The sequence below is a fragment of the Natrix helvetica genome (genome assembly GCF_964273705.1).
Source record: "Natrix helvetica genome assembly, chromosome: 4".
NCBI classification, from domain to species: domain Eukaryota; kingdom Metazoa; phylum Chordata; class Lepidosauria; order Squamata; family Natricidae; genus Natrix; species Natrix helvetica.
In genome coordinates, this window is record NC_138550.1 from 102,198,713 (window position 1) to 102,268,392 (window position 69,680).

At 39.4% G+C, this 69,680-nt stretch overlaps 1 protein-coding gene across 1 annotated transcript; it reads right to left on the minus strand.

Moving 5' to 3' along the window:
* Positions 1 to 44,390: 44,390 nt before the first annotated feature.
* Positions 44,391 to 60,327, minus strand: CD83 (CD83 molecule). The gene is made up of 5 exons (XM_081952661.1): positions 60,216 to 60,327; positions 59,919 to 60,049; positions 54,019 to 54,232; positions 53,815 to 53,921; positions 44,391 to 48,460 (listed from the first exon to the last, which is right to left on the minus strand). The coding sequence occupies exons 1-5, from the start codon at positions 60,256 to 60,258 to the stop codon at positions 48,395 to 48,397; spliced, it is 561 nt and encodes a 186-aa protein (XP_081808787.1). The 5' UTR covers positions 60,259 to 60,327; the 3' UTR covers positions 44,391 to 48,394.
* Between the last annotated feature and the right edge of the window lie 9,353 nt (positions 60,328 to 69,680).

The window sequence follows — 69,680 nt, forward strand, 5'->3', positions numbered from 1 at the left end:
TCCTACTCCTTTCTATTCCCCCCTCCCAACTACTATACCAATGAAACAGCATAAGAATATTTATATATATATATATATATATATATATATATATATATATATATATATATATATATATATATATATATATATATATATATATATATATATATATATTTATATGTGCCAGGCCAAAGATCCTAAAAGGAACAGAATTACAGGCCTGACAGGCGGCCTCTCCTCAAGAGAAAAACGTTTCCTGAAAAGAGAATAACATAAAAGTTAACCTATTAAAATTTAACCACCTCTTCCTCCCCCAGGGGGACCCTTTGGCTTATCAGGGAACTTCTCATGGAATTGTTTCACTAATTTATCGGCTTTCAGATCCCAACTTTTCACCCACGTAGCTTCTGACAAAGGGTATCCCTTCCAATGCACTAAATATTGTAAGCGACCCCTATACAGCCTGGAATCTAATATTTTTTTCACCTCATAATGTGTTTCCCCTTCTACCACTACGGGAGGATGTGGAGTTTGGGTGGATGGCCTCGTGCTAGACCCTCTTACCTCCAGTCGTCTGTCGGAGTTCCCTTGGGGGGGGCCCTCTCCTTCTAGCAGGCATTCCTGAGAAGCAATAAATTCCTTGAGTGAAGGGTTTCTGCCAGCCGCCCTGAAAGAGGCAGTGGTGAGGCCCCTCCTCAAGAAGCCTTCCCTGGACCCAGCTCTGTTAGCCAACTACCATCCCGTCTCCAACCTTTGCTTTCTGGCAAAGGTTGTAGAGAGTGTGGTGGCACAACAGTTTCCGCGCCACTTGGAGGAAAATGATTATCTGGACCCGCGCCACTCTGGTTTCCGGCCCGGCCACAGCACGGAGACGGCATTGGTCGCGTTGGTGGATGATCTCTGGAGGGCCAGAGATGGGGGTTGCTCCTCCATCCTGGTCCTATTAGACCTCTCGGCGGCTTTCAATACCATCAACCATGGTATCCTATTGCATCGATTGGAGGGGTTGGGGGTGAGGGGCACCGTTTTGCGGTGGTTCTCCTCCTACCTCTCTGGCCGAGTGCAATTTGTATTGGCAGGGGGGCAGAGGTCGACCTCGAGGCCGCTCTCTTGTGGGGTGCCACAAGGGTCGGTCCTCTCACCTCTCCTGTTCAAGACATATATGAAGCCACTGGCCAAGATCATTCGTGGGTTTGGGGTAGATTGCCATCTGTACGTGGATGATACCCAGCTGTACATCTCTACCCCAAACCACCCCAACGATGCTATCGAAGTGATGTCCCGGTGTGTCTGGAAGCCCTACGGATCTGGATGGGAAGTAACAGACTCAAGCTCAACCCGTCCAAGACTGAGTGGCTATGGCTACCGGCGCCCCGGTTCAACCAGTTTACTCCATCACTGGCCATTGGGGGCTAACGTTTGGCCCCCGTGGATCGGGTGCGCAATTTGGGCGTCCTTCTGGATACCCGGCTGTCCATGGATGACCATGTGACAGCCATGGCCAGGGGGGGCGTTCCACCAGGTTCGCCTGGTGCGCCAATTGCGTCCCCTATTGGACCGGAGCGCCCTCCGCACAGTCACTCATGTGCTTGTGACGTCCCGGCTAGACTACTGTAACGCTCTCTACATGGGGCTCCCCTTGAGATGCACCCGAAGGCTGCAGCTGGTTCAGAATGCGGCCGCGCGGGCAGTCTCAGGAGTCTTTAGCTACTCCCACGTAACACCTCTCCTGCGCGGGCTACACTGGCTGCCTGTGGCTTTTTGGGTGCGTTTCAAGGTGTTGACCATCATCTTTAAGGCGCTCCAAGGCACAGGACCTAGTTATTTGTGGGATCGTATCCTGCCCCATACATCCCTTTGACCGATTCGCTCACACAGAGAGGGACTCCTCCGGGTGCCGTCCACTAGGCTGTGCCAGCGGGCGACGCCTAGGGGAAGGGCCTTCTCTGTGATGGGCCCGACCCTCTGGAATGACCTTCCCCCCGACATTAGAATGACTACGGATCTCTGCTCCTTCCGTCAGAAACTTAAAACCCACCTATTCCAGCTAGCCGGCTTAGCCTAATTCCACCTTTCCCACCTCAGTTTTATCTCTAAATTTTTAGGATTGGTTTTAGGGTCTGTTTTTAATTTTTATAATTCGTACAGGGGTTGTTTAATTTGATTTTTAGCTATGTATATGATTGTTTGTATGTTTTTAAATTTATTCCTGTACACCGCCCTGAGTCCCTCCGGGGAGAGGGGGCGGTCTAGAAATCTAATAAATTATTATTATTATTAAAATGGTTAATATTTAATCAATAAGTTTTATGTGTTGGTAAGAAAGAAGGTCTAGAATGGGCTCTAGAAGACAAGTTAAATTGCCAAAATATTAAAAATCAAAAAGTTCAACCAATTTTGTGCTATAATTTAAGCATGAAGAGGGAGATTAATAAATAATATTTGCAATATGTGAACATAATTCAAATGAGATAGAAATGTATGGTCACTAACTATACAAACAGAAACAGAGAACTTCCATACATTCTGTACAAAGAACCAATATTTCTCCCTTTGCTACCATGAAGTATCTCTCCCTAACACTACCAGATAGCTTATCAATTGAATTTTGTGTGACTCACTACACTGCCTCATAATAATTTATACTGCTTATGACAGTCACTTCTGCATTGCTGAAATAGAGGAAATACATTATTGAGAAAAAATATATACAAGAGGCCACCAATTTTCTTATAAATGTACATATTTAATTTACAGAGTCAGAGAAGGGAGGAAGGGAAGGGGAGGGAAGGGGAGGAAGGAAAAAGAAGGAAGGAAGGCGGGAAGGAAGGAAAGAAGGAGGAAAGGAAGGATGCTCATTCTATTATCCAGATTGCCAATGGACCAATATCTTGCTGCTCTCCCCTCTTATTACATGATATATTTACATTACATATAAACTATATACATAAGGTCTTTAACCTTTTTTAATTAAAAAAAAGCCCTTTAGTATAGCATGACAATTTTTGACTCAGATCAGTGCCACTATGTATAGTTTGGTGGGGATTAAAACTCTTCTCCCCAACCTACTTCATTTTTTAATCTCCCATCTGCCTTCCTTGGGTATGCACAAATGAAAAGTAAAAAGATAGCTTGTTTTTCCTTTTTTAAAAACTGTGTTGGAAGACTTTGAAACATATGATTGCAAAAGGAGGAAGATTAAGTCTTTCCAAACTACATATGATACTCCCAGTCTGAAATGGTAGTCCATATCCTTACCACATATTATTTAACACTTATATTTAGCCCATCTTTAATACAGATGTACAGTAGATAAGACTTCAATATAGATAGGACTTCAAACTGGGATGCCTTTGGTAAATTAGGGCAAATGGACTGCCTGCTATAATACATAAAAGTAACACAAGAAGAACAAGAGGGTTTTTGTTTTACCCATAAATGCAGACAATACAGAGGTGGGGAGTATGTTACCTACAAAAGATTATGGAAGCCGAATTTCATTTTATTAGTTGTGACTCCAGGTAGTCTTAAACTACAATTGGATGTTACAATCTTGGTATTTCTCTAATTAATAAGCCATAGTCCGCCACATTTTCTTTGGGAAACTAATTTAGATATGTCAAGTCTGCAATTATTTTAAGAATGATGTGCATTAATACTTGTTCACCCTTTCTCTTCCTTGCTGAGAAAATAATATTGTCCACTTTAAACACTGTTTGAAGTCTGTGTACATTTCATTTGAAAAGTTGAAATGAAGTAGCTAAAAGCTACCTCTCTTTCTTGGATTATCAATTTAATGAATATTGAGCATTTGGCTAACTTTCATGCATACCCACCATTGACTATTACAAAATGCTGCCTGTTTAGGAATTCTAAAAAATAATATATGGGTAAGCTTTATTCAATGTGAGATTCCAGTTCAGATACCGTATTTTCTGGCGTATAAGGCGACTAGGTGTATAAGAAGACCCCCTACTTTTCCTGTTAAAATACAGGGTTTGGGCTATACTCGCCGTATAAGGCTACCCCTCTTCCGAGGCACACCAAATAAAAATTAAAAAACATCAGATTTGATTTCAATATGATAATTTTAATTCAAGTGGTTATGACATATATGGTAGGTATTTAGCAGGAAAACTGTCACTTATAAACATAAGGCTGTTTGTCATCAAACATGTAATATAAAACATTGCAAGTGGATTAAAGTTTTCCTAATTCACTCTAAAGCTGAAAGGAAGGATAAGATGATAAACCCAGGGGGGTGCCATGCTGTTTGTTTTCTAATCTGTCAACCAAACTGGAACTGATGATGATAGGGGAAGATGAGAAACAATAGAAGAGGGAGAGCAACTCCCTGGCAAGTCCGCGACGCCCGTCATAATTGCAATCTACCATAATCAATGGAACAACTTGCCTCCAGAAGTTGTGAACGCTCCAACACTGGAAGTTTTTAAAGAAGAGATTAGATAACCATTTGTCTGAAGTGGTGTAGGGTTTCCTGCCGAGGCAGGGGGTTGGACAAGTAGACCTTCAAGGTCCCTTCCATCTCTGTTATTCTACTCTATTCTATTTGAATATAAAAATGCTTTATTTGATCAAGGTTAAATTAGTATGTTATCTCTGGTTGCCCTTAATGGACTTTTACTAACTGGGATCAAATGGCCACCTTTACACTTGCTTACAAATAAGACATGAGATATGGGAAGAAGGTATTATTATTGTGTTTTAAGAGAAAGTGATATATTACTAAAAATGCGTATACTTGTTATGAACTGATAAGTCATTTCTTTATATATTTTTGTTTTATCTTCTTTCTTTTCTATTTTTCTTTCCATTCTTTTTACTTCTTTTTCGTTAGCATTCATTCATAAATTTTAACACAAGTGTTTAATAAAATTATCTTATTTTTTTAAAGAACTCCTTCCCACCATCCCCCGATACCCATAGAAATCCTTCAGACAGGGTGTTACAGTCCAGCTGAATCTGAAGGCATCAGACAGGGAGCATATAACTTGTGCGGTCACAAGTTTCCTAAATCATTAAGTTACTGACTCACGATAACCTTGGTTACTTTGGCCACACACTACCTGAAGGTTTACACTAGTGTTTTTCAAACTGGGGTGCGTTAAGATGTGTGGACTTCAACTCCCAAAATTCCCCAGCCAGCATAGGGAATGGTTTCTGGCTGGCTGGCTGGCTGGCTGGCTGGGGAATTCTGGGAGTTGAAGTCCACATATCTTAACGCAGCCCAGCATTTTCAAACCCAGTTTGAAAAACACTACTGTTGCAAACGCGAAAGAGTTAAAAAAAATACATGCTGCAGCCAGGCTCCTAGAGTGGCTCGGCGAGCGCCATCCAAAGGAAGGCGATGCAAGATGCGACCACGCTTTCCTGTTCCATCCAAAGATGGAAAGAAACGAAACATGCCTTCGATTTGATCCCCTTTATTATTAGCCTCGAGGGGAGCCACAACAGCGGTGAGTCCCAGGCAGGGAGAAAAAAAAGGAGACGGAAGCCAGCGGCGAGAATCCTGGGTTGGAGAAACTAGGGAAACAACGCCTCACTTTGCCTCCACCAACCACATGGTTCCTGAACTCGAGGGGCTTTTTTGGATTGCGGAGGGTCACCCTTTTGAGTGGGGCGTGAAGTTGGTTTGGGACTTTCCCTGGTCAATGCACGTGTGTCTTTCCACCCCTAGGTTGATTCACGCTAGTTTTAGGTGGAGTGGGGTGGTGGAAGGGGAGGGAGAACAGCGCTATATGGTGCAAGCATGCAGGTGGAGGATCAGTTTCAGCTTGTATACCCGGCATATAAGACGACCCCCGATTTTTGAAATAATTGTTTGGGGTTAAAAAGTCATCTTATACGCCGGAAAATACGGTAAATTCTACAAGAGAATTTAGATTTCTAGAGCCATAATCCTCCTCAAACTGTTCATTCTCCAATGTATCCTTGAGGAAATCAAGTTAAGGAAATCTAAAATTTTCACCTAACATTGTTAGGTTCATGACAGTGTAGAAAGTTAGCACACACCCTTCCTAGAAGAATGAAATGTTTTAGGAAATATTAAAAAGGCAAGATAAAATATTTTCCCTAAAAGAGAAATAAAAATCTTGAAGGAAACAAAAACCCAGCTTCCTGCCCCCAGCAGGTATTTTGGTGCCCATTGAGAAAGACTGGACCAGCCTATCTACAAGTCAAAAGAGCTCCAGCTCCAGGGTGATGGGATTAAGATATGACCCCTCAGGACATGATAGGATTGGCTCTCTACTCATCTAGCATCAGGGCTCACTGCATTTTAAAATTTCCCAAGGATATTGCATCACCCCGCAAGGTTCAACCAAACTTATCTCAGCTAAGACCCCTGCATAGCCCCATGGGAGTCTGACCGCAGCCAATAGAATACATTTCTTACCAAGGAACAGGAGGCTCAAGGGCAAGGCCCAAGAGAGTGTATAAATAATCCTCACTCTCTGTTCCATGTGGTCAGCTGCCCAGGACCTCAGACCCATGTGGTCCTGTCCATCAATAAACCATCTTTCCAATCAGCCTCCATGTTTCCAGGGTCTTTCTTTCCACTTGGAACTGAACCAGATGGATATTTCTTCCAGCAACAGATTATACTTGGAACAAGCATGTTTCAGGCACAAGATACTATACCCTTCATCAAATAGATTGACATCAAAATTTCAGAACCAGGTTTTAAGTCCTTTGGAAGGACTCTCATAATTTTGAAGGGTTGCTAAATGACCAGTTGCAACTCAAGGCCATGTATATTATATTAATGTAATACTATATTTTAATATTCTATAAGAACCAATTAATTGTAATATTTAAGATGCCAGGCTAGAAACCTGGAGACTAGGAGTCCTAGCCTTGCCTTAGACACAAAACCAGCCGAGTGATTTTGGATTCATCATACATTTTCAGCCTTAAGAAGAAGACAGTGACAAGATACTTCTAAACAATGCTGCCAAGAAAACTGCACAAGTTAGTACAGGCAGTTGCAGGAATGAACGATGACCTGAAGGCACATTTTTTAAATAAAATTACATAATACAGTATTAATATTGTATAATGTAATATATAAATAGAGTGAAGTGCCATGAAATTTTTGATAGCTGCAATTATCAAATTATAAAATACATGATATAAGACTTGAATTAGGATAATTGTTAATTTTATGTTAGCCGGTAATTCCTTGGAATTTGAAACATTATGATAATCTTCATATTGTTTCATCTGAGTGTTTTTATGAATTGTCCAAATTCTTTTGAGGGCAAGTGGAATAAAAATTAATGATACAAGTAAATAATAAATTATCTTTTAGCCATTGCTAGCCTTTCAGCAAGAACTAGGCATTAATTGGATTATTTTAGCTATCAAATGAAAGCATTTTGTTTATTAAAATATTTTAACTTATCCTGTCTCAGTAGAACTCCCTATTATCAATAGAAGTTATGGAGGGCTACAAGCAATTAAAAACTTAAAACTGTCAAGGATTGAACATAAACTGTCAAGGACACAAGGACACAATGGTGGTCAACAAGACACACAAATTGTGACAAATAACTAGCCTTAACCTCCAAAGAAAGTGGTGTGTGTGTGTGTGTGTGTGTGTGTGTGTGTGTGTGTGTAATGTCCATATAATTTACATATACCATAGATCCAGACTACCCCATCACTTCAATGTTCTTTGTTTTGCTTTTGTTTTATAAACTTGTGAATCAAACAATGGAAAACAAGTGGGAAGCCAAATTTTTAGTCAGTCCCATTCATCAGGAATACTCTGTATTTTTAAGCCAATTTCTTCCCAATCTAAATTGAATCTAATCCAGCTACTGCAGTTTATTACTGCAGGTTGTGAGTCAAGTTTTTAAATTAATAACCAACCCCCCCCCCCATTTTAGGACATGGGTTCAATGTTGCAAAGGGACTTGATGTGTGCCAGTTTTTGCAACCATTTACAATGATCTGCTATGAATTTCTGTTTACATTATTTGAGGTCTGTATTAGGTACAGATACAACCATTCTCCTGAATCCTTCATCTCCAGCTCAGATTTCCTTTTTTGGATATAATAATAATAATAATAACAATACAGCTGAGGAAAAATAATGGATACACCCTAAATGAATAAATGGTCTATAATTCAATTTATGTTCCCATAATAGCCCATCGGCTGATTTTCTACACACAGACACACACACACAGTGAGAAACAGAGTTTGTTGTCCTGACAGTGCTTGACACTGTGGATTCATTTCTATATTCCATTGGGAACTAACCATTGTTTTTATTATGTTGTCAAGCTATTTTCCCCTCTCTTTTTCTTTAATCTGACTTTACAGGGCAAGCAGGGTCTTCCAGCAGCTTCATCATATTTTACTTGTTCTTACAATTCCACAATCCAATTAACAGCCCCATGCTAATTTGAAGATGCATAAGCTGAGGGTGATTGGATGAGGCATAAATTACATCCATCAGCAGAAATCCTCTTTTGTTAAGTGCCATAGGGAACTGATGATGGAGGGATCTGTTAGGAGAGCTGCCCTGCTGGCCACATTGTTCTGCCAGAAGAGCCAAAAACAGGGATGGAGAAAGGGTGGGACAGTAGGAGCAGGTCAAATCATGTTGGCATAGAAAACAGGCTCTTGTTCATCCACCAGGAACAACCAACAGTTATACTATCTTAAAATCACAGGCACCGTGTCTCTCATAGCTATCAAGTACAGGTAGCCCTCAACTTACAACCACAATCGAGCCCAAAATTTCTGTGGCTAAGCAAGACAGTTGCGAAGTGAGTTTTGCCCCATTTTACAACCTTACATGCCACAGTTGTTATGCGGTGATTCACTGCACTGTTAAAGTAAGTAACACAGTTGTAAGTGAATCTCGGCTTCCCCATTGCCTATGCTTGTCAGAAGGTCGCAAAAGCTGATCACGTGGCCTCAGGACACTGCAATCATTATAAACTTTTCCCAAAAGCACCAAAAACTGGTTCAATGACTGTGGGATTACTGTGCTTGATTGGCCTCTCTATTCTTCCTCCATACTCTGGGTCCTTGGTTTCCAAATGAGATGCAAAAGTTGCTCTCATCAGAAAAGAGGACTTTGGGCCACTGAGCAACAGGACTTTGGACCACTGTGCTTCATTAAGAACAGGGTCAACGCAGCCGTCTACCAGTAGATTTTGGAGCACTTCATGCTTCCTTCTACAGACAAGATTTATGGGGATGCTGACTTCATTTTCCAGCTGCCCACTGCCAAAAGCACCAAAGCTTGGTTCAATGACTGTGGGATTATTGTGCTTGATTGGCCAGCAAACTCGCCTGACCTGAACCCCATAGAGAGTCTATGGGACATTGCCAAGAGAAAGATGAGAGACATGAGACCGAACAATGCAGAAGAGCTGAAGGCCGCTATTGAAGCATCCTGGTCTTCCATAACACCTCAGCAGTGCCACAGGCTGATAGCTTCCATGCCACGCCGCATTGAGGCAGGAATTGCTGCAAAAGGGGCCCAAACCAAGTACTGAGTACATATGCATGCTTATACTTTTCAGAGGTCCTATATTGTTCTATGTACAATCCTTGTTTTATTGATTGCATGTAATATTCTAATTTTCTGAGATGGTGGTTTTGGAGTTTTAATGAGCTGTAAGCCATAATCATCACAATTATGACACATCATAGCTTGAACTATCTTGCTTTGCATGTAATGAGTCTTATCTCATATATTAGTTTCACCTTTTAAGTTGCATTACTGAAATAAATGAACTTTTGCACGATATTCTAATTTTTCGAGTTTCACCTGTATATATATTTCCTTCATCTAGAACAGCGATGGCGAACCTTTTTTGGCTCGCGTGCCATAAGTGGGGGGAGCGCAGGGGGGTCATGTGCGGGCATGCCGCACCCATAATGCAATGCACGAAACACACACACCCCAGTGCGCATGGGCACACTTCAGGCTCTCCCCCCCCCATTTTTATATGCTTTTTTCGCCCTCCCCAGGCTCCAGAGGCTTTATAGGAGCCTGGGGAGGGCGAAAACAGCTTCCCTGCCCCCCAAAAAACACCCTCTGGAGGCTTCAGGGACCTACAGGAGGCTTCCCTGAAGCCTTCAGAGCAGTCAAAACGACCCTCCGAGCAAACCGGAAGTCACTTCCTGTTTGCTTGGAGGGTCGTTTTGAGCGCTCCGAAGGCTTCAAGGACCGTCCGGAGGCCTCCCAGATGCCTTCAGAGCGCTCAAAACGACCCTCTGAGCAAACCGGAAGTCACTTCCAGTTTGCTCGGAGGTTCGTTTTAAGCATTAAAGGTCCCTGAAGCTTTCGGAGCGCTCAACACGACCCTCCGAGCAAACAGGAAGTCCATTCCTGAACTTCCGGTTTGCCCGTAGGGCCGTTTTTTTACGCTCCGGAGGCTTCATAGAAGCTCATGAAGCCTCCGGAGGACCTCCGGGGGCGCGGGGGAGGCTCTTTTCGCCCTCCCCAAGCCTCTGGAGCCTGGGGAGGGTGAAAAATGGCTTTAAAAAAGGGTGAACTCAGCGCTGGCCAGCTGACAGGGTAGAGCCTCACGTGCCCTGACAAATGGCTCCGCGTGCTACAGGTTCGCCATCACTGATCTAGAAGTACACTCCCTTAATCATTTCACAGGAACACACTCTCTCCAAGCATTCTCATTCTCCCAATACAGACAAAGCCTTCTTATTCACATGTCTCCCAAAGTTAAGAGTTAAATTTATGAAATTAGGAGACATCTTTGAAAGATTTAAATCATTGGTTTCACAAGCACTAAATGACTGTAACAGGAAGAAGCATCCCTAAACAGAGTAATCTCTACATTGAATGAGGTGATCTTTCCATGCACAGACTACTCCAAATAAGAGGAACAGAAATGACTTGTCAGTGTGACATCTCTGGTCACTACCCTTGTACCCTTCACAAATTTTAATAAGACAAGAGAAAACACTTTTAATAATGGATGAAATCACTAGACAAGTCTTGTCTACACTGGCTAGAAATAGCTCTCTGATTCTTCAAAATGGAGCTTTCTTGGCCCCAGCTGAAACAAGCAGCAATAGATGGAAAACTTCTGTGCAGGGCAGGTATCCATCACTGAATTACACTCCTTCCCTTTGTACAGTGACAGCTTTACAAATATGCAGTCATTTCCCAACTATATCCTCCCATCTTTATTTAACAACTTCTCCCTCCTCTTCTAGCAGGAAGAGGATGTACACGCTGCTAGTTCACATTAAGGTTTTATTATTTTGCAGTGTCGTAAAGAGCTAAAAGCTAATTCTAGGTTCTGTATCATTTTGAAAGTTTTTCAATCAATGGGACCTGTAATGTTGTGGTATAAAGAAAGGCGAAAGGTACAAATAAAAAAAATGGCAAGGGCAGGGTATCACTAATGGACTATCAACTGATTGTTCCTGTTTTAAATGATTGCATTAATCTGCCACCTCACCGTCTCTATGGCATTAAACAACATCAGAGGTCAACATGTAATGTCTTATTCTGCTGAGTGCAAGTCTACTACTTTACAACATTTATCAATAGTACATTATTAAGTATTTTAAAGGGCTAGAGCCTTGGACATAAGGAATAAAAAAGTAATATCTCAAAGGGAGCAATGTAATCTTATCAAACTAAAAAAGTAATTTTCCCAACCTGATGTCCTTGGTCATGCTAGCTAGAGTTATGAATGCTAATATCTGGACAACTCCAGGGCAAGACTTTAGAAAGTGCTAGTCTTGTGGTGGTACACAGGTCAACTGAAGCAGGGAGAGAGAAACAGAGACAAGCAGCTTCTGCCTATTCTGCATTGTTGGCTCCATCTCCATTGGTTACATTACCAGTTTCCCACAGGTTCTGCCCATAAAGGTTTTCACATGGCTATACTTTCAATGCTTTTATTACTAGAAATCTGGAACCTTTTGCCTATTTCTTCCCAGCTTTGGCATCTTCCTGTACTATGCGATGAATGTCAGGCCAATCACAACTGCATGTTTTTCATAGCAAATTCAGATCGTACTGGTCATGAAGACGAAACCAGGCTAATTTGCTGCTACTACTTGTAGTACCAATCAAGGATACAGCTCACTCATTATGGATCACCCCCTCTTTCTTCACCCTGCTCTCTCTGTCAAAGCTGCTACCTAGGCTACTTCTGGAAACATTTTTAGATAAATTCAGAAATAGCCCAAATGGACTGATCACAGGGATGGAACACCCCCCATACCAGCAATCAGGCAACCTGGTGAGCATCTAAACCAAAGGTGGTATTCAACCAGTTCTGACAGTTTCTGGAGAACTGGTAGTCAAAATTTTGAGTAGTTCGGAGAACCAGCAAATAGGCTGGCCCCACCCCCACCCCTGCTGCCTCCCAGCTTATCTTCTTTTGTTGCCCTGAACAGGAGAACAGAGCTGGAAAGCAGGTTAGTGGGGAGGGGGGGAATGGAGATTTTGCAGTAACCACAAACAAAGCCACATCCACAAAGCCATGCCATGCCACGCCCACAAAGCCATGCCCACAGAACTGGTAGTAAAAAGAAATTAATCCCACCATGATCTAAACCTGCCATTCCCACTTTCACTTGTCCAATCTCATTTTACTTCACATTAGAGACAATTATTGGTAGTTGTTTTTCTGCAGATAAACAATACTTAGTGGCAGTGACGTGCGGTGAGGTTTATCGCTGGTGAGGCTGGTGACGGGGAATTCTTAGCAAGGCGCCGGCCATGACTCGGTTTCTAGGGTCCTTTCGCGAGCGAGCTGGCAGGGAAACGGTAGCCGACGGTCCGAAAAGTCCGTCCTTTCGCAAGCAACTTCCCGTAAACCTGCCGTTGCTCAGTGCGAGGAAGGGAGCCGCTCGTGCATGCGCATTCGCCCTGGAACCATGAGCTCTGGCGTCAGGACCCAACAGAAGGCGGGGAATGGGACCACGTGTGCAGGAGGAAGGCTGAGGGTAGAGGAGCCTCCTGCACCTCCCTCTGTCCTGCACACATGGTCCCATTCCCCGCCTTTCTGAGTCAACATGGACCGCGGCTCACGCAGTCACATTCCCCGAGGCTCTCAGTGCCTTTTCCCCTTCCCCTTTTTTTTCATGATGAGAGCGGTGAGGCTCTGCCTCCCCTGCCTCCCCTGACCGCACGTCCCTGCTTAGTGGGTATGGAAATGAAGCCAGTGGTATCCATCCATCAGTTACCTTATCTTGTTTTGCATTAAATTATTAAGAGTATCATTCGATGCCAGTCTCTCTCTTGTGGCAGGATAGGATTTGGCAATGAGAATAGCACAATTTACACCAGCTCAGGGATTGCAGCCTTCTCATTTTGCTATTTTTTGACACACTTTCTTCGTGTTGGTGCCATTTTGTTCTCAAAATATAAAACTAGAAAGCAGGCAGTAGCCAGAGAGAAGTGTCACAGGCCCAATTGTGAGTGACACAAAGATAGGCCCTCATGAACTTGTGATGAGTTTTGCACCATCAATAATTTGCACAGCAGGCCAAGCACTAATAAGTCACAATTTGAACTAAGAACTGCAGGATTCATTTAAAGGAGGGGGGGCACCACAATATTCAAAATATACCAGAAGTGTGGATAATTTGAATGTTCTTTGTCTCAGCCAGCCACCTTCACCATCAAACATGCTTTTAATGTGTTCAATCTGTAGTGTACTTGATTCCCCCACCCCCTCATGTGGGCATTGAGGCTCTGCCCCAACATATCTAGTCATTTTATCTACAATATTGATGTAACTACTCACATTTCATCAGGGTAACACGGGTGAAAAAGATGTTCCCTGGAATAAGGTTGCTTTCAAATGTTCAAGTCAGAATAAACGGCACTCGAGGCATTTGCGTATGATTAACGACCAGCTGAGAGGAGCCGATACACTGAGGTAACCCCCATGAAGTCATTAATTCTCTTGCGGGTCCCCAAGGAGCAGCCTGGTCCTGTCATTTTCATCTAACTGATTGTCTGGTGAAGAAAAAAATCCTGAAAGTGATTTTTCTCACTCTTTGTTTTCTGTTCCATGTGCATTACTTACCATGATTTAGTGTGTCATGTTAAGAGAAGTTAATCCAGAGTCTTTTGACTAGAGGAGTCAGTTGGCTACGTAAAACTATGCCCTCCAGATACATTGGGTGATACACTCCCTTGTCCCTTTGTCAGCCTAATTCCAGATGTAGTCATGCTGGCTGAGGATGGCAGGAGCTATAGTTAAAGGCACTTGGAGGACATCTTAGGGAAGGTGGATATAAACCCCATTTAACCTGGGTTTTTACTATGGGTTGCGAGTAGTTTTCTGAATTCAAGTGAAAGTGCTGGTTTTGATCTATGAAGTTCTATATGGCTTGGTTTCATGGCAGTTTAGGGACCATCACTTCCAAGTGGAAACTATACTTTATATGGGCATCCATAGAGGAGATGCTTAGGTCTCATCCAGAAGAGATGTTAGAGCATGGTTCCAAAACCTATTCTTTGTAGTGGCCCCTTTTCCTACAGACACCTTACTTTAGAGGTTTCTCAGCAGGGGTGGGTTCCTGCCAGTTCTAACCTCTTCTATAGAAGAGGTTCCACAAATTTACAGTGCTGTTTAGAACCGGTTCCAGCTCCCTCTCCCCGCCCGTCTGCACATCATCAAGATGAAGAGCAAGAGGAGGAATTCTGGGAGTTGAAGTCCACAAGTCTTAAAGCTGTCAGGTTTGAACACCCCTGGGGTTTTTTTTCTAAAGGGTTAGGAGTGCAAGGGTCTTTTAACTTGACAGCTTTAAGACTTGCGTACTTCAAATGCCAGTTTCTGAGCCAACATTTTGGTTGCTAAGCAAGAGCGTTAAGTTAATTTCACCACATTTTACAAGTTGGCCATGCCCACCCAGTCACATGGCTGGCAAGCCACTCCCACCCGGTCACATGGCTGGCAAGCCACTCCCACCCGGTCACATGGCTGGCAAGCCACTCCCACAAAGCAGGCCACACCTACAGAAGAGGTTCTAAAAAAATTTGAAACCCACCACTGTTTCCCAGGCACCCTCCTTTCTGCAGAACTGTGACAATAATTTATTTCAGTGGATGCTTGGGTAGGTCTGGTGATGATTACATGATTTTTGGATTGCTATATGATTTGTAGAGGTATTTTTAAAAATATACTATGCAGAGCATATAACTTTTATGTAGGTACAGTAACCAAATGGATAAATAAATAAAATAATCTTTGATACAGCAAAAGCCTAAAAATAAAATATGGTTTGAAGCTTTATCTTCATCAGAAAGCTACAGCTTCCTTATCCTCTTCTTCAGAGGGTTTGGGTGCAATGACCTGGGAGTCCAAGTCCTTTAAGTTAGAAAGAAATCATTATGACAGTTTTACAGATAGAAGAACTGATCCATACTGATTTCCTTGGAGGAATTTCCTCAGTAATTCAGACCTATGGTTAATACTTTGCCCACAGGATATTACTGTACCTTATACATGAAGTAAGAACTGCGAGGTCCTAAAAGAATGTTTCTCCGGGACAACCTCCTGCTTAAAGAACAGTTTATTTCAAGCACAAATCCTGATATCGTTTTCTAGAATTATGAAGTTTTCAGCAGAGCTTTCAAAAGTTAGCGTTGCTTGATTTTTGGCTCCGAACTGGTGGCTTTTTGCCATCTCTTTATTGTTGATTTATTCTAATCATTTCGTTGTTATGTTGTCATATGAACAGAATCTTCTGTTTGAAAAAAATATATGTAAAGGCAGACAAGGCAGGCAGGGGAATTCAGATCAAGGCTGCAGCCCTATAATGCTCCCTTTTTTAATGAAAATAATTCTCATTAAGTGGCTTTTCCTTGCAGGAAAAATATACATCAGGGAGGGATGATTTTCAAAGGAATGGGATTTTCAAAAACCTTATGCCACAGTTCCCAAGCAATAGACACATGAATGCATATACTTCTGCCTTTGGGGACAGCTGGCATTTACTTTTTGCGATCCTGTCACAGATCTCTTGGGTTACATCTATTTGCATACTAGTATTTACTAATTTCTGCTTATTACAAAATAATATACCTATAATACACGTTTTTTCTGTAAAAAGTAATGATAGCATTAAAATGAGTTGCCTTAAAAAGTAAAAAATTAATTTAAAGTTAGTTTTACTGATTTTAGCAGTTTTAGTAGTTTTACTTGGCTGAATTATAATAGCAATACCAACACCGCACATAATCGGTGCTATAATCCTAAAATATTGCACGGGTTTCAGCCAGACTTCATTGTGCTAATCCCTGACAGAACAGCTTCAGAATAGCACTGAAAAACTAATTGGGGCTTCCATTCCCAAGCAAAACAGAATTATTTTAATCTTATTGGCTCAGATATCAGGAGTTGCAAATGCACAATGGCAGTTTGTGTGATAACACCAATATGCATGTACGGTATCATTTTGGTATCATTACTTTGTTGCTGTTAGCTAGGCATGTCCGTGGGAATTACTAAAATCCTTAAACCTTTGAGTTGGAAGTTTTAATCAATGTTATTTCCCATACATGTTGGTTGGAATTTTGGAGCACAAGGTTTAAGGAGACTACTGTAATCCAGCACAATGTAACCAAAAAAAATCCCATTAACTTGTGTTTCCCAGAACATGAAACCTTTCATATTTGTGCCAAAGTTACAAAAAAAATTAAAAACACAATCAAAATAATAGTATAATCTTTTTCAAAATACAATCAATACTTTATAACAAGAGATTCATAAGATCCAACAATATATTTAGCAGCCACTAAAGAGCAATTCATAGGGCAAGAATTTCCTGAAATGAAAACGTATTTGGATGTCAGTGAAAAAATATGTTGTACCAGACTGTTATTTTATTTTATAAATGTTATTATTAAATTTGTATGCTGCCAGGCTCCCGAAGATCCTTAATACTACAGTATTATTATTAATGCTTATCTCTGATTTAAGTGACAGTCTTGCTTGACATCCCTTTAATTGGATCAATTATCTGGAATTCTATTACTAAATATGGCACAAAAGAAGATAAAACTTCTGGAATGTAAATTATAAAAGATATTATATGAACTGCCTTTTTGAGGGCCTGTTTAACCTGAAATGCTACATAGCTGTTTTTTCAAAATCTGGATATAAAGTGGCTTTTTAAAAAATAAAAGTGTTTTCATTTTCTTGTTAATGGAAACAAGGTTTCAAAAAGGGTCAATGAATTGATTTAAACCAAGGTTAGGCAACCTGCTGCCTAATGTTTTGGACCACCATTCTCATCAACTCTTCACAGCCTAGCCAAACCTTAGATTAGACTTGTAATGGCATGGACAGGGTGCTATATGGGGGCTGTACGGGATTGTAATATAGGGAGAGCAGGGAGATCACACATCAGAAGATGCCTCTTCATTCATGTGATTTTCTGGATCCTTCTCAATCACACTGTGTCTATACAGGACAATACATTAACTCTAAAAAATGGATTTGCAGAAAAATAAGGGGGAAGCTTTCACAAGCAATTGTCTATCTTTCCTTCTGATGATATATAATCCATTATTCTTTGAACCACCTCACATGGTTGTTCTTGTGGGGAGGAAGATATTATTAGGAATGTTTTCTGCCTTGAGTTATTCATAAAAATGGAACATAAATAAACAAACAGTGGTCCCCAAAGCCTCCACTTCAAAATTTTGCATTGTGATTGGATTATCTTTGAATAATTCCAGGTTTGTTGAGAATGGTTTATCTAAAAATTGACACATATCCTGACCATGTACTCCAGGGGTGTCAAACTGGTGGCCTGTGGGTCAGAGGCATCACCCGCAAGCCACACCCACCCCAGCTCTGCAGAGAAAATGTCACGATGTCACATGACGTGACATCGCACGTTTGACACCCGTGATATACTCCAATGGTATAGAAATCTTATCCACCAACACCACCTCCAGATGCTGCTGAATTCCATCTTCCATCAATTCTATTTAGCATGGCCAATGGAAAGGGATTATGGTACTACGGTAGGTATCCTTCAGAATATCCAAAGGACACCAGATTGCCTGCTTCTGGTATACATCAAAGGAATTTGAATTGAATTTGAATTTATTAGCGCTTATAGACCGCCCCCTCTCCCGAAAGGGACTCGGGGCAGTGTACAGTCCATGTCAAAGAACAACATTAAAACAATTAAAATTACTAAATGGACAATATATATATACAGATATAGAATAGATGGATAAGAGGAGGATAAAAGATGTGCAGGACTGTATTGCTAATAAGTAATTAAAATATACAAACATTAAAATCCCAATACCCTATAAAATTAAGTCTACAGAATAATCCCCTTAAAAAACCAGTAAAAATATAAATGTCAGGAGATAGGCGTTGAAATTATGCCAGGCCAGCCAGTCGGAACAGGTGAGTCGGAACATAACACGGAAGATAACCGTGGTCCACCAGATGCTGGATTTAGACTCTTATCAAGTCTGGTCCTCATGGGCGCTGATCAGAGAGATTAGGAGAGTTTATTCCAGCACCTTCCTTAGCCTTCTTCTTTTCTAAAAACCTATTTTAATAGGGAAGTAAATTTTCATTTAGTCAAAGCTCATTAACTCAATATGAAAACAGTGCAGTTGCAGTCAGAAAATTATTTCCAAACATTTTTTTTATACATTCTGTGGCTTTTTTTTTTAACGGCCATTGTTAAAATGTGTCTATTTTCCATTTGACTTTGCACTGAACATTGTGAAGAGCATATGTATCACTCCACCTATCTATCCTCAAGAAGCTACAATAATACAAGGTGAGAAAATGCATGTTATTACAGATGCAGCAATTTCAAACTTGGAATTACCCTAATTATCTCCATCTTGTAGCTCAAAGCTTTATATTCAAGATGTCAAAAATAAATATTAAAAAATTTGAGGGAAGAATCTTGGAGTTTGCTGATAGAAGCTTAGTAACTAAGACATGCTGAATCTGATTGCAAGGGTATTAAGCAGAATTGCACTTCACTGACATTTCACAGTTATGAAAAGCAATGAGAATTATGAAAGAGAAGTTGCAATATTATTACATTATTATTCCAGAATAATTCATCACAGATATTTCCACCACCACCCATCTCCCTATCTCTCTCTGGTATGTCATAATTAAAGGATGAGAGCCATGTTGAATCTAGGGTGAGAAGAAGTCTGGTTGGACGTAAGCTGTTCCAATTAAAGCTACCTTTTGCAGTTGATGGATGATGATTTTGTCAATGCTGAAGTGGTGTGCCAGATTCTTGGGGTTTGCATCCAAGGTGTCTTTTACTCTTGGTGCTATCCTTAGTTTATTTCACCTTAGTCTTTCTACTTCTATTTGTAGGTCTTTGTGTTATTATGTGCACAAACATGTGAAATCACAGCCGCCAGTTCTTCAGTTGATGTTGACTTTCATACATATCAAGGTCTTCCCAAGAATCTAGGATCTTGTAATGTATCAGTGCAATATGCTCCCTCTGCTATTCCCTTCCATGTGCCACACAAGCCCACTAATGACTATAGAGAACCATCTCCCCTTACCACTGTCTTTGAACAAGTCTCAATTATCAAAACAATCAATTTCTGTGGTGGGAAGGCCAACTTAAAGGATTTTACATGAAAGGATATTCTTTCAAGTATGTTTGCAGCTAATCAAAGGAGATACAGTGTATCTTTCAACTGGGAACAGGGAAAAGGAGGTAATAATTTTTGTAGGTCTAAAACCGTTATACAGTATTTAGTCCACAGAGAGGGCAGCTATCATGCTGAGATACACAACGCTTTAATCTCAAACAAAGGCAGACTCTGCCTGCTAGATTCTCCATGCATGAGCACCACTTATAAAGTTCAGGCACTTTCGTCAGCAGTTTCTTTGGCATGTTATGTTACTGCAAACTCCAAAAAGAATGGCAAGGAAGAACCAGAACCATTTTTCTTTTTCTTCTATAATTTGTTCCTCTTTTGAGTTCCCCATTTACCCAAGATAATAAATCAGCCATGGAGGGAGCTATATATACTTCATTGGCCGCAGCTACTCGTTGGAGAGATCTATGGACACAATCATGCTTGTTTATGCGTGACTTAGCGTGGGTATTGTATGCAAATACATGACTGACTTGCTGAAGATCAACTGATAATCTTTATGGCTTAGTGAATGTTAATCTTTCCTCTCCAAATCCAATGCATGAAGGAGCAATGACACTCATGTGCTGCTGTACTCTTGGAATGCAGACAATAGATCAATAGTGCTCAGAATGCAATATGTCACTATGGTAATGAATTCCCAGCTATTACAAATAACCGAAGCTTGTTAAGTCTATATTCTTCATTTATTACAATACTATTTCACATAAAATTATTACTGAACAACCCATATGTAATTCCTATGATTCTCCAAGTTGATTCTTTCCCCAAAGATTAATGGTTCAAATAACATGCCAATATCCCTTTTTAATCTGCTTTGCTTTCATGCAAAGTCAAATCCTGAACTTTTAAAGTCTTTGAAATTGCTACTCGGCCCACAAAATACATACTCTTCTCTGCTAAATAATTCTAAATCTTTCTATTTTTATTTATTTGCATCCCGCTTTTATTATTTTTGCAAATAAGCCAAGAAAGCAAACAACCCTGAGAGGCAGGTTTGGCTGAGGGAAAGTAACAGGCCCAAGGTCTCCCAACTGGCTTAAATGGCTAAGGTGAGGCTTGAACTTACAGTCTCCCACTTTCATGCCTGGTACCCTAACCACTAGACCAAACTCCTCCCCCCCTCTCTCTCTCACACACACACACACACATTTTCTCTGTCTTTGTCTTATGATCCCAAACTAATCAAGAGATTCAACAATACAATCCCCCAAAATACATGGTTATCGCTGTTTCTATAATAACAATTTTTCCATTCAAAATTATATAATACTTAAATTCTAAAGTAAAACATAGATTTTTAAAATAAACACTTTTATGATTTTTAAAATTATAGTTATGATTATTTTAATCCTTGTTTTTCATTTGTTCTCCTAAATCTTTCTGTGACTTTGGGTTCCTAAATACGGTTTCAATGAAGAAAAATGATATATTTTCCCCATTTAAGTTATTTTTATTAATCTCAGCAAGACATTCTCAAAGCTCTTTGGTTAAAAAGAAGAAAGGAAATTCTAACCTGTTGAAAGCAGCTAAAGAAACAAGAAACATATGGATATATTATCAGGCAGACTGAGAAGCCAAACAACAGAAGTATGGAGTGGCATAAAAGATTACATAGACATACATCAAGCTTCAGAAATTCAGTATAGTACATATGTACATCCTAATAATCAACTATGTACTGAACTATTCAGATCAGGATGCTAATAAATTCCTGAATTAAATGGAATCTGGCAAATTTCCATATAACATTAAATACAAACATGATTTGTTTTGTTTGAGTTCAACATATGCAATAGATATTCTGGTTTGTAAACCAGACTGTATGATTTAGTGTATTGTATGCACAGATTTTTAATGTTTTCTTTAATAAAAGGTGGTCAGCCAAACCATAGTTTAGAGCACTCTGGGAATTCGCCCTTTTTATCTTTTTTTCTTTAGCCAGTTTGTGTCTCGAAAAACAACTTTTTTTAAAGGGACAGGAGAACCAAATGATACAACCCTGGGATTATCTAAATTGAATGAGGAAAATGCATAGGATGGAAAAAAATGATGGGGTTAAGATCAAAATTTGATAGTGTATTTGGTGAAGAGTAGGATTTGATACTTAGTTCTAAATATTATTATCTTTATTTCCAGTTTACAGGTCAATTAAGGATATGAAAGAATTCTTATCAGACTTATAGGTCTTATCAGATAAGTCACATTTTAAACTAATAACTAATTATTTAAGAATAATTGTTATTTTTGTTTATTCCCTCTCCCCCCTTTTTTTTCCTGCTGCCATCTACTATAAGCACATGTTAACGTAAAATGATGCATATCTTGGTGCAACTTGCCCTCAGGGGCAGATCATTAACATGCTGCAGAGGAAGTAAAATACACTATTTCTGTTAATTAAAGCACTGAATGATTTGCAACACCTAATTTATGCAGTGAGTTAACTTTTAGCACACTGTCTACATTATGAATGTATGGGATGTATTTATTTGTTGATAACCTTTCTCTGGTCAAGGAATGCTTATTAATATGAATACAAAAGCATTGGGAAAGCAGACCTGTTCTTTTATATTAGATTGACTACAAAATACTTTTCTTTCCAAAATAAACAAACAATAGTGCAGTATTACAAAAGGAAAAAATTTAGTGCCTCTAAATATTTTGGACTTAAATTCCAAATGTTAAGCACATTAGCATAGCCAGTGGCAAGGTATTAAGGACGATATATTCCAAAACGTTTAGAGAATAGCACGTTCCTTACTCCTGCTACACTCAACTCAGAAATACAATTTTCCTAAAAACCTATTCCTGGACATGTGGAAATAAGATTAATGATTGAATTAGTCTGTATAACCCCTCACCCAATTTGTGTAGAGTGTGGGGAGGAAAGCTCTGCCAGTATTGGCTATGCAAACATTATTTTGATAGGGTGGAGAAGAGGTCTAAGCAGCTGTGAGGACCCCAAGGGTGAGAAGAGGAGCATGGGCTATTTCAGGGGATGGTGGAGGCCTTGGGAGACCTGAAGTAGATGGGCTTCTACTTCTACTAAGCCCTCCCCCACCCCAGAAGCATCCCATGTTCCACTTAACATCCCACATGTTTAAGGAATGCATTGGGGAAAACAAGGATGGGGGTCATGAAATAAGGTGGGCTTAACAGCCCTCCCAACTTCTGACTGTATTGGGCAGGCTCTTTAACTTGAGGAATACTTTTGTTACAAGACCTATTTAGATACCTTATTTCACAGTTAGGCAAACTGCATGCTGCAGGAGTTGTAACCTCTAAACTAGCTTCAAGAGCTGCTTCAAATAGTGTGTTGTAGTAATCCAATCAAAAGGTCGTTTGAATGTATAAAACTGAGCCTAATCTATCTTGATCCAGATAAAGCCATAGCTGGCACATCATCCAACACTGGGCAAAGGCCCTCTTTGTCACTCCATGCTCTTATTGACAGACAAGTTATATGCCTGTTTCTTTGAAGGCAACATTATCACCTTCAGTCTTTTTTTGTCTACTGCTCAGTAGAGTCACACAGCAAGTATATCCTTTAATAAACTTAAGTTTTTATCTATACTATATTATTAGTTGAAGTGAGACAGCCTAGGCTGCTGAATAGAGAACAGTCTTGAAAACTGGATCATTTGCTTTGAAATCATAGCCTTGACCACACCAATATCTATGGCACTGTCCCTCTGCTACCTGATTAACACTAGACAGCCCATAACATGTTGGTCATCGTTTTAAGAGATATTTTCTGTCCTAAACAGAAGAAAAGAAAGATCATATGCAGGCAAAAAAGGAGCGGGAACAACTGCTGACTTCCTGCCAGCCTCCCTATTGATTTCTTCATAGGCAGCTGGCAGACAGGATTGAAAATGATGATCATGTGACCAAGTCTGAGCATAAGTTTTAATAGTATAATACAGGAAATTGGTTTACTACATGGGTAGACGCTGAATGCCTCTACCAAGACCTTTCTTAACAAAAACACCTCTGGCCTACACACACACACGTCCTTTGGTATTTTCAGAAAATAAAAATTGTGACTAGCTGCGCCCTAGTACTTTGCAGGAAAGTTTGCCTTCCTACCTCAACCTCAGAAAGACAAAAGTATTCTAAATAATAATAATAATATAATAATATAATTTATTATATGTCTTTACCACTTTGCAGTAGAATTACAAAACAAAAATATTACTTCGCAATTGAACAAAAACCAGTAAACGCTATTTAAAAAACCAAAGACAACAAACATATACTGTATATTTAAAACAACAGACCATACAATCAATTCACCAGGCATCCATAATTAGCACAAAACAGCTACTGATCTAAGAACTGCAGGGTTTAATGAGAAGGGTGGGATAAGCAGGGCTTACACTAACTCACTAGTCAAATAAAAAGGCCTATAAACCCCTTTTAAAGACTACTGAACTTTCACAGAAACCAGTGGAAAAATGCTGCAGGAGAAAAAGGGAATTGGAGTGAAATCTGACCTTGTCTTTAGTATCTACAAATTGTGATAGTTTTATAAAGGTTTGCTAACCTCTTCCCCTTTCATTTTGGAATACAAATCTGAATGTTAGTAACATATACCATAAACATGGGTGGAATGGGGAGGGGGGTGTTTCTAAAACAGATTCAGAGGGCTGGGTTTAAAAAATCTAGCACCAGATTAGATAAGACGTCCACAGCTCAGCTGGTAGCTGTACAGGTAATCCTCCAGTTACAACCACAACTGAGCCCAAAATTTATGCTGCCGGGTAAAACATTTAAGTGAGTTTGCTCCATTTTATGACTTTCTTGGCACAGTTAGGCGAACCATTGCATTTATTAAATTAGTAACATGGTTGTAAAGTGAATCTGGATTTTCCATAGACTTTGCTTGCAAGAAAGTCACCTGACTCTGGGACCCTGCAACCATCATAAATATGAACCACTCACCAAGCATCTGAATTTTGATCGTGTGACACGATTTCCTGAGAATTGCAATGGTTGTGAAAAACGGTGGTAACTCATTTTTTTTCAGTGCCATTGGAACTTTGAACGGTCACTCAGTGAACTGTTGTAAGTTGAGGACCGCTTTGTATTTATTCACACTGCAAAACCCAGGGGCTGCAAAGGGAGCTCTCTTAAAATTTTAATAAAGTAAGAAATGTTTTAGCTCTGAAAACACCCGCAACTCCCCTGACTGAGATTGGGTTCCAGCCCAGGTTAATGGAAGAGGCACCTTATTTAGATGCTCATTTCGGTTCTAGTTTTTTTAAAACCCTTTGCAAGCTAGCCTTCAATGATGGATTGCGCTGTGCAGCTGGTTCGCGTCCATCTTACACGTTTAGAAACGAGCCCACCAATTTTAGCGTAATAAAGAAAAGCAGCTCTGAACCATGGCGCCGGCAAAGTAGGGGGAGAGGCGGCAGCGGAGAAAAATGGGTCGGTAGAAGCCAGAAGGATCTCCAGCGCCACCTTCTGACCATCTGGAGCACAGCAGATTCCCCGTGGCGCGCTTCGAAAAGCCTCGGCTGAATGCAAAGCCCGACGGCGGGGAGCCTCCCATTGCCGTTAACTTTCTTGAGTTCAGGTTGGCCAGAGGAGGTTAAAGAAGGCGGCGGGAAATCCCCCAGCGAGCGCTTGTAGTCTCTCCCCCCCACTCCTCTTCCCCATTTCAGCCGTTCGCAACAGCCCGCCCGGCCGTCACGTGGGTTAGCAACAGGCAGCAGCCAGTGAGAAAAGAGGCCGTCAGGTGGTTCTCTCCGTCAAGGGCTCCCGCCGAGCATGATTGCCAGAGTTTCCTCGCGGGCGGAGGGTTCGCATGCGCCGCTTCAGAATCGGGGGGGGGGAGAGGGGGGGTGATGAAGCGACGCCGCCTCAGCGCGTGCAGTTCTCTGCCAGGCGGGCGTCCTGGAGGCGAATGGCGGGAGGCGCACGTGCGGCTTCGGTTGCCAACCCGTTCGGCGCGATGCGGCTTGTTGTGGCGATTTCACGGAGAAAGGCAGCTTGACGCGAGAGTTTTTTTTAAAAAATGGCGAGAGGCATCGAGAGAGAGGAGGGGGGGGAGGAATGACTTGAGATTAAAAAAGCAAAAACAAAATGGAGGAATAGTTTTTTAAAAAATGAAGAGGACCGGGCTCTTAGCGTCCCTCTCGGTCAGGACTGTCCAACTTTTTTAAGACTTGTGGGAAGTGAGATCAGTAAGTCTTAAAGTTGTCTCGGAGACCCTTATGTTTGGTGGGCAACCTTCTATTGAAATGGTCTTTTTTTTTTCAAGGTCTGGTCTGCCTCGGTTTTTTTCTTCACAGCTTTGATGAACAAGAAGCAAGGGCACAGAATGAAACTGGTTAAATTCAAAAGAGCCTGAGGGATCCTTTTTTCCCCCCCAAGATCAGTTCAGTTTGGAGCCACCAAACTGCAATTTTTCACCCTTGGTTAATGCCTATGGATGGAAAGCGTGGGTGTTTGTGTGTACTCAAGAAGAGGGAATGTGGCAATTCCCCATAAGCTACCAAAGTGCAGACACATGTACAAACATATGAGCCTTGTTTATAGTTTGGCAGAACAAAACTAGATGGGAAGGAAGTGGATGAGTGTCTTTAATCCTGTATCTGCAGTAATAACATAGGGAGGGAGAGACAGATTTAATTTAAGGAACAAATGAAGGTCTCTGTTCAACAACTGTTTCCTCAGGGTGAGGGCAATTTCACGCTGCAGGCTTAAGCTGTTTTTACCCATGCTGCTCCCAGCTGTTTCTTAAAACAAGCTAAGAAATTGCAGCCTGGGTCACAATGGATAGCAATGGGACTAGGCTGGTGCTCAGTCCAAATTAGGGGTACCACACATTAGGATTGTGTGTTGCCTGTTGCTTGCCCCTTCCCACCCTTACTGGTTGGCCTCTGCATCCTTTTCCTTTTTAAAAATTGTCCAGTCCTTATTAGTCCCCGTGCCTTTCCTTAGCTTTTCCAGATCTTGGCATACAAGGGTACTTTCATTCCTAGGGTTATAGGTAGTCCTCCTTTAACAACAGCAATTGGGGTCAGAATTTTGATCGATAAGTGACACAATAATAAAGTGCAATGTCATTTGACCACGCTGCTTACCACCAACAGTTCCAGCATTTCTGGTTGACATTGTTAAGCAAATCAGGTCATTAAGCAAGAACATTCTGTGGCCTCCCATGTTCAATCTCCTGCTCGCCTTCCACTTGCCTTGCTTGAAAAAAACCCTGAAAGGTTGCAAATGGTGACCACATGACTGCAGGATATTGCAACATCATAATTGTGAGGATTAGTTGTAGCTACCATTGGTTCAACATTGTTGTAAGTTCCAAACGGTCATTGAACAAGTTGTTAAATCAGGACGCTCTCCCTACTAGGTTTCTCTCAAGGATCAATGTTGATGCAAAACTTTGTATAGAGTTCTAATAATTTATTATTCCTATGTCAGCTTCCTTTACAGCTGTACGTGTCTCTGTTAACACACAAGTAGTCCACATGGAGAGAAAATCTGTCCTGCAAATATTTATTTTCAAAACAAAATTATTTTAATTACTATGTGATTTTTCTCAACAAAGTTACAATAATTTTACTTATAAACAATGCTTTTGCGTTGTAAGGATCAGAAGAAAAAAATCCCAATCCGCACATCTTATAATAACTATCCTACCCCAATACCTGGGAACACAACCAGGCTTTCAAGATCTGGTGGAATATCATTAGTCAGAGCTTTCTGTAGACTTCTGGAAGATACTGTCAGAGAGGGCAGGTACTACAACAGAAACATACTTCCTAGAGTTTCATAGATGAGACTGTTTAACTGAAGGGGCCTGTAGTTTACCATCTCTGATGAGCTTACTCAGGGGTGGTTCTGCTACGGGTTCGCCCAGGTTCAGGAGAACCCGCAGCTAATGTTATGGCTGGTTTGGAGAACCTCCAAATCCCACCACTGGCTGGCCCCGCCTGCCCCACCACTCCCAGGAGTCTCCACGTGGCCCGTTTTGAATGCAAGTTAAGTGCAGGGCCCACGCTGAGGCTTGGGGAGGGGGAAAAGCGGGCCTTCCGTAGCCCAGGGGAGGCAGTTTTCACCCTCTCAGAAGCTTGAGGAAAGCCTCTGGAGCCTGGGGAAGGAGAAAATGGGCCCACCGCTAAGGTGCAGGAGGCCAACTAGGCCATGGCCACGCCCACCCAGCAACCAGGCAGAGAACCTGTTGCTGAAATTTTTGAAGCTCACCCCTGATCTTACTGTTTGGGCAGAAACAGAGATAAACGGTCCTTCAGTAACTAGACCTTGTCCCCTGAATTCGTGAAACAATTATTCAAACATGATGTGTCTTGTACATGTATAATTAAAAGTACGTAGGTCAGGTGTCAAACTCACATCGTCATGTGACCTATCGCAACTTTTTCCCCTTCACTAAAACGGGGGTGGCCATGGCCTGTGTGTTATACATCCGGCCTGCAGGCTGCGAGTTTTGACACCCCTGACATAAGTGAATGTGATGCCAATTCTGAACTGAACTGAAATCAAGAATCAGATTTACTTTTTTTAAAAAAATTCCTGAATGTTTTATTTACTGCAAATTTCTCCTTTTCTCCAGTAAGAAAAGTTGGGTTGGTAGGAAATCTTTCTCAAAGTTGAGATTGGATAGCAGAATTGCAATGCTCTCTTTCAAGATAAGGTGACTATAGCATTACAATGAAGATGTGAGGTGCTTTCTACAGTAATCTTACCATTTATTGTGATTTATATTCTACTCCTTTATCTTTCCGGTATCTGACTTGTCTTATACAAGAGTCATGCATTGCCTTAATGACTGCAAGGTTTTTACTAAAATAACTCCTGGAGCAAATTTCTTTCCTGCTCTACTTGCTATGAATTACTGTTCCATTTAAAATGTGTTCCTTCCCTTGGTACATTGCATTTAGATTTATTATCTAACATTTGTAATATATTTTGTTCTTATCAGGCCAAGTTCTTGTTAAGACTGACATCATTTTGAAACCACTCAGATTGTTTCTCATTTTCTTGAATTCTAGTACCTCTAGCTACTTTGATAGCCTGTATCTGACTTTCTCTTGTTAACTATTCATATATCAAGTTCATTTATAGGGCAGGAATGCACTTAAACGAAAACTTTACAAAACAAAGCAAACAACAAACCTGGCTATAAACATCCATGCTGATTTAATTACATAATGGCATTAATTTCAAATTAATGAATTGCCTAGAAATAATTATATAGTCCAGTGCTGTACCTGTTTATATAAATAATTACTATACTATGGTGCCACTGAGTTTACTCTTAAATAACATGTATAGAATTTCAACTGTAATGCCTTAAAATTATTTTAAGCCCCTTTTTCCAATTCCAAAAGATTGTGAGCTGAATTCAAATGTATCCTTCACTTGACAGAATACCCTAATATTCATTGAAGGACTATATTTATTTTAGGTAAAAGGCAAGATATTTCATTTAACTTGTATAACAGATGGCATAAGAGGACCATAGATCGTATTTATCAACAATCAGCTCAACTTCTCCAATAATTCTTGTGCAAACATTAAAGGAGACTAGTAAGTATTTATATTCCACTCATAGTCCTTTTTGATATTTAGCAGATTTGTGAGCCTTTCTAATAATAACCTCTTATTCAGGGAAATACCCTTTATATATAGATACCTGCCTTTTCAAAGTACTTTTCATTCTATTAAGTCTGATTTATTTATTCCCTTACTAACAGGATTAATGTCCCCTTTTCGACAAGAGTCCTCAAGGTGGTTTCTGAAATAGATCTATATAAAAGCATAATAAATAAACATTCCAATATAAACTATAAAAAATTAAATAGCAGCTGAGCACCTCTATAAAAAGAAATAGAAAAATCAATACAAATAGCTTCTCAAAGTCAATGAGAATAGAATTGATTTTGCTTGCATGTGAGGCAACAATAAAGTGCCAGATAACCTGATAAACATGGATAACGTGAATGCCACCACAGAAAAGGCCTTCTCTTTAGTAGGCATCCCCTATAGTCTACTCTAGAATGTTGCAGTATATAGAAAACGGACAAGGAAAAACCACATAGGGTGAAAACAGTCTTTGGGCCTAGCCTTTATGGTCAACAGCAGTGTACCGTATTTTTCGGTGTATAAGAAACACTTTCCCCCCCCCAAAAAAAGTGGGTGGAAATAGTATGTTGATAACGGCCAGTAATACTTGCTTGCCATCCTCTCCATCAATACCCTTTAAACCATTAAATGAGACATGAATGTCGCCTAAATTCAAAAATAACTGAAATAAAACAGAGCAAAGTGAAATTCAATCCAGAAAATTCAGAAATACTATTGGGTCAATAGGAAATTCAGGGTTTGAGTTCATGCAATTTGAAAGAGCAGGCTCATCGTCACATATTGTTCCTTGAGTATCACTGGCAACCCAGGTGATATGTGCAGTAAGGAGTTCATTTATATTATTGAGCATCAGCTGCAACAATTCCTGAGTTAATCAGATCTGTCAAGTTATCCACATTTTCATTACATGCTGTCTTAACAAGGTGTTTTATATGGAAACTCTGGTTGTGCGGGCACTAGGCTGCTAGCTGATGCAAGGACCATGTGATAACCTATAGTGAAAGATCTGTTCCAATTGCACTTGCTTTATCGGCCTCAATTTAAGATGTTGGTGTTAACCTGGGTACCCCTGGGATTCCCAAACTCTTCAGCTGATTGGTGTCTTCATTAAGTTTCAGATTGTTCATCAACTTAAGCATTTATTACAGGAAAATAATTTAACTAATTCTATTTTATTAGTACTAGGAATAACAATAATAGTAACAGCAACAGCTATCAACCTTTTGGACAGTCCCATTTGACCCTTGGGAATCAGTATAGATCACTTTGGAGAACCATGACTTAGGCCTAGATAAGGGACTGGTTCTAATTAGACTGGCCATTTATCTGCATGAGGGGCTCTCGTGGAGGTGTCCCTCCTCTCAGAAGTTCAGTTATATTCCTAGGTAATTTATTTCTTCAGAATTGCATTACCCTCTGGCTGTGGAAGACCAGCTAAGATATTTTGCTAGGCTTTTAAGTGTTTGTTTTATTTATTATTTACATTTCAATTTGTATGTTGTATTTTCCATTTTTGATGGCAATATTGTCTATATTAACATCTATTAACAGCAAATAAAAAAATAAAAAATGATTAATTAAACAAACGTTGATTAACAGCAGAACCATCAACAAAATATTGCAGCTGTGCCCTCTTTCAGGACAGTCTTTGTTCTACTTTACTCCATCCCATCTTTTTACACCCAGACATCCCCAACCAGGCTTTGTTCCATGAACAGCTGAGAATGATAGCGATATGTAATTTCTTTTTGGAATTTTGTTCCTCATGGCTTTAAAATCACATTCTTTCCATTTTGGCTCTTTCTTCAATTGAGTCTATCTGAATATCATCACTAGGCAATAAAGAGGAGGCAGTGTTTTCCATTAAGTTTAGGATGTTTGGGATACACTTTGTTTCTAGGAAACCATATTAATTTACGTAAACTATGTTCTTGATGTTGCACTCCTTTTTAATAACACCCATATTAAATATTTTAATAGACTTTTGAGTCTCCCTTAGCTTCTATAACTAGTTAACTCTGAACAGATTTACAATAATAAATAATAAAACTCAGGGATGAGAAGACATCCTGAAATAAAACTGATCTGTAAAATCTTTTATTGAGAGGTAGCAACAGGAGAAAATTCTAGTTCTATAACAAGTGTTTGCCTTGTACATTTATCCTTTTAGTGCAAGTACATGAAATAAGGCAGTACTGTCTGGATTCAGAAGATTTGTGAACTGATCCCATCAGATACTTCCTAAACTTGTTATAGCTAGTATAGTGTATATCATGTGTTCATATAGTGTCTGCTGTAATGTGTCCTGTGCATAGCAAGACATGCAACATCTCATGTATTCAACAGCAAACTATTTCTCCAAATATTTTGGACTTAAGTCTTACGTTTCAGCTAGCATGGCCAATAGCACAGAAACGTAATATTGACATTCAAATCATTTAGAAGGCAATAGTTTGCTTGTCAATGTTGTAATTATAATAGAATCAAATAATAGAAAGAAAATAAAAGTGAGTCATCTTTTTATGACACGTTCCTGCTTTTTCTGAATTCCTTTGAGTGTATATCACTGGATCAGTTTATTTATCATACTGGCCGTAACGTTTAGTTTTGTCTATTCAACAACCATAGATAAGCAAACTGTGATTTACTTTGATAACTAAATGAACCAGATTGCTATTTTTATCAATGATCAGTTATGTATTATAACAAGAAACAAGATTGCTGCTTTTTAAGGCATTGTACATTTGCCTAATTGAGTGCGGAGTTATTTAAATATTTGTTAATATGAGTACTACTAACATAATACTAGACATGATTCTATTCCCTCCTGTTTTAGGGAATCATACATGTTTTGTGTGGTAGCAGTCAAGGTTACCACTAATACTCTTAATCATATTTCCTAATCTATTTGCATGTGTAGCAGTCTGTATATAGGTATATAATGTAAGGAAGGAGGCAGCGCTTACTGTATTAGTTTAGCTTGGAAGGAAAAGATAGTTCAAGAGAAGAAGGAATTGGGAAGAGAAATTGAAGCTGACAAGTTCAGAGAATGAACCTTAACCTTCATTCTACATGGCTGCTAAAGAGAAGTCAGAGGTAGATTCTGTTTCCATTAAGATAGTGTAAAGGCTGACCTTATCTTCAAGTAAATGGTGGCTGTCCCAAGCAGATTTTGACAGAGCAGCAAAGTAAGATGTTGGAAGGCACAGCTACTGCATAGCTCCTATATAGTCTGTTGTGACTATCGACAGACATTGTAATGGTACATGGCAGGGGTCCTCAAACTATGGGCCGCGGGCCACATACGGCCCGCTGAAGCCATTAATCTAGCCCGTGCAGGACCACCAAGCTGCCCCTCCCACATCACCCTGCCTACCCACCGGCCCCACCTTTGTTAAAGTGCGGGACTTACCTTGGCGTGTCCCGTGGGCTGGAACTGGAAGGTAAGGCCAACATTTTTGACCTGCAGAGTGCTACTAGAGGTGGGGGGAGGCCAAAAATAAAGCACACAAATGCCGTAGGAAGCCAAAAATGGCCTGGCTATGGTTGACACCGCTGCTCTCGCTGCCTCCATGGCCTGCTCTTGCAGAGCCTTGTGCAGCACACTTAAGTTTAGCGCACTTCACAATGAGGGAGACGGCATTCCCTCCTCCTCCTGGAGCCCATTACGACGCGGAGCATCAGCCAGCCCGAGCCAGCGTCTCAGGGCAGAGAGCCAGTTGCATGTCTCCCTGAGTGACTGAGATGCAGGCAGCGCCAATAAGAACAGAATTCAAAAACAAATGAAAGGGAGAGAAAGAAATGAGAGAAAAGGGAGAAAAATAAAAATATGGAAGGAGAATGAGATAAAAAAGAGAGTAACAAATGAGAGAATGGGGAGAGGGACATACAGTACTGTACAAAAGTTTTAGGCAGGTGTGAAAAAAATGCTGTAAACAATGCTTTCAGACATAAAAATAATGATTGTTTATTTTTGACAATTTTCAAAATGCAAAGTGAACGAACAAAAGAAAAATCTAAAGTCAATATTTGGTGTGGCTACCCTTTGCCTTCAAAACAGCAGCAATTCTCATAGGTACACTTGCACAAAGTCAGGGATTTTGCAGGATTATAGTCAGGTGTATGATTAACTAATTATACCAAACAGGTGCCAATGATCATCAGTGTCACACTAGGTTGAAACCCAGTCATGAACTGAAACAGAAACAGCTGTGTAGGAGGCTTAAAACTGGGTGAGGGACAGCCAAACTCTGCTACCAAGGTGAGATTGTGAAAGACAGTTTCATGTCATGGCAAGATTGAGCACAGCAACAAGACACAAGGTAGTTTATACTGCATCAACAAGATGTCTCCCAGACAAAGATTTCAAAGCAAACTGGGGTTTCAAGATGTGCTGTTCAAGCTCTTTTGAAGAAGCACAAAGAAACGGGCAACGTTGAGGATCGTAGACGCATTGGTCGGCCAAGAAAACTTAGTGCAGCAGATGAAAGACACATCAAGCTTATTACCCTTCAAAATCAGAAGATGTCTAGCAGTGCCATCAGCTCAGAACTGACAGAAACCAGTGGGACCCAGGTACACACATCTACTGTCTGGAAAAGTCTGGCCAGAAGTGGTCTTCATGGAAGAGTTGCAGCCAAAAAGCCATACCTCCGACGTGGGAACAAGGCAAAGCGATTAAAGTATGCACGAAAGCATAGGAACTGGGGTGCAGACAAATGGCAGCAGGTGCTCTGGACTAACGAGTCAAAATTTGAAATATTTGGCTGTAGCAGAAGGCAGTTTGTTCGTCGAAGGGCTGAAGAGCAGTACAACAATGAGTGTCTGCTGGCAACAGTGAAGCATGGTGGAGGTTCCTTAAACGTTTGGGGTTGCATTTCTGCAAATGGAGTTGGAGATTTGGTCAGGATTAATGGTGTTCTCAATGCTGAGAAATACAGGCAGATACTTATCCATCATGCAATACCATCAGGGAGGCGTATGATTTGCCCTAAATTTATACTGCAGCAGGACAACGACCCCAAGCATACAGCCAAAGTCATTAAGAACTATCTTCAGCGTAAAGAAGAACAAAAAGTACTGCAAGTGATGGCATAGCCCCCACAGAGCCCTAATCTCAACATCATCGAGTGTGTCTGGGATTACATGAAGAGACAGAAGGATGTGAGAAAGCCTACATCAGGGGTGGGGAACTGTGGCTCTTTTGCGACTTGTGGACTTCAACTCCCAGAATTCCTGAGGCAGCTATGTTGGTTCTGGAATTCTGGGAGTTGAAGTCCACAAGTCGCAAAAGAGCCACAGTTCCCCACCCCTGGCCTACATCCACAGAAGATCTGTGGTTAGTTCTCCAAGATGTTTGGAACAACCTACCAGCCGAGTTCCTTCAAAAACTGTGTACAAGTGTACCTAGAAGAATTGCTGCTGTTTTGAAGGCAAAGGGTGGTCACACCAAATATTGATTAGATTTAGATCTTTCTTTTGTTCGCTTACTTTGTATTTTGAAAATTGACAAAAATGAACAATCATTTATATTTCTGAAAGCATTCTTTGTTTACAGCATGTTTTTACACCTGCCTACAATTTTTGCACAGTACTGTAGAAATGGGAGAGCTGAGGGGAGAGAATGAGAGAAAAAAAAGAGAGAAACAAATGAGAGAAGGGGAGAGAAAGAAAAACAGAAGAGAGGGAGGGAGATGGAGAGGAAAAAGAGAAAAGGGAGGGAGAGAAAAACCCATTTCCTACAGAAAACACCAGGAGCCACAAAGCCCAGGTACACATGGCTGGGGGGAGGGGGGTCATGTGACTGGCTGACTGAGTGACGTTGAGTTGGCCATGCCCACCCAGGTTTTGAGGCTCCCGTGTTTTCTGTGGGAAACAGGTCCAAATGGCTCTTTGAGTGTGTAAGGTTGCAGACCCCTGGGATAACCGTTTGTCTGAAGTGGTGAAGGGTTTCCTGCCTAAGCAAGGGATTGGACTAGAAGACCTCCAAAGTCCCTTCTGACTCTGTTATTCTGTATTCACCATTGTGAAAATAATTGATTTCTCTGTAGAAAGAGGAAAGATGCATTCCAACTCACCATGCAGGCAAGAAAATGCCTTGGGTTGGCTTTGCTGAATTTGATATGATACATGATATGATATGTTACATATCATACCACAGGTTGATACCACATGATTCATCATACAGTGGCTGAAGAAGTTATCTCATGAATCATGATCCTTGTCCACACGTAATATGAAAGTAAATGCTGTATACACTCCATTAAAAACTGTGTATTATAACCAATGTAATGAATTTCCAAAGAATAAAATGTTTCTGTCCATCATGTAAGACCGGAAAGAGTTTGCCATGCCCCATCAAAGCAATGTCATCTTATGAGACTCAGAAAAATGTACTTTGTGCTTGACCTTAGAATAGCATCTTTCTCCTTCCCCCCACACCGCAGGTCATTATAGCCTTACCCCTTTTGACTTTTTAGGAAGGCATTGAAGCTCTGGCTCTTCTCACGGGCTTTGAATTAGGGATGACATGTAATCTGCCACATCAGATGTGATGCAGTGCAAGCTGTTTTACCTCCCTGGTGTAATTGCTTTGTCTTTTTTTTCCTCACTTGCACTGATCTGTTTTTAATCCTCTATAAGCCACTTCTAGCCCTTGGTGTCCTCAGCAATTGATTAAATAAGTCCATTGCCACAAAAATCTATTTAATATTTAATTTAGAACTGCAATCATTCACAAAACTTGGCATATTGGTGGTGGAAATTGTCATATCTATGAACGGATCCTGAAGAATTTACTCATGCCAAATCTCCAGGGTCAAATTTCTGACAATTCAACTCGTCTACCTAAGGGGATATTGTGTGTGCAAATCTATAATTTCCAAAGGCACATCAGCGTACATTCTGTTATAATTTTCTTAACTCCATTTCCTTCATTAAGGAGCTAATTTTACTCCCAAGTGGATCATTAGCTTTTTACCATTTTTGATTAATTTAATTTGTACAATGAAGAGCTACCTATGTAATGAATAGGAACTTTAGCTATTCTTAGGAAATAGTGTCAAATCTAATTGCATTTGAAAGAATTAAAATTCATTCTCAGAGAAGTATTTCAACACCTATAAGAAGGTAGGAATAGGGGATGAAGATAGAGGTGGTAATAGCAATAAGACTTACGTACAGCCGCATAATGCTTTACATCATTCTCTGGGTGTTTTACAGTGTCAGCATTATTTGCATATTTTCCCCCAAAATCTGGGTCCTTGTTTTATGTATAAACTGCAGTTGTCATTCATGAAATCTAGCAGAAGATATCTCTCAAATATTTATTTGAAAAGGTTATAAATTTCTGATATTAAGGGATGCTAAACCTAATCAACATCCAGATGGGGAGAAAAAAAGCTCTAAAGTTCTTTTGCTGTAACCGCCTTTTGTAGCAAAATCTTCACCTGATATTGTGGAATTTATGATGTATTTATTGTCAAATAATATAACAACTGTGCTCCAAGCACTTGATTCTACTAAGATGGGACTAATGGGGGGGAAAAACCAGGAAACAGCTGCACGGTTCTGTATCTGAATGTGTTTCTTATTTGGCATATTGTTCACTAAATGAGTCTCTATGTTTTAGGGAACAAAGGAACTTTCCCCACACCCTGCTCCCCAAGATGTAGTTTAGGAAGAAGTGAGAATTTTTATCTTCATGAATTGTTTAATCTATATTCTGATAAGTATTAATAATATAAATATTTTTGGGCAAAAAATCCCCTGTAACCAAGAAAACTATACCATTTTCCTTTTTCAAAACGGGATGCTCAACTATTGAATGACTCCGTATTCTTTCAGCGCAATGCTTAATGTTCTGCTGAAGGGGTCCTGCAGAATTCAAATCTATAACAATTTCTCCATGAGCAACAAGAAGGATGATGGCATACACGATGTATGGTATAATTTTGGGATGGTCTTTCCTTCTCTTAATGAAGAGGCTGGTGAGACTGGCAACTAGGTGTGATGCAGGCTGTCAATCCACACTCAATCTCAGACAGATTATGGAAGAGAAAGCAAAGGAGGGATGGGTGGAATTATAACAGGGAGCTAGCAATCGCAGGGTGAGGGGGTGGGGTATGGATCAAAACAGGACACAAAGAAATTGAGCCACTTCGGAAGATTCATGCAGACACTCAACAGAGGAGAGAAAAGCAAGGTAGCTGGGGAAGAAAAGTACTTTCTTTGACAAAGAAGCCTATAACAGTTCTCTTCCCCCCAAGGATAATTGATTAAATCTTTATAAGGAATAATTTTTGGTAAACTCTCATTTGAGCCAGCTCAACTTGAAAACTTCACTAATAGCAAAGTTTACAGGTTACCGACAATTTGCAAATAATAGCCTTAGTTAGAGACTGTTCTCTGGCATTTCTGAATAAATGTAACTTGCAGAGATGATAATGTGCTGTAACAATTATAGCTGCTGCTTATGTCCAGCATTGATTTAATGCAAGAAACATACAGTAAAGATGAGAGGCTGTTCTCTGTGCTAAAGTGAGCAGGGTTACAGGATTTATTTTAGGTTCCTTTAGCCATGGAGGAATGCCATTCAGCATATGAACCATCAGACAAATATTTGTGAATGCTTTCAAAGCAGCACAACAGAAATTAAGAATTGGAGAATGTAGTGATACTTGCCTCTCCGATTGGTCAGACCTCTACATCAGCTCTGATTTCTCTTCAGGCCATGTAAATCTTTTGTCTTATACATCGATTATTTCTAATCTGTGGACCAAAAAGTCTTGATTGAATATTTATAATTCAGAGTTGAAATGTGGGTTCCTTGGGGCTCTCTGAGTTTGGTGGTTTTCTTGCAGACGTTTCATTACCAAACTAATTAGAGGCTCGGGGGGGGGGGGGAATAAGTTCAGGCTAAACCTTAAGTAGACTGAGAGGTGTTGGAGCCCTCAGACAGAACGGATGCCCAATTTGCAGATCCTTGCCTAATGGCTCCTGCTTAAAAATCTATCTTGTGCACCAATTGGGACTCACTCATGCCTTGGTTTGGACTTCCACTTTGGATTACTGCAGTAGATTCTAGATAAGGTTGCATTGAAAATCACTCCAAAGCTACAGCTGATCATACAGCCATGTAAGTAGTTATGGGCCTGTCTTGATACATCTGTGTAACACCGTGGCTTCACAAACTGCACTGTCTCCAGTGTGTTTCCTAGTGCAATTAAAAATGCTAATAAAAGCCTAGAAAGCCCTTCATGACATACAGTTGTTTACCTTCTCCAATTACTTCTGCCCATCCCACAAGGTCTGATAGTCTAAGGCCCTTCATTGAAACTGATGGAACCTAGGTGGTGTGCCTTCTCTGTCTCTATGTCTGCCCTTTGAAGTAGCATATTTCCTCAGATTTGGATGGCTCTGATGCTAATCACCTTTCATAAAACATTAAAAACTTAGCTTTTCCTCAGGCACTGTGCCAGGAAACTTAAGTGAATCACTGTTTAGGAAGTTATTGATGTGGTGGTGTGTGCCACCAAAACTGATAAGTTTCAGCGTTGTTTATTTGTTTATTTTAATTTGTTCACTGCCTAGAATTGTATTGTATTATTTGATCATACAAATCAAATAAGTGTCATATCATACTATAATCATACTATTATTATACTATAAGTTTCTAGAATGCGTTTCTTACTATTTGTACACCTCTTTTATAAAGAGCAATTATTAATGTACTCTCATTTTCCAAACGCATTCCAAATACTGCCATTTTGAAAAGTTCAATATTAGTACAAAAATTATGGTGGAAGAAGAATAAAATGGTGTAGAAAGTTTTTATTTTCTATTATTTTGAGAAAATTTTTATATCTTTTCACAGCCTTTCATGGCCTCCTTATCTTCTTTTTAAATTGTAAAAATATTTACTTCAAAGTATCCTTCGTTGTCTGATCCCAAATAGCTAGGGTTCCTGTAGATGGGACAGCATCTGAATTCAGATCCTTCACATTCTGGTCTAATTTGTCATGTGCATATGCGATGAGATTAAGCCATTAAATTGTTTTATTTGCTTTGAAAAGAAGATGTGAAAATTACTCATAGAAGGAATATATTTTAGGAATATATGCCAGAAGTTCCTAAAACATTTCAGCTCAGCATGAATTCTGATTCTGCCAATATACCCAAAATGGAAACAAAAAGAAATGATGTATCTTGATACTGTCTCAGTATAAGTAGCAATAGCCAGTAATCAATATAGGTACTACAACACACTAATCATCTCAATCTGCCATCGTTTTTTTCATGCTAACTTGGAAGGAATAATGGATTGTAGCTCAATAAACCTGGAAGGAATTATGTTGGAAAAATTAATCTAGATTGTGATGTTTTGGTGCAGATGGTTCATTCCCTGCAACCAAAACAACAATAATAATCTGAAAAAAACTGTAATGACTAAAAATAAAATCATACAGTATATATTATATAGAGCTATTAAATCATACAGTGGCAAGACTTTGATCTTTGAAAAATATATTGTTCCTTCCAGTTCCAATATCTAGTCTGGGAGAAATTGACTGATTTTCTAGAAGAGATCCCTGGGCAACAATACATTTATGATTCCCTATACTATTATAATTCCCATGTCCTATGTATTGATTTAAACACACCAATTAAGTAACCGTTTATGTAGTCTAATTGATCATAATGTCCCCTGTTTTTTCCTAAGCCAATCTGATATTAAATTGGGCAACTTGCCTAGTCTCTTTATCCTGGACATCTCTCTCTATATGGATCTATAAAGATATTTATCTAGCAGCCTTAAACATTTTCTTTTCATTGAAATCCTATTTTATCCCCCATGATCATCCATACAATTCACACCCTAATGAATTATTGTTTATTATTATTGTTGTTGTTGTTGTTGTTGTTGTTGTTGTTGTGATAGATCTCTAGCCAAGGAATGATTCTTCTTGTAAAGTCCCCCTGTTCCTCCAGGAGACTCCCCTGGGTATATATTAAAACCAAAATGGTCCTACACAATCATTTTCAATCTATAAAACTCAATTCATTTCTGAGTCCCTTCAGGCATTTATCTTACAATTGAACCTAATAAGGACGAACTCTCTCCAAAGGCTACATGAGAACATAGAGCAACCATTCCCCAACATTTCAGAGTATCTAAATTATTGCCACTTTCATGTCTTCCATTCTGAGAGAAGGTCTTTCAGATTAGCAAAACTGAATTCTTGGTTTCCATTTGGACAGACCCAGGAAGGAATAAAATAAATTGCATATTCCATATTTTACTTAAGGGATATCATGGTATTAAAGATTATTAAATACATCCTGTAACTTTTTTGTCATTATAATATCCAATTTACAGTAATCCCCTGCAGCATATTTGAATGAGCCCCTTTATTACTTACCTATTTGACAACATTTACAACAGCTACCAATTTATATGGACTCTGGTCAGCTAACAACGTAATGTACAATAAAGTAATAAAAATTTAATTTCATAAAATGATAACAACAAAGAAAATATATCAAACTTTCTATCAGGGTAACTCTCAATCAGCTAAAGCCCAAGGCATCTTGAAATCACACATGTATGCCAGTTGAATCCTTTACAGGACTGGGATACCTTTCTCATGATCATCCATACATGAAACCTTTCACAAATGGTTTACTGCAATAATGACTGCCTAGGGTTGCCCTTAAAAGCTACTTGGAAGCTACAGTTGGCCCAGAATGCAGAAGCATAGTAGTTATCCTTTGGAATATTAGTTAATCCATTTGAAACTCTAAGTCTATACAGATAGGTAAATGAGATGGTAGAATCCCAAGGAGATAAAATTAACTATTGTTTTGGCTTGGGGGTGGAATAGTCAATTATTACTTGGTTGCATCTGATGTAATTTTAAAAAGTATTCAAAATGCCCTGGATGAAATGCCTTGTCCCATTCAAGAACTTGAATGAGCAAATATATTTGGCTCTCTTTGTTTGTGTATCTAAAATCTATAAGTGGAATTTGATGTTATCTTTATGGACATGTCTCTATGTACTCATGTGACATCTCAACTACATGGGTTACACTGCTTGTGAGCTTCTGGGTTCAATTCAAGGTGTTAGAGGTCATTGCTAAAGCACAGGACCCAGATATAAGTAAGATTGCCTCTCCGAGTTGTCTCTGTCCTCCCAAAGATCTGATAGGATTGACAAGTTTTGGATCCCATATATTAAGGTCAGTGGTGGGATTCAAAATTTTTTACTACTGGTACTGTGGGCATGGCTTGGTGGGTGTGGCAGAGTAAGGATACTGTAAAAACTCCATTCCCACCCCACTCCAGGGGAAGGATACTGTAAAATCCACATTTCATCCCAATCAGCTGGGACTTGGGAAGCAGATAATAGATGGGGGCAGGGCTAGTCAGAGGTGGTATTTACCGGTTGTCCAAACTACTCAAAATTTCTGCTACCAGTCAGAACCTACTGAATACCACCTCTGATTACACCTTGTGTGTAACCGTGTCTGCTAGAAATAATAACAATAATGGTAATAATAATAATAATAGCCTTTATTGTCATTGTACATCATTTAGCACCAAGACATTTATGTTCTTGTTTTGTTTTTTTTAAAATACCCATTTTCCCAATTGATGTTAACTTTAAAAGACTAATCTTGGGATGCAACTTTTTAACATTTTCAGTTTCATTATGCTTACCCCTATAAAGATAACAGCTAAATAAATAGTATCCAGATGCTGAGTCATTTCTCTCTCCCCATATAACTTTAAGAATATACCAAATAATAAAACACATTGCGTAACCATTTGAAAACTTCACACAGTTAATTAGGTACAATTGTCACCAGCTGGAATGAAAAATAAACTATGGTTTGTATATTAGCAGCCAATTAATTCTCCAGGTGCCGATCTCTTTATAACAAAAATAATGCTAATGTTACACAAGTAAAAATATTAGCAGGCTTCTCAAGGTGTCATATAATAACAAAAACTCTAATATCAGCACAATAAAAGGGATGGGAAGATCTTTAGTATGTTCAGAATGTTGACTGCTAAGCAAGGACTGGACCAAACTAGACTAGAACAGAACAACAGAACAGAATCCTGAAACAATGCAGTCTAACAGGACATTTTGTACTAACAAAAATATGAGATTTCTAAATGCAGATCCTTATGTAGTCCAAAAATCTATATCCAACTTATTGGCCTACCCGAGGAAACCTCAAAACAGAAATGCAAACTACCTTGTAAATGGGAGGAGAACTGCAGCAGGCCCATTAGGACAATATCCTCAGTGCTAAGGGTTATTGGTTGATACCTGTGGGAGAATGAGGAACCTGGAAAAGAACGAAAAGAGCATGGGGACATATTGGAATTTTCAATTTTGGTTAATCCTACACTCCTCTGAAAATCCAATATTCGTAAGCCTTTAACTACATATCTGTATCCTATTAATTCCAGTGGGAATTAATAGAATTTACCTCAGTCTGTGTATCTTTAGTTTAGTGTTTTAGTTTCTCTCTTGCAGGTAGAATGCTTCAGATTTGGTAGATTTAATGGTTGAATTTCTTAACTAGGTAATTACCTAGATGGCTAGGTAATTCTGAGTTGAAGACCACACACATGGAGGATTCAGTACAGGTAGTCCTCAGCTTTCAACCAGAATTATGCCAAAAATTATGTTGTTAAGTGAGACATTTGTTAAGTGGATTTTGGTCTATTTTATGACTTTTCCTGTCACAGTTGTTAAGTGAATCTGGGTTCCCCATTGACTTTGCTGGTCAAAAGGTAGCAAAATGGTGATTTCATGACCCCGGGACACTTCAGCCATCATAAACATGACTCAGTTTTCAATCATGTGACCCTGGTGAGGCTTCAATGGTTGTAAATGTGAAAAATGGTCATAAATTAAATCACTTGTTTCAGTGCTGTTGTAACTTTGAACGATCACTAAATGAACAGTTGTATATCAAGGACTACTTGTATATAGGTTTGGAAGCTATGCCTGTGACTCCTCAACAATACCACTGGCCAAATAAGGACACGCAAACTAAGACAGGCTCTCTAAATCTAGGTCGGGAAAGGCAAAGAGAAGCCTCTTATAACTCTTTAAAGGAGGAAATTTTAGAAAGCATAATTGCAAGAATTATTGCAAGAGTTAACATTACTTTTTTATTTTCCACTATTAAAACATGAGTAGATATGTCCAGTCACAGAGATAGTTATAATCAAATGCCCCCCCCAAAAAGGGGGGGGGGGAGAAACAGCCAAGATGTGCCTTTTTAAATATTATCCAAGCCCCTCCTAATTAAATAATTTTTAGTTACTTTGTCATCTATCAAAATTTCACGGCATGGTTTAAATCCATATGGCACTGTTGCATGCAGGCATAATATTTAACAGCTTCGGTTTATGAGGGTAACTAAAGTATCCATAAACCTAAGCTTCAGTGGTTTGGGTTTGATGCGCAGATTCAGGGCATCAGCTCCATTGAATTGAAACTCAGAGGAGAAGGGTGCCAGTTATTGTTCAACAAGTAGCTTCAAGGTATAAATGGAGGAATAGTATGAATAGTGTACTCTGAACTGGGATTTACCTAGTGGTTACTGTGAAAAATTCTATGCTGTATCTCCAGTTTAATTCTACGTTATGCCAGTACTCGGATAAGAAGATGCTTTCTGAATCTTCCTATAGTAGGTAAATCTCAGTAAAGCTTTGGCCTTATAGGCAGAGGCAGTTATTTTTCATGACTGCTTCAAGATGTTGCAGTCTCAAGTTGCCATATACATACACAATGAACAGCTGGGATGCCTTAATTGTCAACCATTCAAGATACAATAAGTCATCCATTGATGTAGAGGATAGGGTTCTCAACCTTGACAACCTGAACATGTTTGGACTTCAACTCCCAGAAATCCCCTTCCAACCATGCTGGCTGTGAAATTCTGGGAGTTAAAATCCACAGATGTTCAAGTTGCAAAGGTTGAGAAACAGTGATATAGGCTACAGGTGGGGTGTCAAACTCACATCACGGCTGCATCATGCGATGTATCAGGACTTTTTTCCCCTTCACTAAACCAGATGTGGGCATGGCCAACACGTGACGCATCTGGCCCACAGGTCAGGAGTTTGACAGCCCTGGGATACAATAACCAAATCTTGAGAGCTTAATTGTGTTTTCCCTTCCTTCTTCTATGCCAAGGAATTAAATAGAACCATCTAAGTTTCTTTTTAATGATTTGTTTTTTCACAGGCTTAAAACACATTTTTATAACAATTGCTGCATACTTTCTCCAAAGTTACCTTTGTAGCTCTCTACGTTGAAGCCTACATTTTGACTCACAAACATAAAATTGCTTTTTCATGTTGTCTCTTTTCATTGTACAGCCTTTCAAATTACACAAAATTGTAGAGAAAGCAAAGCAATTAGTATCTAATATACATCCAGTGTAGTCAAATCCCTGCCTTTCAATTGATTTACTCCTCTCCTAATTAATCTACCATCTTGAACTTCCCATCTTTTTATTTATTCATTGCTCAATTAGTTCAGGAGCTTTTCAAATTGCAGTCTTCACATCCTGAATTCTCCCCACAGGTATGCAAAAAGACTGAAAATTGTCTATTTCTCTTGAATCCCAGTAAAAACTAAACATAGAACTAAGGTGTACTTTGGACAGTCTAACTAACCCCAGAAGAATCACTGTTCAGCTTTCTTATAAAGCAGATTTAAATTCTACCATTTACCACATGCTGACTTGAATTCATTAAAAAATGGGATTTGCATAACGATCTTCAGTATTTTCATTGCTACTTGTAGATTACTGCAGAATTGACTGCTAATCAAGGTAAGATAGAGTAATATACAAGCTGATTGTCTACTATTTGCTACTGTGTTATTCAGAACTCCAAATTTGGATTGTATACATACTGTAGTTATTTGGAGAAAAAAGAAGGTACATAAAATATGTGTAGACATGTAGCTTCTTTCAGAATAATAATATTCTCTTAACATTGTTTTCCTTGCATACTGATGAGGGGGGGAAATCAATTTTAATCCTCCCAAAAGCAATGTAGTGTTAAGAAGGTTACTAGACATCAGTAGCATTTGGCAAAGTCTATTATTGTATCATGTTTTGTTCTATTAAAAATGAGCAAAATCACATGTGCCTGTTTTTAATATTTGTTCTTAAGGATAAAAGAGAACAGCACTTAAACAGTGATTTTATTATATTAATTTATACCGATGAACCCAGGATAAATACAACTCATACAGCTTATACTCAAACAATTATTAGCAATATTTTCACCAGGAAGAAATAACAAATAAGCACCCTATCTTCAGCATTCTTCCACGAGAATAAGTTCCAGTGAATATAGTGAGATTTATTTTTGAATATGATAGATAGAATTGCAATGCTGTTTTTGATTCAGATATTTCATGTTTATGCATCTGGGGGGGGGGGAGTCCACCCTTTCCACCTTCTGCTATCTGTTTTGTCTTTTTCACTTTTGTCAGGCAACTAACCCATGCTAAAGACTCCAGGATGATGAACGGTACCTCACCAAATCAACATGCTGGGAAAGCTTTATTACACTATGGTAATGTTTGCCACATAATTCTTTGTAATTTCCCCTCAAAGCTACTTTCCTCTGCTTCCACAAGAGGATATGGTCAAGAAAGACTGAATCGGCCTTCCCCAAACAGATGCCCTACACAGAGAGGTGGAGCTACAGCTGTGCAATCTACTGAAATGAAGTCAAGAACATGCGAAACGTACAAGGATAGGCAAGTTGGAGTTAAATTAAGCAACAGCTTATTTTTGACTATGCTTAAAATTGGAAAGGAGAAATGATTATTTAAAGCTCTTTTTTTCACACACAGGTGATCAATGCATGTTTGAAACATGAAATTCAATTATTCTGATTTTCATTCCGAAGCTTCAACCATGGAGAAGGCACTTAAATTAGGAAAATGATATTCAAGAAGTTCATGCATTCGTGTCTCTTTTTTAAATGAATATAAATTTTGTTACAGGTATTTAATCCTCTTTTCTTAAGAGAAGGTTCTTATGAGAAATCATTTTTTTTAGTAGGTAGCAGTTGATTTGGCAGACCCAAATAAATAGTGTGCCATATTGTATACATGTATCAAACACTTCAGGAATGTTTCCTACTATTCTCCAGCTCATGAAAGATGCATTTCAAATTGCAACTATATACTGCAGTTCCTTTTATATCTGGATATGGAAACTGATGGTTCAATCAGTTATTTATTTGCTAAGTTAAAGCACCATATAACATTAGAGCATATTTTTGTAAATTAAAAAGAAAAGAAGATGCACTTAGCAACACTATGAAAATCATATACCGTATTTTTCGGAGTATAAGATGCTCCGAAGTATAAGACACACCTAGCTTTTGGGGAGGAAAACAAGGGGGGAGGGAGAAATCTGTCTCTGCGTCCCAGCAATTTGCCTCCTTGCAGCAAACAGCAAACAGTACAGACGATATACACTGTTTATGGTGTTACATTTCAGACTATACTTACACAGATGCTGTTAAAATTGATGTGGCTTTCTGGAAGTATATGTTATTCTCTGCTATTTAAAAGAAGATACAATAGCACTGGGCCTCTTCAGATCAAGCATTTATTTTAAAAAAGCTTTATTTTGTTAAGTAGTCTAGAACAATAATAAAGCAGTCTTTAAAAAATAAGTCTAATAATTTGAACATTCTATAGCCATTTATAATTATTAACTTACTTCCTTACAGCAAACAGCCTGTTTCAGTTTATCCTGATTACCACAAGGAGGAAAAAAAGCCTGCCTCTGTCTCCCAGCAATTTGCCTCCTTGGAGCAAACAGCCCGTTTTACTTTCAATTTGAGTTTCAGTACCGGCCTCCCTGATGATCAGCTGTTTCAGGCTGCAGGGATTGCCATAGCCTATTGCCGCCTCTGCAAGCCCCATTTTCCCCATTTGCTGCAAGGAGGTAAATTGCTGGAAGGCAGAGGCCAAAGGGTGGGGGCGAGTGAGTGGGCAGGGCTACATTCGGTGTATATGACGCACCCAAATTTTCACCCTCTTTTGGGGGGGAGTGCATCTTACACTCCGAAAAATATGGTATATTCATCTTGCAGAAAATGAAATACAGTAGTCCTCACTTAATGCCAGTAATTGGGATTGGCAATTCCATCATTAACCATTCCAATGCAGTTGTAAAGTGCAATATCACATGAACATGGGAAGTTACAACAGCAGTTGTGGCAATTCAATTAAGTAAATCCCACATGGTCATTAGGCAAGATATCACATGATTACTATTTGGAATCCCTGCTGGCTTCCCCAATGACTTTGCTTGTTGGAAACTAACAGTGAAGGTCACAAACGGCATCCAGATGATCATAGGATACTGCAACCATTGTCATTGCAAGCCGATTGCCATGTGCAATTACCATGGAGCTGCTCCAGTGGCCACAAGTATGAAGACCTGTTGTAAGTCTCCTTGTTCAGCACCATCATAACTTTGAATTGTCTTTGAATGAGTGGTCATTGAATGAGGGATAGCTGTAATGTTCTCTGAATTTTTCTTATCTCTTACTAAATATATGATACAACACAAAGGGCCTTGCCAGACATGATTTCAAATCCATACAAGGAATTGAGATCCCAGTTGATAAGATTTCAGTCACTGGTTGATTGCTGAGCTTGAGTTTTTTCTTGCTGTGATAGTTCCTGTTTGCCTTACTCTCATAATTGGAGCAATCCAGAAGCTGGTGCAATTAAAAGCTACCAATAATTGCACTGAGTGATTGGTAGGGAGGGACATTTGGACTTTTATGCAGATCTGAAACTATATCTGATAATCCTGATGAGTCACAAAATACTCACTTGTAATGAAATGTGAGGACTTGTAGTCCCAACCTAAAGAGTACCAGACTGAGTAAGGCACCTATGCAGTTATATCCTTCATCTACAGTATTGTGACAATATCTATTTGTTGACATAGTACTATTGACGAGCTTCTGGTAGCACCACCAAATTAACTGATAAGATTGTCTTTCCCAATGCTGTCCAATATTGGGTAATACAAACCATTCTTTCGATAGGTACTACAAAGGTAGAGTTTGCTTTTCAGATTTATGATGATCAGAAGATCTTCTCTCTTTTAAGCATGTCTAAAAAAAAAGAAAACAATATTTGACACAAACTGTCTTAAGGCTGAAGTAAAACATAAATGTAAGCAAATGTAGAAGCAAGGTACAAGTTATTAGCATTTGTAACTTAATCCCTTACATTATAATTAAACCCTTAATCTCTTCGGTAAAACTGTTTTTTTTTAAAAAAAAGCCATTCCAAAACAAAGATGCAAAAATGTTAATTTGGAGTTTAAATATCTCAAATAGTTACTAACTCACAAGCCCCCCAATTCCTAATTTCTCTGAAAAAAAATATTATAAGAAAAAAGAAGGAAGAAAAGTGCTATTATGAAATGGCTGTGCAATCAGAGCAGACAGCCAAGAAAGACAAACAGCCAGGAGGAAATGTTCAGGAAATCTTTTGACTAGTAGGGTCAGTGTGGTATATAACCAGTCTGAACCCAAGAGAGGGATCAAACATCTAATCAGTGTCAAGTCCCTTCACACCCAAACAACATCAAGTCCAGCCCACATTAAATCCACTGACTCTTATCTACCACCAATTTGTTTTCATGATTTGTAGTCCAGGTTCTTATAGAGACCTTAAGCTTTCAATAAATCTTTATATTCATTTGAACGGCCTGGATTTCCTGATTTTCCCAGCACTTGACTGACAGGCTTCATTATCTGGAAGTTCTCTAAGCTAATAATCATCATTACATCTAGGGTTACTATATTCCACAAGTTAATAGTTTTGAGTTCTGAAGAGAGGTATCATCTATAGCCTGATTATGTCACCAGTTATTCTTAAAGAGTAATCTGAAGACAAAAACACCTCCATGGGTTTCCTCTTCTCCTTTAATATTGATTTTAGCTTTATAAGCCTTTATACAATCCTGTCTATTTATCTGAAAGAGGAGTTATCATAAAGGGGAGCTATCATAAAAATGAATATGTTGGTTCTGGCTTAGATGTCCCTATCCTCATTTCTGAAACAATATTAATATCTTCTTGGGTCCAAATATTGTTGTGGACTATGTATTAAATTTAACAAAAGGTCTGCAACCAGTGTAAATAATAAATGAATAAAATAAAAGTCTTAAATGTTCTTTTTGAAAGTTAAGCAGTTGGAAATCTACCTAATGTAAGTTAATTTTGTGCAGGTAAGGCTTTATTAACATAGAAATGTCCCATAACCTTTTTTTTCTTGAAATAGTCATTTCTAGCATAAGTCTCAGCTTCCATCAATTTAGAAACTCCACTACATTTCTATCTCAAATAAAGTTTAAGGCTGTTGTTTTTTTTAAAAACCCTGGAGAAACAAAGAGGTACTATAGAAATAACCTCAACTATTTTCAGGCGAGCGAGCAGAAAAATATTATTTTTCTGTTCTGTCTTCCTGTGTTTCAATTAAGCAATTTCCTTCAACATTTATCAAGCCAAATCTTATACTGAATGGCACAAATTAAAACCAAAGATTGATGATATCAAAATACAAACATGTAACAGCTTCTTACAAGATCAACGAGAGGCAGATTTTAGCTAAGATAAATTATCTCCTCAGCAGATAATGTTTGATTAATGCCAATGAATATGGTAATCAAGCAAAGGCAGAAATTACACATGACAGCCAATTTGGTATATGGATAGAAGTTGGGAGAATGTGAACTCTAGTTTTGCCTTAGGCATGAAGGTCAACTTGGTGACTTTGGGCTAATCACTTTCTCTCAGGCCTAGCAAGAAAGAAATGGCAACCACTTGCCAAAGAAAACTGATTAATTCAGGCAGTCATGAGAGTCAACAACGAATGCAAAGGCAAGCAAGCAAACAAGAAATGATGTACAGTACATCTTATGTATTGTATTTGATGTTACTTTACTTTATCCTTAATGTGGTTTATTTCAGAAATGCAATTCTAACCCATCCTTGATAATAAATCAATTAGCAATAAGGTGGCTGCTATGTTTCCCACTTCATTGGGGACAATTTTTTTATTTGATGCTGTTCAGTGTAAGTACTTCATCAATAAGGTGCATAGGATTGCAATGGCCTCTCAAACATATTGGGTACAGTCACAGGATCCCTCCAAAAATTGTCAACAAATTGTTATTTTTAATGTGTTTGAGAATAAGAGAAGTATTACATTCATTGGGTGTAATTTTAATTGTCCTTAACTGATGTAATGAGATTTTAATGTAAAGCTCCTTGAATCAGCTTTAGTATTTTGTTCTGTCCTTTCCTGTCTTAGAAACCAAATACATTTCCAATCTGAAAAAAAGATCTAAATTGCCTAATTCCAACACTGAGCAGATGAAAATGACACAATGCAGGTACTTGGGTCTCTTGATTAATCATGTCCTTAGTTAGGACAAAATATATTAATGATTTCTAAATTGGCACCTATACATTGGTATATACACATTGGAACGTATACATTTTTGCATGTGTGCATCTCTATATCTCGTCTTCTTCTTCTTCCTCCCTTCCTCTTTTTTGGGGGGATGATGTATCTCTTCTTGCATGTAAAGAGACACCCTAAAAAGCAGCACTTTGAAACTGCATTTCTGAAAACCCTTCAGAAGCTTCAGCCGTCTTCTTCCTTTTTCTTCTGAATGACATTCCACAGTGAGGCAACACCAGGACTCAGGAACTGAATTTGCTCTATAACAGCAACTTCCCAAGGACTGGACTTTGATAATACAGATAGTCCTCAATTTACAACCATTTGTTTAGTGACTATTCAAAGTTAACAACAGCACTGAAAAAAACGGACTTATGACCTTTTTACACACTTACCACCATTGCAGCATGCCCTTGGTCACATGATAAAAATTCAGACGCTTGGCAACTGCCTCACATTTATGATGTGTCCTGGAGTCATGTGATCACCTTTTACAACCTTGTGACAAGCAAAGCCAATAGGGAAACCAGATTCACTTAATGACTATATTACTACTTTAACAACTGCAGTGAATCACTTAACAATTGTGGCAAGAAAGGTCATAAAACGGGACAAAATTGACTTAACATCTGTCTCAGCAACAGAAATGTTGGGCTCAATTGTCGTTAAGTCGAGGACTACCTCTATAAGGAACCTATAAAGGCTTTCCATGTGTTTATTTTTTTTCAGTCCATGAGTAAAATAACTTTGTTATTGGCAATTTTCACTAGGCAGAAGCTGTTCCCCTAACTCTGGGATGGCGAACCTATGGCACGCGTGCCACAGGTGGCACACAGAGTCATTTGTCAGGGCAAGCAAGGCGTCGCCCTGTCAGCTGAGTTCAGCTTTTTTTAAAGCCATTTTTCGCCCTCCCCAGGCTCCAGAAGCTTTATAGGAGCCTGGGGAGGGTGAAAAGAGCCTCTTCCCCCTGGAGGCTCTCCAGAGCGCAAAAAACCAGCTCTATGGGCAAACCGGAAGTTCGGGAACGGACTTCCGTTTTGCTCGTAGGGTCGGTTTAAGCCCTCCGGAGGCTTCAGGGACCTTCAGGAGGCTTTCCTAAAGCCTCCAGAGGGCTTAAACAGAACCTATGAGCAAACCGGAAGTGACTTCCAGTTTGCTTGTAGGGTCCTTTTTAGTCCTCCGGAGGCATCAGGAAAGTCTCCTGAAGGTCCCTGAAGCCTCTGGAGGGCCTCCGGGGGGGCAGTTTTTACTCTCCCCAGGCTCCCATAAAACCTCAGGAGCCTGGGGAGGGCGAAAAAAGCATGCAAAAAATGGGAGGAGCGTCTCTCATGCGTGCATGTGCACGGGGGTATCGGGCGTTGCATTATGGGTGCAGCACACCCGTGCGTGACCCCCCTGCACTCCCCCCTTATGGCACACAAGCCAAAAAAGGTTTGCCATCGCTGCCCTAACTCAAGGTATTTTAAAATCCATTGTTAATACATCAGGAACCTCAGCTGCACTTCACTGTTTATGCCAGGGGTGGCGAACAAGTTCGACAAAAAGAGCCAAAATTTTAAACTGTGAGAGTCAGAGAGCCACACCACGCAGTGACCTGCCAAAACAGACAAACACTCACACAAAAGCATATAATTTTAACAATAATATATTAAACACATAATATAACATGCTCAGTCAGGTGTTTTTTGTTATAAATTTTTATAAACCCATTAGAGCTGCTGTATAACTTTTAAATCCATAAATAAGTGGAATCTCTGTCCACCTAACAACCTACAAGATTACTTGATGACCACAACCAGGAATGCCACACTTGCAGTCATTAAACAAAGCAGTCACATATCTCGCTTAATGACTGCTTTGCTCAGTGACGAGATTGTGATTGTAAATCGAATACAACCTATACATGGGTAAAGCCTGGTCCTAATATTATCTTCCTTTAACCTAATATATGTATTATAATATATATATGAGTTTGGATTATCTTTGATATCTATTACAATTACAGGCTGTGAAAAAAACACTCGTAGAATTTTGGGAAATATACTAACCATGGAAATTCAATTAAATGTTTCCTCCTATTAAAAACTCTGCTGCTCCTGAACCCAGAGCTTGTATTATAATATATATATGAGTTTGGATTATCTTTGATATCTATTACAATTACAGGCTGTGAGAAAAACACTCGTAGAATTTTGGGAAATATACTAACCATGGAAATTCAATTAAATGTTTTCTCCTATTTAAAACTCTGCTGCTCCTGAACCCAGAGCTTCAATATGCAACCATTATTATTAATTTGAGCAATCATTAGAACCTCACCGGAATCCTGCAGCAACTGTGCTAGACTTTGAAGCATTATTTTTTTGGGCGCAGCAGAGGGCGCTGTTGAGCTACACCCGGAAGTACTGGTGGAGAGCTGGTGGAGTGCAGGCAAGCGTCGCGTCGACCATACTTCCGGGTTTAGCGCGCGATCCGAGCCACAGTAAACTAAATAATGGTAAGAGGCAAAGAGCCTCATTTATTTTGGCCGCGAGCCGCATGCGGCTCGCGAGCCGCGTGTTCGCCACCCCTGGTTTATGCAGACAGTCTGTTTCTTTGGAGGTATTTCTCACCCTTCTTTGGTTAGCTTGATCATTTCGGCTCCATATAAAAACCGATCATTATCTGCAATTGTCTCTCTTTCTCTCCCCCCCCCCCTTGCCCCGCACAGAAGCTTAGCATCTTGGTCACTGAACTTCCAATGGCCTGTATTTGTGTATGTCTTACTTACAACCAATATTTCTTCACTAAACAACATAATCAGGCTGCGCAATCATGCCAGAAGCTTCCTTCAGAAATTAATCCTCTAAATCCTAGAGGACGGGGAGTGAAGATAATAAACAGAAGAAGGTGAAGGTGCCAATATATCTGCATTTTCTTGTTATGCAGGAAGGAACACTTGAAAAAAGTAGTAAATAGAATCCTAGGGTAGAAAGAAGTGGAAAACACTTACACAAGTAAGGATGATTAGTAACAAATAGAAGCTCCCAATAGTGCTCAGCAACATTAGTTCTGTGGTGTATTTTTGGAGTTTCAGATTTTGCGATTCCTTCGGACAGCCTGCAAAGCAAAATTGTAATCTTTACGTGATTAAAGTACTTTGAAAGTTCCAACTGCAAGGAAAAAGGAAAGAAATTGGCAAACAAGTGTACCATACCTATTACTCTGAGTATAATTGTACTTTGGTTGTATTCTCTGACTGGTTCCAGTAAGATACATTTATAAGTTCCACTACTGAAGTGCGTAGCATGTTTAATCTTCAGAAAATGCCAGGTGCCATTAGAAATCTCTAAGGAGTCGTTAAATCCTCTTGAATATGCATGTTCTTTATTATATTCCGCATCCTTCGGTCCTTTGTTGTTTTCATCAATCTATAAATTTAATGACAAATTTAACATAGAGACTTTTGATTGCAACTACATGAAACTATTTATATGCCAGTGCTAAACCATTACAGCAGCCTTCCCACTGTGCTGCTGCCCTTCATAAGTGTTTGGACTGCAATACAGTTTAGCAAAAGGGGAAAAAGTCATGATATGTCACATGATGGTGCCATGACAATGCAAGTTTGACACTCCTGATCTATTGCTTTCTTTAATCTGGCACTCATTCAGATGTTCAGGCTGGTGGCAGTGAGAGGCAGCGGTGGGTTTCAAGTTTTTTTAGAACCTCTTCTGTAGGTGTGGCCTGCTGTCAAGTTACAAGACCCCTGCACCCCTAACCCTTTAGAAAAAAACCCACGGGTGTTCAAACTTGACAGCTTTAAGACTTGTGGACTTCAACTCCCAGAATTCCTCCTCCAGTCATGTTGGCTCACGAACTTTGGCATTGAAGTGTACAAGTCTTAAAGCTGTCAAGTTACAAGACCCTTGCACCCCTACCCCTTTAGAAAAAAAACCCAGGGGTGTTCAAACTTGACAGCTTTAAGACTTGTGGACTTCAACTCCCAGAATTCCTCCTCTCGCTCTTCATCTTGATGATGTGTGGATGGGCGGGGGGAGGGAGCTGGAACCGGTTCTAAACGGCACTGTAGATTTGTGGAACCTCTTCTATAGAAGAGGTTAGAACTGGCAGGAACCCACCCCTGGTGAGAAATGAGCTTGAAACTCTTTCTGAGGATGCGAAGAAGTAATATTGGTGTTAGAGGAACGACAAACTAGAAATTCTTAACATTAATTGAGAATTAACATAAGTGACCAACGTTGCTGAAGTTTAAAACAGATGAGATTTTAAAGGCAAATCTTCAAAACTAATTAAGGAGAGAAGCAACCTAGAAGTAAGAAGAAATTTCCTGACAGAACAATTAATCAGTGGAACAACTTGCCTCAAAATGTTGTGAATGCTCCAACACTGGAAGTTTTTAAGAAGGAATTGGACAACTGTTTATCTGGAATGGTATGTGGTTTCCTGCCTGAGCAGGGTGTTTGGACTAGAAGACCTCCAAGGGGTTAATCAAGGGTTTCCAGTCTGGAGCCTTCTGGGTGCTTACTGGAATTCATGCCTAGAGGTCCTGGTCTCCTATTTAAAGAGTGCTGGTTTATCTTATACTGTTGAAAATGGCTCTTTATAAAGCAAAATACAGCATTCAAGAGATAATTAGAGCCGTTCTTAGAATTCAGGAGTTCTGTCAATGGCTAAATCTGCCACCCTAAGCTCACACAGGGCAAAGTGACTGGTGAAAGCTTTTCCTGCAGTGAGGGAAATTCACCAATAGCTGCACCTTAACTTGCCATTTTTAAGCTTTCAGAAGGGTTATCACTCACTGATTAGAGACCAACTTTAAAGAAAGCACTCTAACTCTAGACAAAGCAACTTCTATTACTATATTGTGCTATCTCAAGCAGTTGGAAAAGAGCAAGTCCAAAGCAAAAAATATTGTCAAAGCATTATTTTTTTACCATGGATAGATGCAAAGGGGGGAAGGCTCAAAGTATTGCAAAAGCAAACTATTTTATTGTAAGTTTGGCTGCGCCAGAGCTCAGCTGGAAATAAAAGACTCAACTTCCAACACTTTTGACATTCTAGAATCAGGTAGACTCAAGAATTGCTTTCAAATCACCACAGAATCCTGGTATGGAGCTGTTTATTGCTGCTAAAGCAGCTTAAATTGATGATGTTACTGATTATGAGAATGAGCAGTAGGCAAGAATGAGGGGCACCTGCCTGAAATGCTTTGTGCCTGTGGCGCTGTTTCAGCTAAGTCTGCCTCCAATTTGATTAATATTTAATACATATTTTAATCTTCGCCATTTTTATAGTCCTGGTAGCAGATTGGGGTGGCTCAAATGAAGCAGGGCCAAATGAGCCATGTTAGAACTAGACAAGTAAACTTTAAGATAGGAAACAGTTTCTAATGATTAAATAATCTGCTTTAGTAATCTGCTAAGTCCAGTGTATACAGGAAAACAAGATATAAAGGTAATATGTGCAAACTGTACCTTCGGGGAAAAATGACAGGCCAAAAAAAATGGCATAAGGCAATTAGTGTCCTTTCCAGCGACAATTCTTCAAAAACATAAGTGCAATATACTTATTTTTCCTTTTAGGATAAATTCTTTCAGAGCCATAATAACATTTGCCTGTGGGGACATCTAGTGGCCATGTCTTGGTTTGACAGGATGAATTATTTTTTGCCTAAATTTTTTACAAGGAAAAGATATATATATATATATATATATAATTGGTATATATATTTGGAAACTATTATATTCACTCTTTCTGTATTATAACTTTTAGGTGCTTTTTTTTTACTTCTCTGAGATTGTGTGTGTGTGTGTGTGTGTGTGTGTGTAAAAGAATAGTATACTAAAAATTCAGTATAAAAATGATTTTTAAAAGAAAAAGTGGGGTTTTTTTGCATTTTTGTTATCCTTTAGGACTTATGAAAACTCATAAAATGGTTTAAATTCTTCAATAAATTTCTGTGAAGTCCCTAGAGAGAAAGAGAATCTAAACAGTTTGTATATGAAGTTTATATACAGTTTGTATATAAATTATTAATATTTAATAATTATTATAACTCAGAAACATGATAATTAGTTTTAAAAACTGCAAATTTTTACAATGCATAGTTAAAGTATCAATAGCCAGACATTCTGCCATGAAAAATTGCTGCTAATAAATGTGTATTTATTATCAGTGCTAATATTGTTCAGCATCCAGTTTAATAAAGTGCACAGAACCATCATTCATCTATAGATAGATTCTATCTCATCAAACAATTTTTCAGAAGCCAGTTAGGCAGAATAGAAATGAACCATCCCTCCTGCTAATCCAGAGCGCTAATCATTTCAATATTCCCATCCTGATCCTTTATTTTTTCAGTTCACTTAATCTGAAATAAGAAACGATTTCAGCATAATGTCTCCGAAGGCAATCCTACACCCCATGAAGTTCATGAAGTTTCCCTTACTCTCCTCCTGATTTGCTATATCCTCTTACCTAGGAGGTCATTATGAGAGGAATTCACTCTCCTCAACTTTACACTGTTGGCTGCAATTTACAGAAGTGGGAAAACAGCAACCTTCCAAGTATATCAGATTTAAGCAACTTTTTAGAATATACATCTCCCAATAATATCTATTTTTGGGAACTTAACTGATTTATTCTGTCTCTCTTTTGGTTATTTGAAATCACAAAAAAAGTTTACATTTTTCTTTGAATTGCAGCTCTGCAGATGGGTTTTCCCCCCCATTAGTAGGAACTCTTTGTCTTACTCATCTCCCAGTCATCACTTTCTCTTCTCCTTCTCTCCTCCATCCCTCCCACACAATCCGTGCAGAGGAAGCAGTATTTGGTTCCTGGAACTTGTCTCTTCCTGTGTATTTAGAACTTAACTCACCCTGCCACCGATCCTATGATCCCCACAACAACATGGAACCATGATACCACGCCCAGGGGATAAATTGTTGCCATATGAGTATTCCACCAAAAAGCTAACATGGCTGGAAATCTTTTGGAAACAACCACAAGAAAATTGAATTTGTTTTGACTGCACAGAATTTTCCTAACAGGTGTTTTTTTTTCTAAACACAACAGGCAAATAATAATTATAAACAACGAATATCTGGGGAATACCTAAAAGACAATTGCATTTATTGCATTTATTACAGCATAAAAGATAATAGATATAGTCTGTCTTCATCAGATACCATGCATTGTTTTAGTTGTTGATTGATAATGTGGTTACCCTTCTGAAAATTAACCTGGATCACTATGATCTTGTTATATGTTAAGGTAAGTTGATCAGAGGGGGTATTCAGTAGGTTCTGACCAGTTGTGGAGAACCGATAGCAGAAATTTTGAGTAGTTTAGAGAACTGGTAAATACTACCTCTGATTGGTCCCATCCCCAATCTATTCTCTGCCTCCCGAGTCCCAGCTGATCGGGAAGAAATGGGAATTTTGCAGTAACCTTCCCCTGGAGTGGGGAGGGAATGGAGATTTTACAGTATCCTTCCCCTGCCAAACCCACCAAGCCATGCTACGCCCACCAACCCACACTCACAGAACCAGTTAAAAAAAAATTAAATCCCACCACTGAAGTTGATGTGTGTTTAACACAATATCTATTCTAAGTCTTTCATATGTGCAGTATAACTACTATATTACATATATAGTGTACATCTTATTATTTGTACAGCATTTTCATTCATTTACATTTTGTATCCTTTGTTATATGTTAAGATGAATTCCAGCTATTTTTTTAAACTCAGCTTTAGGATGAGTCTTTAACATATTTAACATACCTAGTTAATGGGTTATTGTTATTTTAGATAGAAGATCTTTTTAACAATATATCCCACAATAAGCTGGAAAATCTTGCTTTTGTTACAGTCTGATCATTAATTTGACACAAAGTGTAGTACACCCTGCAGAGTGACATTATTCTCATAATTCTTAAGCAGCAAAGTCAAAGGTTAATTGTTTGTATTTACTACACAGTTCATAATTATCCCATACTTGTGACTTAACCTTAGAGCTATTTGAACTTTACAGTGCAAAATGTCATACAATTTGTTGGGATTATTATTTAATAGTTCCCTGGAGGGCTTAAATACACTGCTTATTGATTAGGCCCTTAATAGTTTTTTAAGTGATTAATTCTACTATTTGCCTGTTTGCCTGACTGCATTCTATCAAGTTTGCAGCTCAGTGCTGCCATTATCTTGAAATAATTCCACTGATTTCTTTTTAAAAATGCAAAAGAGCTCGAGAGAGAGAGAGAGAGAGAGGCAACATGGTGTATTATTCCAACTGTTCTGAACTGGTATACAGAAAAAAAGAAGCAATGCATTCCTTGTTCTGAATGTTAGGCTCTCATGACATAATTTTGCTTTCATCTGCAAAAGCCCTATTCTTCAACCTGGAGACCCCCGTGTGTGGGGAAATACAGCCTACAAACTCAGTAGAATACAGGTAGTCCTTGACTTACGACCATAGTTAAGCCCCAAATTTCTGCTTCTAAGAGAGGCATTTGTTAAGTGAGGTTTGTCCCACTTTACAACCTTTTGTGACACCGTTGTTAAGTGCATCACTGCAGTTGTTAAGTTAATAACACCATTGTTAAGTGAATCTGGCTTCCCCATTGACTTTGCTTGTCAGAAGGTTACAAAAATAATTACCACGGGACACTGTAACCATCATAAATATGAGTCAGTTGCCAAGCATCTGAATTTTGATCCCGTGACCATGAGAATGTTGCAATGACCATAAGCGTAAACAATGGTCATGAGTCACTTTTTTCAATGCCATTGTAACTTTGCTCACTAAATGAACTGTTGCAAGTCAAGGACTATGTGTATTAGAAGTTGTTCTTCCTAATAGGCATGCATGCCCACTCATCAGAGTATTATTTAACCATTTTCAGATAAACACTCATGTAGCTAATAATGCAATATATGAACTGAAACAACTGCAGCAATCTATATGATTATGGCAACATATTTTTCACCCTCTAGTATGTCATCAAAAATCACATACAAGGCATGAAACAGAATCCAGGCAGGTGTGGGAAATGAGAAGAAAGTGAATCACAGCAGTTTTGTTTTGTCTTTACCTTATGCCAGGAGATAGTTCCGGTTGTGAGCTGTAGATCCTGGAAAACCTTACAAGGGAGAAAAGCATCTTCATTACAGGTTGCCTCAACTTCTTGTGGGACAGCAACTACTGCACGAAGCCCACACCAGACTGAAAAACAAAAGATACCAGGAAAAAAAGACAATAAAAATGAAGAGCTGTAGGGTGATTTTCCAAATGAAAGATACTTTTTTTTTTCAAATCAAGAAAGATCCTGAAGGCGTGGAGAAAATGAAGAGGCAGAGAGTAATAAAACAGCGAAAAGAAAACTATTTACTTTGACTTAGGAAGACAAGCTGATAGCAATGCATTGAGGCCATGAATGCTCAGCCAAAGGGGAGATCTTGGTTCTTTTCAGGAGAAGGCAAGAAGAAGTGAAAGAGATGCTGTCTAACAGCCTGTAAAGATCACAGGAAACAAATTATTGGGGATTTCCCCTCCTCCCCAACTTCAAATTAAGGAAGTCTTAAAGGCCACAGGCTGGAGGCAGAAAGTCCCACAGGATAGCCTTCATCTTTTTAATAATAATTAAAAAATAAGTATAATCAGAGATGCAGTACTATAATAAGTCTTATCATAAGGCCCATAAGGCTACTTTGGAAAATTATTCCATATTTTCCCCCAAATAACCACTCAAAAACTCAGTAACTCACCCAACTCTTCACTTGGAACATTTTACAATATTTTTATATGAGGTTAGTCTAGAGAAGGCTTTTTTTCCCCACCCCTTGTGTTTCTTTCCCCACACTTCCATGCAATGTCACTTTCATGGTTTGAATATCATTAGGCAGCAAAAAATAATAATAATACAAGAGAACGTTATGATAATTCCCCTTTCCCCTGAATTTGCAGAGTTGTAAATTCAAAAGGGAGAGAATAGAATAGAATAGAATAGAATTCTTTATTGGCCAATAAAGAATTGGACACATAAGGAAATTGTGATTGGACACACAAGGAATTTGTCTTTGGTGCATATGCTCTCACTGTACATAAAGAAAAATAAAATAAAATACATTCATCAAGAATCATAAAATACAACCCTTAGTGATAGTCATAGGTTACTAATAAGCAGTCAAATTCTACTAGGAAACAAATAAAACTATATACATTTTAAAGATACAAGCAACATGGTATATGAGGTATGGTGGACACTTATATAGCTCCTATCAGCAACTATTGAAAATAGCTGTATTTTTTTTCTCAACAATCATGCAGCAATCCTCCAAATGTTTACATTTATCAAAACATTGTAAGGAAAAAGCCTTCATTCAAAAGTAGGAAACAGAGACTACGCAAAACAAACATCCACATGATCTGGAGAATGAAAATTTATCCATTCTTTTATAAGCTCATGTCGGGCACAAGCAACAAGATCCATATGTGAAAGGTTCAAGTCGACTACTTCATTCTTCCTAGCTATAGTACAAGGATCTGCCCAGACTACTTGTCCATCCTTGAGAACAAACAGATAATGTTCCATGGAACTTAGGGTATGTCAGTCCTAGATCTCTTGCAACTGCGCAGTGACTCAAGGCTAATTCCCTGCTTGATCACTCCTCCTTGCCTGACTGATAGTTTTCCAACATAAAAAATATTTTTTTTATATATTTAATATTTCTGTTCCAAAAGACATGGTAAAGTTGATGATACTTTTATCAACTGCCATGCCATTCAGTTTTATTTTATTTCCCCCCCCCCTTCTTTTGTGTAGAGCAATGGTTCTCAACCTGTGGTCCACAGACCCCGGGGGGTTGCGATGTCCATGAAAGCTTGAAGAAATATTGTTATTGTGGCCCGCCAGCAGTCTGCGCAGCTGGCAGCAGATTCATACAGTGAGGAGGTTGGAGAGGAACATGGGCTGGGAGGGCTCTGATGAGGGCTCTGTGTTGGAGGCAGAAAGGGGGCCAGAGCTGTATGCCAGTTATCAGCTGCCTTCAGAGTCAGACGTCAGTGAGGCAGACGAACAGCTGGAGCCTGTTCCCAGAGTGTTCCCATGCGCAGAGTTGCCAGACGAAGGGAACAGCTAAAGAACAGGGTCGACTTGGGAGTAAGGCCACAGGTGGACAATGAATGGCCCTTCCCAGAGGAAATAAAAGAGGAGCAAAAGGGGAGTGGAGTTTGCAGGAGACAATTTGCTTAATTGGTTCGTGACTCTCCGAGACTCCTTGCCAAGTTTTGCTTAATTCGGATATCGGCCTGTCAGCTCTTCAAGCCAGATAAGGTATGTGACTGTAAAGCCTTCCTTGAAAGACTTAGTGGGATGTGAATGAGCAGAATTCACAGTAAATTAATAAAAAGGTTTTTTGTCGGGACAAGGAGTTTACTTCATGCTCTTGGGAAGCCTCGGTCAGAACAGTTGTGATTTAAATCTTGAGTTAAGTCTTGGCGATTCGGATTTCAGAGCCATGGTCAGTGGCCACAAAAGGTATTTTAATGGGATTCCATGCTGAAGAAAAGGTTAAGAACCACTGTTGTGGAGGATATGGGAGTGGGGATTGTTTTATTTTGTTTTGTTTTGCTATTTCAGGATGTGTAGCAGTTGAGGATAGAGCAGTGATTTTTGATCCTGGTTCCCAGAATTTCAAGTCAGCAGAAGAAATGGCAATCAGGAATCAGGGCTCCCTGCCAGAATATTTCTTAGAGGTTGCAAAGTAAAACAGATTGTTGAAAGTCTAGCTAAAAGATAGGAAATGCATGCAAAAGAAAATGGGTTCGTGGAATTATAGAATCATAGGCTTGGAAGGAACCTTGGAGGTCTTCTAGATCTCATTCCATCATGGACAAATGGTTATCCAATCTTTTCTTCAAAACCTCCAACGATGAGCACTCACAACTCTGGAAGGTAACCTGTCACACCACTTAATAGGTCTCAGGGTCAGGAACATATCTCTTTATTTCCAGGTTAGATCTCTCCCACCCCCCAGGAGCTTCCACCCATTGCTTCTTATCCTACTCTCAAATGCTATAATCATCATCCTCTTTACTATGGTAGCCCTTCAACTATAGGAAGACTGCTATTATGTCTCCCCTCAGTCTTCTCTTCTTTACGTTAAGTATACCTAGTTCCTTTTACTATTCTTCACAGGATTTAGCCTCCAGACCACTCATCGTCTTTGTTGTTCTTCTCTGCACTCTTTTTAGCATTTTTTGTATAGTGGGGATCAGAACTGCATGGAATATTCCAAATGTGGACTCATCAGTGTGGGATAGAACGGTACTATCACCTCGCTTGATCTTGATGCTATCCCTGTCTTAATGCAGCTCAAGATTAGGCTTTTGTTTGGCAGCTACAGCATAGTTCTGACTCATACTTAAGTGATGGCCCATCAAGATCCTTATCACAGTCATTACTGTTTTTAAGGAGGCACTGCCCATCATGTACCTATGCACCTGGCATTTTCTGCCTAAGTACAAGACCTCATTTTACTTGCCACTGAACTGCATCATATTGGTAATTTGTTCCCCTGTGGGAAAAGTTCACATTATAAGTTTCCAGCCAGTGACATAATGTAGGGGAGTCATTAATTTAAGGTGATTGAGGTGACAAATTGTGAAAGAAGAAGCAGAGACTTTGTGGTTTTTAAAAAAAATTGAGTACAAAGTGGGAAATTGGCATTTGTTTTTTTTTAAAAAGAGGAAATGAAAACTATAAATTTTATTTAGTTACCAAAATTGGACTTTAGGTATTTTCCAAATTGGACATAATGAACTAGCAATTTTTATGTAAAGTAGGAAGGCAGATTTATTTGAAATTCTAATGGCACTTTATTTATTTATGTATTCATTCATTCATTCATTCATTCATTCATTCATTCATTCATTCATTCATTAGTTTGTCAAACATTTACAGGATAGCAGGCATAAGTTTGAACATGGACGTGAACAAAGGAAATGGATACAAGTGTAGGAAGTTATCACCTAGCCCTCTCCCAGAAAAATGAAATATCCTAGGAAATATTGATAAGGCAGAATATTATATTTTCCTGGATGTGAAAAAGGGAGAAACACATTTTAAACACTAAATTCCTACAGCTTCCTGCCCATCCCCACTTTTGTCAATGGGCCATTAAGAAGGCCAAGCTAGTCCACTTTACATAATAAAGAGTTCTCCTCTTCAGCTGTGATGGGATTAAGGCAGGATAATAAGCCTTTACTCAACTGACCACATGGCATCTGAACTCAATCAAACCTGAATTCAAAACAGCCTAGAGGGTTGCCCCTGCATGGGCCCATGTGAGTCTGGCAACCAATCAGAATACATTTCTTACACAGGAACAGGAAACAGATAGGTTGGGGCAGAACAGATTATAAAAATCCCTTCTCTTCCCTTCTCTTCTCTTCTCCACCAACATTGAAGCATGTGATCACCTTTGCTGTTCAGGGCTCAGGCCATGTGGTCCTGTCCACCATTAAAACCATCTTTCCAAGCAGCTTCCATGTCTCCAGTGTCTTTTTCCCCACTTGGAGCCGAACCCAGAAGGACATTTCTCCCAACAATTGGCGACCCACAGATGGGACTCCAAGCTAGCCTAACAAATGGATATGGCCCAGGTAAGCCTCCCATGCCGGCACAGACCCCATTGAGTCTGTGGGTGGACTTTATCTTGGCCTTAGCCATTTGGATCTAGGCTTTAAAGGGGTTTTGAGTTTGAGCTCAAAGGCTGCCTGGAAAGAAGGTGAGTACCTCTAAATTTTAATTCTCTAAAATTTAATTTTAAAGCATGGGAAATGTGTGTATGCCTGCCTGTGTGTGACTAGTGTGTGTGAAAATGGATAGAAAAGTGAATGGATTTTTTATTTTTTGTTGTTGCTGCTGTTTTTGTCCTGTGAGAGAAAAAAAGCTAAAGCCCATAAGAAAGTTAGTGAGAAAAAGGGAGGTACGCATACCCGCTCCGACAGCACCCCTCCTGGGTCACTGTGCGGCTGGTCCTCCGGGTCTCTTTCCCCAAGACTTGAAACTGTAAGAAAAGTCCCTGCGTGAAAGGGCGCAAATCGAGAGAAGGTTCCCGCGGTGAGGAACGCGTCAAAAGTCCCTCCGAAGGGCACCCCCAGAAAAGTCCCTCCGAAGGGCACCAATAAGACCCTCCGAAGGGCAAACAGAGAAAGTCCCTTCAAAAGGGCGCGAAAGGTCCTCTAAGGACGCGAACGTAAAGTGGGGAAATACGAAGTGGCAAACCCGGCTAGGACGAAGTGAACCCACATCTAAACGGGATCATGGGAAGCGGTAGCTCGAGGGTAGCCATGGAAACCCCCCTAGGGGAGTTGTTGGGGGCCTGGGACGAAAAGCAAATGCCCGTCCTGGCCGGAATGAAGAAAAAAAAGAGCAGATTGTAGAAAATGGGCTTTGCTGAAAGATGATACAGGAAAAACTAATTTGGCTGAAAAGGTACTTAAAAGGAAATGGTGGGATTTCTTTTTTTTTTCTCTTGTCTGTCTCTTTCTCTGTCTTCTAAGAAATAAGAAATAAAATCTAAGAAATAAGAAATAAAATAAATTCTATGTAACCACGTGGTTTTTGTTTCTTAAGATTTGTGCCTTCCCCAATTTAACTGAAATTCATGGTGGGAATGATTTTGTTTTTCCCTCTTTGTCTGTGTGTGTGTATGTCTAAGTCTTTGTGCACCCTCAAGGTAATTGTAACTAAGATGTCTCCAATCCAAAAGACAAGAATTTTAAAGTGTTCAAAGAAAGAAAGGAGTAAACTGGCAGAAATTGCCTTCACTCAGTTTGTTGGGCCTAGAAAACTAACTGAAACTGGGAGGAGTCTTTACTTTGTGTCTGTTCTGGCCAGCAGAAACAGAGTAAAAATATTTTTTTTCCCTTCCTTCCTTGCCTATACCTTAAAGTAACAACCCAGGAAATGTTTTAAGCTCATTTGCAAGGAAAGTTTCATCCTTGCATTGCATTTATTGTGTGTCTAAATGATTTTACCTGTTCATTTCTTTCCTGGAGCATGTGAATCCAGACCCCATTTCTCATCTGTGATATCCCCATAATGTTTATCTGTTTATCTGCTGAGTAACTGATGGTTTTATTTTTTCAAACTCTGCCTGCAAGCTATCTACCCCCCCACGCCCCTCCCTTACCTCTAATCCTCCAACAATGCCTTTTCTGTGGGGGGGGGGGGGAACCTTGTTCTCATGTCTTTCAGCCCTAGAAGATTGTACTCTTCAGGTGAGTATAGATTTTTTTTTCCCTTTTGGGGGGAGGAGGAGAGTGTTGCCTTGTGTGTGCATGTATGAAATGAAGGAAATTCCTACTAAAGGTTTGCCTTCAACCTGAGTAAAAACCCTCTGCACATTTTTCTGACCAACCTACTCTTATTAGTCCTAAAGTAAAAACCTGGCCTCCAGAAGGCAGTTTTGATTTAGATTTTGTCAACAAATTTGCTGATTTTCTGGCCACCATCAGATGAATCAAGGGCCCCACCCAGATGCAAATGATGTGTTAATGAAAGTCTCCATACATCTTGATATTTAAAAATGCCAGCGCGTGCTGGGATATCAAGATAGAATTTGGATCTTTAAAAATTAGCCAGCATCCGCTGGCAGGTCCAAATTAGAAACGAACACCCCAGGGCAGAGACAGGTATTAACAATCTAGTGCTTAAGGAAATAGGACAACGGGGTCACTTCAAGCAAAAGTAAGAAATTTAGCAGGTAACAAAAAGGTAAAGCCTGTCTGAATGGAAGACCTAGGTAATTGGACTAGATTAATTTGATGTAATGTCTGTTAAGAAATTCTGTGTGTGTGCGTGATCATTTCCAGACCTGGAGGGAAGTTGAGATCCTTTAATAATAGAAAATGGAGCTCATTGGCTTATGTACAGCTCCCTGAAGTAATTGTAATAACTGCCTTGCATGAAGAACGAATGAAATGGGATTTTTGTATGTGAAATTAATGATTGCAGTGCAAATGTGAGTATGTTGATGGTAAAGTTGGTATGAATGTAGTTTGATTCCCTTTCATATAAAGAAGCAGTCAGTTACAAGGTTGTTTAATGGTATGTGTGTGTATGCATGTGTGTTATCATTTCCAAACCTGAAGGGAGGGTGAGATCCTCTAATAAAAGAAAATGAAGCTTGGTGGCTTGTGAAAAAAAAAAGCTTCCTGAAATACCTATGATTGTTTGGCATGAGCAAGCACGAAGGTCTGATTGCAATATGAATGTGAGTATGTGTCCCTCATGCCCCAGGGAGTGATAAGTGAATGGATGCAGAGATCCAAGTGATTGCCTGTGTGAATTCCCCCCCCCCTCTTCCTTCTGGGTCATTCTTTGGAGGGAAGTAGGAAAAGCGGGGAGAATGAATGTCTGCTCATTTTACCATGAGTGTGTGTATGAAATGCCCCAGTGATACCTGTGAATGCCTCTGGGCATCCCCCCCCTCCTTCTTTCCCTCCTTCCTTTTGGGTCATTAAAGGCTGAAATTTTTTCTCCTCACTTTAACCACTTTTTCCCCCCCTCTCTTCTGAGAAATTTGGAGTAAATGGGTGATCTGCTCCCGCTTACCTTTCACTATTGTGATCTTTTATCTGCATATAACAATTATGCAGTTACATTTCTTTGCTCTGAATACAATTTTGATTTTTTTTCTTGAAATTTTTGAGGTTTAAAATGCTTAATTAAACCTATAAAAAGGAATGATTTTGAGATATTTTGCTTACATTTATAAATGTTTTAACATACTTAATGAGAATTTGCTTCCATCTGAATGGAATTTGATATTTTGGAGTGTTGACTCAAAGTACCTTTTTTTTTTTTAATTGCATTTTTTTTAAAAAGCTGTTCTTCTTACCTCCCTCTTTTACACCTGAGTGCATTTTTAAACGCTTATGAGTCAAGGTGCTCTACCCTATGAGATTTTGTTTGTTTGTTTGTTTGCAACACAAGTTGTTGTCCGTCTTGGAAATTTACTCATCTTACTGCAAAAGTGTTTTAATCACAGAGGCAGTGGGAATGTCATGTTCCATGAAATTTACATCGTCTACCTCCTGAAATAATGTTTGGATTTCCACACTTGGACAGAATGGGTGATATTCCACAACATGAGACTAAAGATATGTCTGTAAAGAACTGTATTCTTGGCCTCTCCTTTTTTTTTTTAACCTCAGAAACACAGGACTGCTAGCTCAAACCATAACTCTCCAATTTGCTGCTGGTGATTGCCTCCTGATAAAACCTGACATGAGGAGAAAAAAAAAACTTAGCCAAGCCTGGGACAGACTACCAAGACTGACTGACCACTCTTACCAGCCTTACCACCAAACCAAGCATGCCACCCTAGCAGACATGAAAGAACCCTGAAGGAGATGAAGAAGTAAAGACCAAAAGACTCTCTTCTATCCCCAGAAGACAGCTGTAAAGACTATGGGGGAGGGTGGAAACTGATTGTAAAGTTTTGTTTCTTTGCCTCCTTCACAGAAATTGTAATTGTAATTCTTCTTTCCTGTCTCATTTATATTGTAATCAGTTTAATGTATTCATGTAAGAATTGTATTTGAGAATGGCTAGCACAGCAAGTTCTGAACACCTTAGATTCCTGGCTGGTGGGAGGGAAATTTTGTCCAAAATATCTGTATTTTCTGTATTTTGAAGCAGACACACACACACACACACACACAAAAGAGAGAGAGAGGGAGAGGGGGGGGCTCCATTCAGAAACTATCTCCTCCACAAAGCTTTTCTTAGGTTGACTTTTTTCCCCCTGGGAAAAAAAAAAACCTAAGCAGTGATATCTCCCTTTTAATCCCATAGGGGAGGGTCAGTTCCCCTCAGGCAATTCCCCCACTTGAAGAGTAGCAGAAAGGATCTTCAAAACTCAAACCCTGACAGTGACTCCCCCCCCCCCCAAAAAAAATGATGTTGCCCAGTAAAGCAGGACATGTTGCACTGGTGGTCTCTGATAGGAGTCCCTGGGCTCATTGTGTGTAACTTTAAAAAAAAAATACTAAATAGCTTGTATTGCACACTAGCTAAACTCAATTTGGCCTCACTAAAATAAGAGCTAGGGCAGATTAAAGAACCATCCCCTGAAAATGGGTAGCCTGTACTTCTTTAAAAGGCAGAACCATGGCTGTGAAGGATTTTGGGGATTTGTGGCTGCTTGTAACCTGTCTGGAAGCTCACAGAAAGTGATATCAAACATCTGAAAATAATTGGCATGGTAAATTGGATATTGTAAATTTCTTTCCAGAAATTGTGCCCTGGTTGCTAAGACCTTCATGGTTGAAAGCTCTCTGGGAGCCACTGAAGGGATCCTTCTGCTGTCTCTTTCAATGCTTTTCCATCAGAAAATTTAAGTTTCCCTGATCTGACCAATTTTATCTTTTGTCAAAAACATGTGCGTTCCACTCACATTTTTTTGAAAAAAAAAAAAGGAGGGATTGTAGGAAGTTATCACCTAGCCCTCTCCCAGAAAAATGAAATATCCTAGGAAATATTGATAAGGCAGAATATTATATTTTCCTGGATGTGAAAAAGGGAGAAACACATTTTAAACACTAAATTCCTACAGCTTCCTGCCCATCCCCACTTTTGTCAATGGGCCATTAAGAAGGCCAAGCTAGTCCACTTTACATAATAAAGAGTTCTCCTCTTCAGCTGTGATGGGATTAAGGCAGGATAATAAGCCTTTACTCAACTGACCACATGGCATCTGAACTCAATCAAACCTGAATTCAAAACAGCCTAGAGGGTTGCCCCTGCATGGGCCCATGTGAGTCTGGCAACCAATCAGAATAC

What these genes read in the sequence shown, in the direction of transcription:
- CD83 (XM_081952661.1), bottom strand. Translation starts at nt 60,258, where the DNA reads ATGGCCTCAATGCATTGCTATCAGCTTGTCTTCCTAAGTCAAA. An exon ending in GAACTATCTCCTGGCATAAG is followed by an intron (nt 54,233 to 59,918) that starts GTAAAGACAAAA and finishes TTAAATTTATAG; the next exon opens with ATTGATGAAAACAACAAAGG. An exon ending in TACTAATCATCCTTACTTGT is followed by an intron (nt 48,461 to 53,814) that starts GTAAGTGTTTTC and finishes CTTTTTTTTTAG; the next exon opens with ACATGCTTAAAAGAGAGAAG.